Source organism: Bombina bombina, chromosome 5, assembly GCF_027579735.1.
Source record: "Bombina bombina isolate aBomBom1 chromosome 5, aBomBom1.pri, whole genome shotgun sequence".
Lineage (NCBI taxonomy): Eukaryota > Metazoa > Chordata > Amphibia > Anura > Bombinatoridae > Bombina > Bombina bombina.
The window spans coordinates 120,037,569-120,109,657 of record NC_069503.1 but is presented as its reverse complement, the minus strand read 5'-3'; the positions used below and the strand labels follow the sequence as shown (position 1 = coordinate 120,109,657).

Below are 72,089 nucleotides of genomic sequence, written 5' to 3'. Positions count from 1 at the left end.
CCCAAAATAAAAAAATGCCCTACCCTATTCTAAATTAAATAAAGTTCAAAGCTCTTTTACCTTACCAGCCCTTAAAAGGGCCATTTGTGGGGGCATGCCCCCAAAAGTTCAGCTCTTTTGCCTGTAAAAGAAAAATACAACCCCCCCAACATTAAAACCCACCACCCACATACCCCTAATCTAACCCAAACCCCCCTTACAAAAACCTAACACTAATCCCCTGAAGATCATCCTACCTTGTCTTCACCCAGCCGAGCAGCGATGGAACCGAAGTGGACATCCGGAGCGGAAGAAGTTAATCCTCCAAGCGGCGCTGAAGAAATCTTCCATCCGATGAAGTCATCATCCAGGCGGTGCTGAAGAAGTCTTTGATCCGGCCGATGTCATCTTCCAAGAGGCGCTGAAGAGGTCTTCTATCCGGGCGATGTCATCTTCCAAGCCGGCTCTTGAATCTTCCTCCCGCTGATGCGTAACCTCCTTCTTCACCGACGGACTACGACGAATGAAGGCTCCTTTAAGGGACGTCATCCAAGATGGCGTCCCCTCAATTCCGATTGGCTGATAGGATTCTATCAGCCAATCGGAATTAAGATAGGAAAAATCTGATCGGAACAGCCAATAGAATGCGAGCTCAATCTGATTGGCTGATTCCATCAGCCAATCAGATTTTTCCTACCTTAATTCTGATTGGCTGATAGAATCCTATCAGCCAATCGGAATTGAGGGGACGCCATAGGGACGGGTTCAGGGAGCGGCGGTTTAGGAGGTAATAATTTTATTTAGTTGCGGCGGTGTAGGGGGGGACAGATTAGTGGTGTTTAGACTCGTTAGGGTGTTAGGTGCAGACAGCTCCCATAGAAATCAATGGGATGTCTGTCAGCAGCGAACTTGTACTTTCGCTATGGTCAGACTCCCATTGATTCCTATGGGATCCGCCGCCTCCAGGGGTGGCGGTTTGAAAACCAGGTACGCTGGGCCGTAAAAGTGCCGAGCGTACCTGCTAGTCATTTGATAACTAGCAAAAGTAGTGAGAATGTGCCGCACTTGTGTGCGGAACATCTGGAGTGACGTAAGAATCGATCTGTGTCGGACTGAGTCCGGCGGATCGAAGCTTACGTCACAAAATTCTACTTTTGCCGGTCTCGAACCTTTGATAACTAAGGCGAATCAGCCTCGCCACAAATATGCTGCGGAATTCCAGCGTATTTGAGGTTGACGGCTTGATAACTACCCCCCACTGTGTCAATGCAATGTTTTGTGTACCCAGGACGTACTTGAAAACGAGAGAAATCTCAATGTATCCTTCCTGGTAAAATATTTTATAAATAAATAAAATATCTACCAATTCAAAATGAAACCTTTGCCCAGGGATGCTATATATAATCTCAATACATATAGAAATATAATTTTATCTAATAATAATCTTCTCCTACATGTATATATGTATGATAATTGTATATATATATTTGACCTATATAAATCATATAATTTTAATAATTACTTTTAACTGTTATGATAAAGGCTGATATATTTAAATAGAAAAATATAATAATTACATTCAGTGTCTTTGAATTTCCGATATGTAACTACATATATGTTGAAATTATAGTTCATATCAAAAATAAAAGTCATGAGTAAGTATATACTTTCAAACTGTTCATTAAATTAAGGATTAGATGAGATGAAGATAAGCCCCCCCATGTTATTCATTGCAATCACCAGTTTCACATATGTTAACAAGCAACACACAGCTATAAAAAAAACACCACACCAAGCCTAACCTCAGAACAGATATTTCAAAATGCAGGGTGAGAGAGAAGCTGACAATGCTGAAGTTGGACAGCGTAGGCCTGACATCCCCAGAGTGAGGCTGGATATAGAAACCCTGAATGAGCAGCAGATGGTTGAAAGTTTCAGGCTCAACAGGGAGAAAATATATCAGTTATATGCCCTGTTGCAAGACAGGCTGGAAAGCCAGGGCTATTCAAGCAGGGCTGTCCCTGGAATGACCAAACTACTAGCGGCACTTCATTTTTTGGCTTCTGGATCCTTTCAGGTGACAGGGGGCATTGTAACTGGGGTGCATAAGTCCACTCTTTCTAAGCATCTTTCAAAAGTTATTGATGGACTTTATAATTGCAGAAAATTTATTTTTTCCCCACATCACCCAGAGGTTGGCGTGATGTTAAGAGGGACTTTTTTCTTTTAGGTGGCATACCCATTGTCCTTGGGGCCATTGACTGCACTCATATTGCCCTAAGACCCCCTGTGCGCAGGGAGATAATATTTAGAAATCGGAAACACTTCCACTCCTTAAATGTGCAGATTATATGTGATGCAAACATGCGTATATTAAATGTCGTGGCAGGGTTCCCAAGAAGTAGCCATGATGCCTACATCCTCAGGAATTCTGGTGTGTGGAGATTGTTTGAGACAAATCAAATGCCTGAAGGACATCTCCTCGGTAAGTGTTTATGTATATATTATGATGCCTTCATGTGTTCAATATTTTGACATTTTATTGTTTCATTGCTTTATAATCCTTTATGTATGTGTCTAAGGGGGTGAAATTGATTAAATAAATAAATTGTTAATCATTTAAAAGATATATATTAACTATGTCATAGTAAGACATATGCATAACATTATTTTATGTCATACATTGCTTTATTGAAAGATGTGTGTTTATCTATCTATCTATCTATCTATCTATCTATCTATATATATATATATATATATATATATATATATATATATATATATATATATATATATATATATATATATATATACTGTATATCTATGCATTCATATTTCAGCCGATTCTGCATATCCTCTTAAAAAATGGATTTGGACACCATTGAAAGAGAACCAGGTTGTTGGGCCTGCTGAATTAAGGTAAAATATATATTTATTTTTTGCTCTTGTGTGTCAGAAATATTGATTGTGCCTTGCAAAATGCTCACTATAATCTGTAGAAAAGTAGGACCAGTACACACTTCATAGGAATGTCCCTTTAAATCACTCTTGGGTGAATGTAGGTGCAAACCTGGAGGACCTCCTTTTCCAAAGTCCCAGTAAATGTAATGAAATAGAACACACAGGTAGCACTCTATGTGGAGCAACAGCACCTTTATTGAGCAACGTTTCGGGGCTCCTGCCCCTTTATTAAGCTATATATCTGTGTTTGTGCACATACATGTGTTGCTTGATTATCTCGTGTGTGTGTGTATATATCACTATCACAGACATAACAATGTTGTACTGAGTGCCTTTAAAGGGACAGTCAAAATACAAATCATCTATTATCAGTGAAGCATTTATAAATCTCTCTGCTTGAATATAAATATATTTATATATATAAAAAGGTTTAAAGATTTATAAGATCAAACCAGGAATGTAGTTAGCTCATTAGTATTTGATTTGTCTTCACATTATATATTATAATCATATTTCTTGTTCTTTTAATACAGATATAATGAAGCACATATCCGAACACGTGCTATAATAGAACGACTGTTTGGTGTTCTAAAAATGCGCTTTCGCTGCCTGGACAGATCAGGGGGGGATCTCCAATTCAGTCCGGAAAAAGCTATAAAAATCATAGTGGCATGTTGCTGTCTACACAACATGGCACAGGAGCATGGGATGTTGAACGACTTACTTCCAACACCACAGCCCCCAGGTGAAATCTTTGAGCATGATGTAATTAATCATCCCCAACCCCTCAATGCCCATTTGGAGAGATCTGCAACTATTCAAGATTTCTTTTCAGGTATTTTTATAGTATTGTAATGAGACCTTTTAGTTATTTATGATTATGTTTTTTAATAATACACATTTGTTTCTTTTAATGTTTTACAGATTGAAGATTCTCAGAAATGGAATAGCACTCCCCTCCCTCTCTCCTCATCCCCATATTTACCACATTTTCCCTAAATAAATGTGTACTTTACTCAAATATAGTCATGGTGAATGTTCCTTTATTTCCAGCTATGTACTAATCAATGCATTCATCTTATGATTTATGTATAACATAATTATCTAAAATATAATTTTAATTATATTCCAAATATTACTTTGTTCTCTTGGTATAATTATTTAAAGAGCAGCTATGCACTCCTGGTTAATAAAAATGAGTACATGGATGAACCAATGACAGACAGGATATATACTGTATGTTGGCAACAATAAACAGCTCCAACATAGGTTCTATGCTGCTCCTGATCTTACCTAAATAAAACTATAATCAAAGGATACTAAGAATATTAAGCAATATAAAGAATATAAATATATTAGATTTGCTTGTAAATATATATGTTTTAGCAAAATAATGGAATTTATGTCACTTTAAAAAAAAAAAAAGGAAGAGTGTGTTCCCAATAAAACATTAATGAACCAGATAAATCATTCAATTCCAATCAACTTACTTATGTACTCATAATCAATTTTTTTTTTATGTTTCTTATTTCAAGCATGTATTTAAGTTTAGGAGCCATTCCATTTAATGTTCATCACCTGTGGTGCACTTGCTGATTGTTGCCTACATTTAGACAACAATCATCAAGCGCTCCCCATGTGCAGATTCAAAATGGGTAGATTCCTAAGCTAACATTCCTGTTTTAGTAAATTACAGATGATAATGAAGTTAAATAGATTATAGGATTACATATTTAAGTATATAAATACTGCATGCTCTAATTCATGAGTTTTATTTTGAATAGGCTATCCCTTTAAGAAATATATCAGATGCTCATTTCAAAGAGACAAATCCAGATATAATATAATCCTTAAAATAAAGATACATTATCAATACATACAATCCCCTGAGATTGCACACTCGAATGGCATGGTTACCTCATAGAAAATAATATAGAAAAATAAGTCAAAGGAAATAATTTTTTTATCATGAAGATGAGTTTTATTATTACAGATTTACCCTCATTCAAATGTAATTTTCAATGTGAAAATCACATTTATTCAATACAAAACGATGACACATTAAAGTTATAATGTGTCATAGTACTAATATTTATAAAATATATGTAATGTCATGTCTGCTAAAGCAGATAATACATTTGCAATATTTAGACTATTAACCAAAATACATAAGTGCTTAATATTACATACTTCAAGAGATATGAAGTATTGTCTTTAACATGGAGTTATTGAAACAATTTAAAAGTGCATTGTGCATTGGTCCCAGGGAGAGTCTGTGTCTGTTCATATGATGTCAATTAAAATGTATTAATCACCTCTATATCATGGCAATCACATATATGTTGTGTATACACCAGTGCTTAAATATCATAAAGATACATTTATCTAATTATTCTAAATATTGAATAATAATCTTGACAAAAAGGAGTGCATTAGTCATGATAGGTATTATTCATGATAGGTATATATTTCAGATATTACATTCCACATAGGACTATAAGAATGAATGCAAGGTATTTGGCCATATCAACAGGAAGGAGTATTTACTTTTCAACTCTTCTATAACTGTATAACCCTTATTAGCTTCATCTGAATGAGCAAACAACATATGCTTGTGGAATATAAATCATAACATTTACAAATGTCACGTTGACTAATGTTAGATAGCATATACTGTATTGATTTCAGACAAGTATCCTCAAGTATTCTTAAATGGTATAACATTCTCAATAGAAGTACACATAAATTTATCAACAATGTACACCTGCATATTAATTGACATCATGTGAAATAAAAATGAATAAAGCTGTTCATTTTTAGCAGATAAACAGCTATTAGAATAATATTAAGATATATGTTCAAATTTGGATTAGAAAAATGGATGCATATTTATGAGATGAAAATCGCACTTAAAAAAGTGCTTTAGTGCAAAAATTAGATATGATATATCTTGGGTGGAAAAAAAAAGAATATTAATTAATTCTTGCGGCTGGATTTTGACTTTGGAGGAGAGGTACTTAGGGGGGCAGTGTGGCGTCTTGTGCGACGCCCACCAGCTGAATGTGAGGCTAATAACCGGGATTCAGGGTCCTGCAGGGAGATGACAGAGGATGCAAGGGAGGATGGAGTTTGGGGCCTATCCGCGAGCCTCTCCACTGCCTCTGCCAGGCGGACGAATGAGGCATTATGGATGTCCATTTGGCTCTGTATCCTTCTCAAATCCTGCTGCTGCTGGAGCCTGGACAGCCTAAGCTCTCTATGTATGAGCCTCAGTAGATCATCCTGCTGGGACTGTGCCGGACCCTGTTGTACAGTTGGTGTCTCAGGAACCAATAATTGGCTGGTTCCAGGGCTGTCTCTCCGTATTGGTGACTGTGAGGTTGTCTGTGATGGCACTGTTGGCAATACATTGGTGGGTGCAGTGGGTGGTGGTGTGGATTCCTGTTGTGCCATAGGAGTGGGAGGCATATAGTGTTGGGGGGGGGGTGCATCATCTGCTGCGGTGGGTGCAGCTGTGGGGGCTGTGCCATTTGTTGCTGCGAAGTATGCATGAATTGCCATTGTTGAGGAGGATGAGTCTGCTGGGGTTCAGAACCCAAAACATGAAATGTTGTCTCCGAGGTAGATGGAGAAGGGCATGATACATCCTCCACCTCATATGCCCTAGGCTGCTGCATATCATCTTCTAAGAGGCTGATATAGGAGGTAGTGTCACCATAGATATCCTCATCCTCCTCTGTTGTGCCATAGGAGTGGGAGGCATATAGTGTTGGGGGGGGTGCATCATCTGCTGCGGTGGGTGCAGCTGTGGGGGCTGTGCCATTTGTTGCTGCGAAGTATGCATGAATTGCCATTGTTGAGGAGGATGAGTCTGCTGGGGTTCAGAACCCAAAACATGAAATGTTGTCTCCGAGGTAGATGGAGAAGGGCATGATACATCCTCCACCTCATATGCCCTAGGCTGCTGCATATCATCTTCTAAGAGGCTGATATAGGAGGTAGTGTCACCATAGATATCCTCATCCTCCTCAGTGAATGTAGGAACATCCTGCTGTGGTGTTGGTGCAGCTTCATACTCCTCCTGTTCGGAACCTACAAATAAATATACGGTATGTTTACATTATCTATCTAATAGAATATATTACTTTGTAGCATAACAATACAGACTATTATATTCCATATTTATGTGTATATATGTACACACACACATACACACACACACACACACATACACACACACACACACACACACACACACACACATACACACATACACACACACACACACATACACACACACACACACATACACACACACACACACATATAGTGTGTTTGGGATAAAATCCAAGCATATATGACCATAACTGATGAATCTTTATAGACTGTGTCTTAAAGGAACATTGTTAAAGGGACACTGTACCCACATATTTTCTTTTGTGCTTCAGATAGAGCATGCAATTTTAATCAACTTTCGGATTTACTCCTATTTTCAAATGTTCTTTATTCTCTTGGTATCTTTATTTGAAATGCAAGAATGTAAGTTTAGATGGCGGCCCATTTTTGGTGAACAACCTAGGTTGTCCTTGCTGATTGGTGGATAAATGCATCCACCAATCAAAAACTGCTGTCCAGAGTTCTGAACTTAGAAAAAAGCTTAGATGCCTTCTTTTTCATATAAAGATAGCAAGAGAACGAAGAGAAATTGATAATAGTAGTAAATTAGAAAGTTGCTTAAAATTGCATGCTGTATCTGATTCACAAAATAATAAATTTGGGTACAGTGTCCCTTTAAGGACAATGACACATGATTTATATGAAATGCTTAATATTCTTGGATATTATATAATCAATATTCTTGCTTGTCGGAGCAGATATACAATACAGAGTGCTTGCTGAACATATTAAATACAACTATGTAAATTTAGATTCATAGCTAAACACAGATGGGTATTTATGATATACAACATATATACATCACATATATGGTTATATTTAATATTGAATATTCACCTTCATACACCTCTTCAGGTGGCACAGAGGTATCCATTGTCCCCTTACATCCGTGAACAGATTCATCCGAGATGACATTGGACAGCATCTCCTCCCATGACCTTAGGTGTATTCTCTTGCTAGGACCACCACCTGTCCCACGTGCATATTTGGCCTGCTGTGCCAGCTTAGCTTTGGTTTCCCTCCTGCAGTCATGATAGCGGTGTTTAATGCTGGCAGTAGAACGATTACGTCCTAAGCAGCTGACTGCCACTCAAATCTCCTCCCACAGCTTATTCCGGACACCCGGCCTCAGGTTAGGGTTCTCCAGCTGAGCTGCCCTCTCCAAGTAGGCCTCAACAAGAGCCTCCTTCTCCTCCTCAGAGTACCTCTCCTCTCTTAGCCTGCCCTTCACACCTGAAGGGCCAGCAGACACAGACTCTCCCTCCTGTGACTGGGGACCAGCCCTCTCTACCTCCTCTGTCCCTGCAGGCTGTGACAGGCTACCACCAGCCCCACCCCCACTTGCCACAGTCTGCCCCACTCTCCCTCTTCTTTTTGTGCCTAGCTGAGGCTGACTCCTCCTCACTCCTCCCACCTCCACTCCTCTTCCACCCTCTCTCCTTCCCTCCTCTGCCAGGGTTTGAGGAAGGACAAATCCTCCACCCAAACCTCGGCCCCTAATCCTGCCCATACTACTCCCTACTTCCCCCCTCCCCCTCCCTCTATCCACCCTCTCCACTGCCCTCCCCCTAGCCACCCCCTTCCCAACTCCACTAGGCCTATCCATCCCTTTCTCCTTCCTCCCTAACTTTAACCTAACACTAAAGTCCCTAGCTTACCTAACTACACTAATTCACCTAACTAAACCTTAAATTAAATATCCCCAAAACTAACTACCTAACCTATCTAGACCCTAACTATCTCTATTCTATATCCCTCAAAATAAAAATAAAATGTGGGGGTGAAAATAAACAAAGGGATGTAAATGAAAAAGGAAAAACTAAAGAGGATTATAACAAAATTATAGAAAAATAATAAGGGATGCAAATGAAGAAAGGGGTGGGCTATATAGTCAAATGAAACAAAAAATATGGGATGTAAAAAAAAAAATAGGATGGGCAAAATGTATATATATAAAAAAAAAGTTATATAGTGAGGAAGGGAAGGGTAGTCAAAGGGGGGATGGGAAGTGGAATAAGAGGATTAATGAAAGGAGTAATAAAGGAAGATGGGGATATGGGGGTTAATGAAATTAAAAAAAAATTGAATGTGTTTGTATCAAATAAAAGTGTGTGTGTGTGTGTTTGTGTGTATAAACTAATGTGTGTTAATTAACTAATGTATGAATGTGTGTGTGTGTTCCTAATATTATATGAGGCCTACAATAAGAATATATGAAAATAAAATATCAAACTCTCCACTAACTCTCAAACAACTCTCAAAAACCCAAAACTCCTACCAACGCAACTAGCTCCCGTGTCTTTCTCTCTAGAGGCGATCACAGGTAAAGAGCGCAGGCGCAAACCGTTATTCTTATAGACAGAGGTCGGGTTACCATGGCAATGCACTTGTTATGGTGCGCTTTTCGACAAATCCGACATCGGTTGGCAACGCAAACTTATGTACGGCCGAAAAGAGCGACTGTGCGCAACACGCTAATCTTTTCAATGGAAACCTGGTACTAAAATGGAGCCTTAAATTACTTTTAGCTGTCGTCCGCTTCGGTAGCTTACGCTCCATTTTTAACGACTCAATGGAAGCGAGGCCTTTATGGGGAGTAGCTTAAGATAATGGCATAAGCAAGGGGGTCACCCCTATTTTGCAATCCCCAACTGTTATGTCTGTCCAAATACTATTGTGCACTTTATACATGTTTTTTTTTATTATTTTATTTTATATATTTTACACATTATTTATTCACAAGATATGCTCATAGACATACACTACTATGTATTTCTTTGAAATGTAAAGAGTTTTCTTTAATTTAATGGAAGGGAAAAAGGTTGTTGCACGTTTTTTTTGTTGTTGTTGTTGTTTTTTCTCCTCTCCACAGCTTGACTGTTTAACTAAATCTGACCCACACTATAGAACTCAAAAGAAAAACTCACTTTTATTTTTTCCCACCAATATATACTAGATATGTGCATGATCGAAAAATTTGTTTCTGATTTTTTAGAATTTTGTTTCGGATCGATTGCAATTCAGAAAAATTTGAATGAATTCGTTTCGGATTTGTATCGGATTCATTCAGATTCGAAAAAATTCGGCTGGATTCTGTTCGATTTGGTTCGGAAATTCGGTTCGGTTCGGAATTTCGGTATGTGTTAGGTGGGATATGCTGTGTATTAGACTAGTATTATGTACTGTATATTATAGCAGAGTGATATAACCTAATATACTGTACAATACTAGTGTAATCCATGGCCATCCAAATTTACCGAATAAATCCGAACTAATTCGAATCGATCCGAATCTCTAAATTTGCCGAATTTTCTGAATTTCCGAATCGATCCGAAACGAATTGCACATGTCTAATATATACTCTAATTGAGATCTTACACGAATGGACAAATATCTAAATAGTAATAAAAGTAAATTGCCAGGGATGGCACCCTCTAGATCCAAAGATAAGAAATCTAAAATTAATATAGATACCTCTTTAGACAATATAACACAGACATCTACCCCCAGGCTATACCTTACCCTCAGAGTCTAGTGAACCAAATAATGGAGGCAATACTGCCCTAGTTCGACCATGTTAGAAAAGATCTTGCAGATCTCTCATCAGAAGTGAGGCAATTCTCAGTCAGAATTTCAGAAGCAGAAGTTAGAATCTCGGATCTAGAAGATCTTACAAATGTACAGGAGGAAAGCATCAAGAATCATGAAAGTAAAATGTGTTACCTACAAAATAAAATAGAGGAAATGGAGGATAGAGCAAGGCGAAATAATTTAAGGGTCATAGGGCAACCCGAGACTCCTTGAGTATAAAGATTTTATACATTTCGCTGCAGTAACATTACTGACAGAACTAGGGATACAGACACAGAATAACCCTATACGAATTGAAAGGGCACACAGATTAGGTTTCTTTAGAGAAGAAGGAAGGGATCAGACTAAGAAAAGGACAGTTTTAATAAAATGTTTACATTTCCAAGACAAAGTAAATATTTTACAAAAATACAGAAAACGAATTCCCTTTCAAATTAGAGGAGAGAATATACTTCTTTTCCAAGAATTTTCAATTGAGACCTCTAACAGAAGGAGACAAGTCAATTAATAAAAAAGGGTTATCAGGCCACAATTATGTACCCAGCTAAACTAAATGTAGTTAGCAATTCTGAGACCCTAGTTCTTAATTTATATAAGAAAGCAAAAGACTTTGTGGATAATTTGGTAAATAAATAGGAATTTGGCAAGTAGGTCTCAATATTGAAATTTAAAGACAGAAATGTCAGAAATCGGGTTAGGTATGATAAGAGTTATAACTGCAATGTTGATGCAAATTTGATTTTACTCCCGACCCCTTTTTTTATTCTTTTTTTTTATCTCTCTCCTCTCTCGCTCATACTATCCTGCTGTACTCCCTATATACAAGGGAAATCTTAAATAATAAGGATTATAGATATTGAAGAACTATGGATAAAAAAGTTTTAAATATTGTATCTTGGAACATGGGGGGGGAATAACCTCCCCGATTAACAGAAAGAGGGTTATAAGCCATTTACAACGTTTACACTCTGATATAGCGATAATTCAAGAAACTCACCTGTCCCCTTCAGAAATAGCTAAACTTAAATATAAAAGGATTGGGGAGGTTATTTCCACTCCGGGCGATAGGAGAAAAAAAGAGGTAACATGTCTATTTAATAAAGCCTTAGACTATAAGATTATTTTTACAGAGCTAGATATTGAGGGACGATATATGATTATACACTTTATAGTATCTGGTATACAATATGTTCTATGTAATGTTTATGGACCAAACCAGATAGATATAGGATTCTGGGATAGATTATATCTAAAAACATTACTATATGTCAATAATAATTTAATAATAGCTGGAGACTTTAATATGTCAATGCATGCTAAACTGGACAGATTGAATGCACTGTCGCTTAAACGGTTTCAAAAAGAAGCTAAATTCCTAGGTACATTCTGTAAAAGTCTCAAACTCAAGGATATATGGCGTATATATAATCCAGATTGTAAAGCATTTACATGCAAATCCAAATCTCATAGAACACTCTCACGTATAGATTTTTTTTTTAGTTAATGAAAATATGCTGAAGCTAGATATAGGAACAAAGATACACGACATCTACTTAACAGACCATGAGTGCATTTCACTCCAGATTAATAATAAGAATTTAAGTAAAGGGAATAGCAATTTTTTCTTTCCGAAATATATTGTAGAAAACAAAGTTTCAATATGAGTTGAGAAGATTATGGAGAGAATATTTTAACAATAATCAAAAATAATTAAATAAAATTAACATATTTTGGGAGACTGCCAAGGCATTTCTCAGAGGGGAAATTAAGGCACTTATGTCCAAATGGAAAAAGATTTTCAAGGCTAGAGAATTAGAACTCACAAATTATGTGAAAAATACACCGAGAACGTTAATCCAACAACGTGGGAAAAATATCAAGAAGCCAAAAAAGCTAAAGATAGCTATTTTTATAAAAAAAATCCCTAGTTGAAATTCAAATGAAAGCTTCTTTTTCTAACTTTAATGGAAAGACCATTAAATGGCTTGCATGTATAGCTAAAGCACGTAAAAAGAAAAATCACATAGCAGCAATTAAAAATAAGAAAGAAAGACTTGTGTCTAATGAGGACATAATTAAAACATTTCATACTTTCTTTCAGAAAGTATACACATGTACAGGAGTGGATGGGGAGGAAAAAGCAGCTTTCTGGGAAAAAAATAAAGTACCAAAATTATCTAAAAAGAATTTAGATTTGCTAAATGCCCCAGTTTCAAAGGAAGAAGTAAGTGAAGGGATTCAACGTATGGCTTTAAATAAGGCTCCGGGCCCTGATCAATTGCCAGCAGAACTTTCTAAAATCCTGCAAGAATGTATATCCCCAGTTTTGCAGGATCTTTTTAATGAATAGTATATAAAAAATAAAATGTCCTCTTCATACTTTTCCACATCTATAATATCACTTATATTGAAGAAAGACAAAGACCCGGAATCTCTAGATGCATATAGACCTATTTCCCTATTGAATAATGACTATAAATTATTAACAGCAATAGTGACTAACAGACTTAAACATATTTTGGACCCACTCATACATACCTATCAAGCTGGATTTATGGCAGGCAGAAACCTGACAAAAAACATGCGCAGAGTGCTTACAATTATTGAACAGATATGGGCTAATAAATCTAAATTAAGAGATAATAAAGCAGTACCAATAATAACAATTGATGCAGTAAAAGCCTTTGATTCCATCACATGGGACCATTTACTTACTTCTATTGAAAAATTTGGTCTAATAGGGCATTTTAAAGATTTTGTACAAATGATATACACTAAGCCAACTTTGATATTGTCAATAAACGGACAATATTCCCCTAAAAAAAAGATTTCTAAAGGGATAAGACAGGGATGCCCTTTATCCCCCTTACTTTTTAACCTAGCAATAGAACCGTTAGCGATAACTTTAAGAAAAGATTTAGAAGGTATTTTTGTAGGAGGAAGGAAGGTAGTTCTATCTCTCTATGCGGATGATTTGATAGTATTCATAGAAAACTCCCAGAAAAATATCCCTATCTTAATAAATATTATTCAACAATATAGTAAATCTGGCTACAAGATTAACCTCACCAAATCTGAAATTCTCTGGTTACATAAAAATGTAAATAGCATCCTCTATACACCATTTAAGGATGTAGAAGAGCAGATTATATATCTTGGTATTATTTTAAATAGAAATCCATCTAAGTGGTACGAGTTGAATTATAAAAAACTATCGGCTAGATTTAGAGTTCTGCGGCCAAAGGGGTGCGTTAGCTACGCATGCTTTTTTCTCCCGCACCTTTTAAATACCGCTGGTATTTAGAGTTCACAGAAGGGCTGTGTTAGGCTCCAAAAAGGGAGCGTATAGCATATTTACTGCCACTGCAACTCTAAATACCAGCTGTGCTTACAGACGCGGCCAGCTTCAAAAACGTGCTCGTGCATGATTCCCCCATAGAAAACAATGGGGCATTTTGAGCTGAAAAAAAACCTAACACCTGCAAAAAAGCAGCGTTCAGCTCCTAACGCAGCCCCATTGTTTTCTATGGGGAAACACTTCCTAAGTCTGCACCTAACACCCTAACATGAACCCCGAGTCTAAACACCCCTAACCTTACACTTATTAACCCTTAATCTGCCGCCCCCACTATCGCTGACACCTGCATATTTTTTTAACCCCTAATCTGCCGCTCCGTACACCGCCGCAACCTACGTTATCCCTATTTACCCCTAATCTGCTGCCCCTAACAACGCCGACCTCTATATTATATTTATTAACCCCTAATCTGCTGACCGGACCTCACCGCTACTATAATAAATGTATTAACCCCTAATCCGCCTCACTCCCGTCTCAATAACCCTATAATAAATAGTATTAACCCCTAATCTGCCCTCCCTAACATCGCCGACACCTAACTTCAAGTATTAACCCCTAATCTGCCGACCGGACCTCACCGCTACTCTAATAAATGTATTAACCCCTAAAGCTAAGTCTAACCCTAACACTAACACCCCCCTAAATTAAATATAATTTAAATCTAACAAAATAAATTAACTCTTATTAAATAAATGATTCCTATTTAAAGCTAAATACTTACCTGTAAAATAAACCCTAATATAGCTACAATATAAATTATAATTATATTGTAGCTATTTTAGGATTAATATTTATTTTACAGGCAACTTTGTATTTATTTTAACCAGGTACAATAGCTATTAAATAGTTATTTACTATTTAATAGCTACCTAGTTAAAATAATTACAAAATTACCTGTAAAATAAATCCTAACCTAAGTTACAATTAAACCTAACACTACACTATCAATAAATAAATTAAATAAAATACCTACAATTATCTACAATTAAACCTAACACTACACTATCAATAAATTAATTAAATACAATACCTACAAATAAATACAATTAAATAAACTAACTAAAGTACAAAAAATAAAAAAGAACTAAGTTACAAAAAATAAAAAAATATTTACAAATATTAGAAAAATATTACAACAATTTTAAACTAATTACAGCTACTCTAAGCCCCCTAATAAAATAACAAAGCCCCCCAAAATAAAAAAATGCCCTACCCTATTCTAAATTAAAAAAGTTCAAAGCTCTTTTACCTTACCAGCCCTTAAAAGGGCCTTTTAAGAAAACTGCTCTTTTGCCTGTAAAAGAAAAATACAACCCCCCCAACATTAAAACCCACCACCCACATACCCCTAATCTAACCCAAATCCCCCTTAAAAAAACCTAACACTACCCCCCTGAAGATCATCCTACCTTGAGTCGTATTCACTCAGCCGAGCCACCGATGGAACTGAAGAGGAGATCCGGAGCGGCAGAAGTGATCCTCCAAGGGGCGCTGAAGAAGTCATCCATCCGATGAAGTGATCCTCCAAGCGATGAAGTGATCCTCCAAAGGCTCCTTTAAGGGACGTCATCCAAGATGGCGTCCCTCGAATTCCGATTGGCTGATAGGATTCTATCAGCCAATCGGAATTAAGGTAGGAAAATTCTGATTGGCTGATGGAATCAGCCAATCAGATTCAAGTTCAATCCGATTGATGGATCCAATCAGCCAATCAGATTGAGCTCGCATTCTATTGGCTGTTCCGATCAGCCAATAGAATGCGAGCTCAATCTGATTGGCTGATTGGATCAGCCAATCGGATTGAACTTGAATCTGATTGGCTGACTCAATCAGCCAATCAGAATTTTCCTACCTTAATTCCGATTGGCTGATAGAATCCTATCAGCCAATCGGAATTTGAGGGACGCCATCTTGGATGACGTCCCTTAAAGGAGCCTTCATTCGTCGGTAGTCCATCGGGGAAGAAGGATGTTCCGCATTGGTGGAATGAAGATGGATCCTGAAGAAAGAAGATTGAAGACCCCGCTTGGAAGATGACATCGCCCGGATGGAAGACTTCTTCAGCGCCGCTTGGAGGATCACTTCATCGAATGGAAGACTTCTTCAGCGCCGCTTGGAGGATCACTTCATCGGATGGAAGACTTCTTCAGCGCCCCTTGGAGGATCACTTTTGCTGCTCCGGATCTCCTCTTCAGTTCCATCGGTGGCTCGGCTGAGTGAAGACGACTCAAGGTAGGATGATCTTCAGGGGGGTAGTGTTAGGTTTTTTTAAGGGGGGTTTGGGTTAGATTAGGGGTATGTGGGTGGTGGGTTTTAATGTTGGGGGGGTGTATTTTTCTTTTAAAGGCAAAAGAGCAGTTTTCTTTGGGGCATGCCCCGCAAAAAGGCCCTTTTAAGGGCTGGTAAGGTAAAAGAGCTTTGAACTTTTTAAATTTAGAATAGGGTAGGGCATATTTTTATTTTGGGGGGCTTTGTTATTTTATTAGGGGGATTAGAGTAGGTGTAATTAATTTAAAATTGTTGTAATATTTTTCTAATGTTTGTAAATATTTTTTTATTTTTTGTAACTTAGTTCTTTTTTATTTTTTGTACTTTAGTTAGTTTATTTAATTGTATTTATTTGTAGGTATTGTATTTAATTAATTTATTGATAGTGTAGTGTTAGGTTTAATTGTAGATAATTGTAGGTATTTTATTTAATTAATTTATTGATAGTGTAGTGTTAGGTTTAATTGTAACTTAGGTTAGGATTTATTTTACAGGTAATTTTGTAATTATTTTAACTAGGTAGCTATTAAATAGTAAATAACTATTTAATAGCTATTGTAGCTGGTTAAAATAAATACAAATTTGCCTGTAAAATAAATATTAATCCTAAAATAGCTACAATATAATTATAATTTATATTGTAGCTATATTAGGGTTTATTTTACAGGTAAGTATTTAGCTTTAAATAGGAATAATTTATTTAATAAGAGTTATTTTATTTCGTTAGATTTAAATTATATTTAACTTAGGGGGGGGTGTTAGTGTTAAGGTTAGACTTAGCTTTAGGGGTTAATAAATTTATTAGAGTAGCGGTGAGGTCCGGTCGGCAGATTAGGGGTTAATACTTGAAGTTAGGTGTCGGCGATGTTAGGGAGGGCAGATTAGGGGTTAATACTATTTATTATAGGGTTATTGAGGCGGGAGTGAGGCGGATTAGGGGTTAATACATTTATTATAGTAGCGGTGAGGTCCAGTCGGCAGATTAGGGGTTAATAATTTAGGTAGCTGGCGGTGACATTGGGGGCGGCAGATTAGGGGTTAATAAATATAATATAGGGGTCGGCGGTGTTAGGGGCAGCAGATTAGGGGTTCATAGGGATAACGTAGGTTGCGGCGGTGTGCGGTCGGCAGATTAGGGGTTAAAAAATTATAATAGAGTGGCGGCAATGTGGGGGGACCTCGGTTTAGGGGTACATAGGTAGTTTATGGGTGTTAGTGTACTTTAGAGCCCAGTAGTTAAGAGCTTTATGAACCGGCATTAGCCCAGAAAGCTCTTAACTCCTGGCTTTTTTCTGCGGCTGGAGTCTTGTCGTTAGATTTCTAACGCTCACTTCAGCCACGACTCTAAATACCGGCGTTAGAAAGATCCCATTGAAAAGATAGGCTACGCAATTGGCGTAGGGGGATCTGCGGTATGGAAAAGTCGCGGCTGGAAAGTGAGCGTTAGACCCTTTCCTGACTGACTCTAAATACCAGCGGTAGCCCAAAACCAGCGTTAGGAGCCTCTAACGCTGGTTTTGACGGCTAACGCCAAACTCTAAATCTAGCCGTATGGATTTCGATAGCAAGAGACTTAAAGAAATGGGAGGTGTTATCTCTGGGTCTGTCTGCTAAAATTCACTTGATCAAGATGATTCTTCTCCCCAAGATATTATTTCTGTGCCAAAAATTACCGATATTTATAAAAGAGTCAGATCTTAAACAATTTCATTCAAATTGTTTGAAATTTCTTTGGAAAGGAGGGAAAGCATTGAAGAGATTAATGCAGAAAAAAGAAAATGGAGGGCTTGGCTTCCCTAATGTCAAATTGTATAATATAGTATTTATGGTCAGGATTGCTTGTGATTGGCAGAAAAATATTTAGTCTCCTACACACAACTAGAATACAATTTGATATATCCATAGTCACTGAAAGGCTTACTCCACTCTGATCTCAAGAATATACCCAAAGAGGTGGCTAAATTGAAAACAATATACAATGTAGTGGTGGCATGGAATAAAAATAATAAGGATCTAGATATCAATAATCAGGTATCTCATTATCTTACTATACAAGGGAATCCAGATTTTGTATCTGGTCTGGAGCAAAATGTTTTTAAGAAGTGGGAGCAGAGGGCTTTGATGTATGAAGTTCAACTTGAATATACTGAATTACAGACAATCAAATCATTCAATGCATTAGTTCAGGAATTTGCTTTACCTACTAAAGATTTCTATGCATATCTACAGATTAGGGGTCAGGGGCCCGATCCGATATGCAGCGTCGCCCGTAAAAGCCAGCGACGCCAAATTTTGGGCGGGTTTGGTATCACATAGAAGTTACGCTCGTATATTTATGCCTTCGCCCGTAGTTTTTTGGCCCATAAACTGACATACAAAACACGTGCAGTTTGGTATCCAATATACAGTGTAAAGACTTACACGCGCAGATTTCTGAAAATCTACTCCATTTCCATCTCGCCACAAATTGCAGGTGCAGTAACCCTTGCACTGACTAACAAACCAACGTAACTCTCTGAGGGCTTAGCAAACACATACATAATCACATACATATCAGCAGCAGATCTCAAACAGTTAAACCTCTTCTAAGCATTCATAATTCCTCTCCCTGCAAGTGTGTCAAACCAATCACAAACAGCACAACCTCTCACCTGCAGCCTTAAAACACCTGCCAATGCACACCCTCATTAGCCACCATGTTTCCCCTGCATTATATTACATACCTAGAGAGACAGAATCGTGGGGCACAAGGGGTGCTGGAAGCCCTACAAGCCCCTGTTTTGGATGATATACCTGCTGCTGAGGTCCCTGGTCATGGCGCTGTAGCCGTCCCTGCTCCTGCTGCTGCTGTCCCTGCTCCTCCTGCTGTTGTCCCTGTCCCTGGTGCTGCCCCTGCTGCAGCTGGCCATAGGCCAGAAGGGCCTATAAGACGAAGGCATCAGCAGAGGGGAAGAGCACCAAGGATACACAGGGTTAAGATCACCCTGTTTGGGATGACAGAAGTGGAGGTCAGGGAAAAATATTGCTTGACTTCTGCAAGCCTCATTGACCTATATGAGATCTTGAAGGATGATATTGACCCTCAAGCTAATAGGAACCGATCTCTGACTGGTATGCAGAAGCTGTTGTATGTTGTACACTTCCTGGCATCCGGCTCATTCCAGTCAACAGAGGGGCTTGTGTCTGGCCTAGCGCAGTCTACCTTCTCCAGGATTCTAGGGGAGGTTTTGACTGTTTTAGATAACCAGACACAGCGACACATTCATTTCCCCCATACCCCCCAGGAATGGAACCATCTTAAACAAGGCTTCTATCGACTGGGGGGTATTCCCAATGTCATGGGGGCAATTGATTGCACACATGTGCGTATTGTGGCCCCACATGAGGAGCCACTCCTTTATATTAACAGGAAAGGGTTTTACTCATTGAATTGCCAGATGGTCTGCGATACCACTCTGAAATTCACACATGTGTATGCAGGCTTTCCAGGGAGTGCACATGATTCCTACATCCTCCACCAGACCTCCTTATTCCAGCTGTTTGAAAATGGAACACTCTCGGGAGGTTGGTTTGCTTAGTGAGTATGCACTACCTTCATTCTGTCTGTATATTTTTACTAAAGGGACACTAAACACATAATAATTATCTCATGTTTCAGATAGAGAATACAATGTTAAACAACATTACAATTCACTTCTATTATCTCATTTGATTTATTCTTTAGATATCCTTTGTTGAAAAAATAGCAATGCACATAGATGAGCCAATCATATGAGACATCTTTGTGCAGCCAACAATCAGCAGCTAATGAGCATATCTAATATGCTTGTCAGCAAATGATATCAAGAGAATGGAGCAAATGACATAATAGTAGTAAATTATAAAGTTGAAGAAAATTGCAGGGTTTTTTTAACTCATGAAACAAGAAATGTGTGTTTCATATCCCTTTAAAGGGACAGTATACTATAAATAGGTTTTCACTTAAAAGGACATTTTCTTAAAATGGCATGTTCTATCTGAATCATTAAAAGGGCATGAAACCCAATATTTTTCTTTCCTGATTCAGTTATAAAATAAAATGTTAAACAACATTCCAGTTTACTTCTTTTATTTAATTTGCTTCATTCATCAGATATCCTTTGTTGAAGAAATAGTAATAATTCAGATATGCTTTTCAACAAAATATATCAAGAGAATGAAGCAAATCAGGTAATATAAGTAAATTGGAAAGTTGTTTAAAATTGCATGTTTTATCTGAATCATGAAATAAAAAAATTGTATTTCATGTCCCTTTAAAATAGAATTTTGGTCTAGACTAATCCTGGCATAAAAGTAGATTGCTTACAATGCACCAATGTAATGTTTTGTTTAAATATATCTTTTAAATGAAATCCATGTTATGTCCCTTTAAGCTCATGATGTACCTGTAGTAATCAGAATACATATGTTACATGACAGGTGACGCAGGGTACGGCTGCAGACCATGGCTATTAACCCCCTTGGTGCACCCCCCCTTGGTGCACCCCCTTACAGAGCCACAACTCAGGTACCAGGAAGCCCACATACAAACAAGAAATGTAATCGAAAGGAGCTTTGGCCTATTAAAATCCAGATTCAGGTGTCTGGATGTTACAGGCGGAGCTCTACAGTATAACCCCAACAAAGTGTGTTCCATTGTCAATGCTTGTTGTATTCTACACAACATTGCTGTGGACACACGTATATTGGGGGACATGGAACCAGACCAAGAGCAGCAGCAGCAGCTGGTTCCTGTACCTGAGGATGTGGACAGGAGGACACTGAGGGGGAATGAAGTGAGGAATTCTGTCATCCAGGAATACTTCACCTGTAAGTTACTTGTTCATAAGTACAGTAAATTGTAACATTCACATGTATTATGATGTTTGACTGTACCTCACCAACCATTGCATGTGTATATATCATGTCTTGCAGAATTACATACTGTGGATTTCCACTGCATGTAAGTGAAACTACTACACCCCAACCCCCTTCCCTTAACCACCCTAATTACTCTATATTTCTCATTTTTTTAATTTGTGTTTAGGTCACTATGATTTATTGACTATCATTAAGAATGATGAAAATTGATGTTTATACCTTATGTTTACACCTTCTGTAAATACATTATTAGTTAGATATACCCATGTGTTAATTTATATTGGATGTGAGAAACCTTGATTTACATCTTATAAGTGAATAATACTATATGTACCCTTCATACACAACTATGTGATGTGGTTTATAGAACATGAATATGTCATAAACATGATAATAATACCTTTTTTGGACATTTCCACACAGGTATTATTAGATGTTTTAACAATATTACTGTACTAAAACACGCCTCACATGGATGTGGATGACAATTATATGGTAAATAACAGAGGACAAGATTTATGATGAACTATAAGAATATTTATTTTTTTCTTGGCTTCTTGGATGAGGGGGCTGAGGTGACTGGAGTGGATATTCTGTTTCTCCTGGGTTGTGTGGATTCAGATGATTCTGCTGGAGTGATGGCCACAGATGAGAGGCTGGAGGCAGTGTCCTGCTAGTGTGTGAAGTGCTCAACCAACACACCCATGAGTTGGTTTTGTTCCCGCCATCTGTTGTCAATCTGCATCTGCATATCAGAAATAACTCTCATCATCTGAGACTGGTTTTGGACTAGTCCATTTAAGGATGCTGCCATGTCCCTCTGCAGCTCGATGGTATGCTGGAGTAACCTCTGTTGGCTCCTGTGAATCCTGTGTTGGTCTCTTTGTCTGCTCTCGCAGCTTGCTATGAGCCTCCTCTGGAGTGAAAAGTATTCGTCTCCCAGGGGAGAATAGATTGGATCTATAGGCTCTTGAACAGCAGGGATTCTAGGTGCAGGTTCAGCTCTAGCTGCTGGTGCATCATGGACATCCTCAGCTGCTGGTGCATCATGGACATCCTCAGCTGCTTTTGCATCATGGACATCCTCAGCTGCTGGTGCATCATGGAAATCCTCAGCTGCTGGTGCATCATAGACATCCTCAGCTGCTGGTGCATCAGGGACAACTACAGCTGCTGGTGCATCAGGGACAACTACAGCTGCTGGTGCATCAGGGACAACTACAGCTATATGCTCCTCTTTAGATGGTGGAGCACTTCCAAGGGAAGAGGATGGTGGAGCTCTCTGGGTGGACTGGTAGTGCCATTGACGACTAGTGTGCAACCACTCAGCCTGTCCAGTTTGCATTTCCTGTGCGTAAAAGCCATGGCTGGCCTGATATTGGGGGGGGGGGGGGTAAAGACATGTACCCTTTGAGGCTGACTTGGCTCCCCCTTAAATCCAAAAGAATAATCCTCCGGCCAGGTATCTTGCCAGGGCTCATCTGACAATGTTGGTGGCATCACGTCTGGGTTCTCAACAGAGGCAATCCAACCCAGCTCATGCCTGGGAGCATACTGTCCATGTTGCTGCATTCCTCGGACTGGTGGTGGAGGTGGATGCATTCTTTGGACTGGTGGTGGAGGTGGATGCATTCCTCGGACTGGTGGTGGAGGTGGATGCATGCCTGTTTGCACCCTGGTGACAGGAGGTTCTGTGTAGGAGTCAAATGATGAGAGGGATTAGTACAATCATATATATGTCTATGTGGGCATACAATGTACATTGATACATGCTAGGGCCAATACTCATTCTCATGTCAAACTCTATAACATGCATGTGCACATTGTGATTTGTGATATGAGGGATTTTAATATACAAAGTATACATGTATGTGTTTCATACAATAGTTATGTGTACATGTCAGTGATGGAGAAAATGTGTTCTTTAAGTGACACTATGGTCACACAATTTCCTTTAGCCTGATGTAGGCACATAACATGCTTTCTTGAGCTAAAAGTATTGTGATGGCGAAAGAGTCCATTTACTGAAAACTCTACATGTGGCTTGTGGCCTGTGTTACTCTGAGACATGTTAGTATTTCACTATTCCACCTCATATCATGAATTTCAATGTGTTAATTAGCATTAAATTGACATTAAACCCATTTTTATTCTTTCATGATTCAGCTAGAGCATGCAATTTTAAACAACTTTCTAATTTACTTCCATTACCTAATTTGCTTCATTCTCTTGATATTCTTTGCTGAAAAGCATATCTAGATAGGCTGAGAAGCTGCTGATTGGTGGCTGCACATCAATGCCTCATGTGATTGGCTCACCCATGTGCATTGATATTTCATAAACAAAGGATATCAGAATAATTAAGCAAATTAGATAATAGAAGTAAATTGGGATGTTGTTTAAAACTTTATTCTCTATCTGAATAATGAAATAAAGAGATTTGGTTTAATGTCCCTTTAATGTGAAATATAATTGTAGATGTTTTTGTTAGTAGGCCAAATACCATGCTCCTCATTGTGTACATGAATGTGTGACATTAAAGGATGTTATATCTCAAATACATATAATACTGGTGTGTGGGATGTTTCTCACCAGCATGCTGTGCTGATGTTGCAGCCCCTGAGTCACGAGCCCCTGGAAGTCCACGGACTGCTGTGATACTCAGGGACCTGCGCATCATCTCCTGCCATTCATTGTATTCAGCTTCCTGGGGTGGACCACCGCCTTTTCCCCTCTGGTGCATGGCTTCTTGGCCCATCTTCTCCTTCACCCGCCTCTTACAATGTCCCTGGTGTGGGTTCCTCCCTATCCTCTCCCTCCTCCCCCCTTCTGTCCCCATGTGCACCCTCTGTCCCTCTTCTAAGTGTGCCTGGTCTCAGAGCAACCCCACTCCCATCATCCCTTCTGGCTCTCCCTCTCCCCACTCCACTTACTCCCTGACTGCTCCTCCTGTCCACTACAATAATCCTCTCCCTGCAACTCCGCTCCCCTCCTCCCCTCCGCCCTACCTCTCCCTGCCATCCTCAAACTACACACACTCACACACTCACTCCCACTTCAATCACACTCAATCACAACCAAACACTCAGCCTATCACACTGTAAAATATAAAAAAAATGTGTGAGGTGTAATAAAAAAAAGTGTTGTGTATTTTGTATATGTATGTATGCAAAATGTGTGCAATATGTAAAAAAAAGTGTAAGTTAATGTACAGGCTTACCCAAACAAAAATCCGACCTAACTAACTTTTATGATCTGCGCCTCTCTCACTGATCTTACTAAATAACTGAACTCACTGTAGTGTGCTGTAGCTCCAAGAACCAACCAAACACACTAAAGAAAATGGCGGCTGCGCATGGGTTTATGTATGAATTTTGAATTGCGTAATTACATGGCGCATCTTTTAGAACTGGCAGTTATTTTTTACAATTCTTAGCCTAATTTGCATAAAACTACTCTTTATTGAGAATTTACGTGAACAAAACACTGGCGTAAGTACTTGCGACGACTAAAATGTGTATTTGCGCACATTTTAGTTGATCGCCGGTTTTTCATACTTACTCCAGTTTAGCATCTGACGGCGCAGTATATGTGATATCTCGAGTTGTGTGGTGAAATTATGGGCGGCGCGGGTTCCCTCGCTTGCGCAGAAAACTACGCTGTATATCGGATCGCGCCCAAAGTGTGAAAACAATGGACTTTTAACAATGTGTAAAATCCCTTTAACATTGTAATATTTATATTTCACACAACCTTCATTTGTTCCCTGTATATGTCCCTAAATGTCCTCAGCATTTAAAATTAGTTAAGAAAAATCTAGGTTTCAACAAGGCCATTTCCGTTACTTTATACAAACTAAGGGGATTGGAAAGCTCACAGTTTTGCAGAATGAAATTACAGGAGAGAGGGACAAAATAAATAATGAAAGTTCATTTTGTATTACACATCATTAAACATTAATGTTACTTTAAACATTATCTGTCATATATAGAGCTAGATTAGAAGTGAAGCACTAAATTATTATATAGCGCTACACTTGTAATTTAGCTCTTAGTGGGGATTGTAATTACATTGTTTTCATCTATAACTTTAGATATTTTCTTAAACACAGGAGACACTGAAATTCAATACCTATAGCAAAATAATTGTTTGCTTAGCTACAGGGAAATATGTATCTGTATTATTCATTGTCTAACAGGGAACACGTTTCTTATAAAGGACGACTAAAGTGAAAATGAAAAAATCCGATTCAGACAGAGCAGACAGAAAAAGTGACAAATATGAATATAATAATGTTAAATTGTCATTTATTATTTACAAATTTACCTTCCTATAATTATCCTCAGCAGAAAGTTTAAATTATAAAAAACAAAGTATAAAACAAAATACTTTATAGAAACTAAACTGAAATTTTATTTTTCATTGAAGCTACATAAAGGGAAACTCCTCTGTTTCTATGTAACATATTACAGCTGCTCTCTAACTGATCTATATGATAATCACACCCTGAGGTGTGTGACACCAGAAGGGGCAATAGACACTATTATATAAAGCTTTATAAGAACAAAAGACCAGGTGTGACCTCTCATGTGTCACAAACTCTATTCATACATAACTGATACAGAGAATGTGTCACACCCAGACCAGCATAAATATCTGTGTGTCACTCGGTGAGAGCACATTACTGTTCAGCTTCTCCAAGGAGGAAGGTCACAGAGAACCTACAGCAATTATATCAGCTGGTAATTATATAAAGCTCTAAACATTACCTCTCTATGTAGTAAGTTGTCTTTATTCTTTCCTATGGTTCATACAGGTTTTCTACTTATTAGATAGAAATAGTTTTATAAAACTGTACTGGATTCTTTTGTAGAATTTCTTCACTTTCTCTCATCACTTTATAAACAGTTATTATTAGTAATGTAATTACTAGTTTTTTACTGTCCCTTTACATTTTACATTGAAAACGGAGGTGCATTTTGTTTCTGAATGACTTTACATTGATTTAATTTGTTATATTTTTCCTACATACAAATCAGGGCATCTGGTTTTCTGGTGCAACTGATACAGTTACTAAGGTTCAAAAAAACCTTGTAGCCTCACCTAAGAAGCTCAGCCTATTGCCAGCATGGATCCGCAGTTGTTTGATGAGTGAGCAGATATTGTTCTGGCTATGAGTTCTGCAAAGAGAAAATGTAACTGGGGTTATAGAGACACAAACAAACATTCCTAAAATATAATCTAATGATTCACACAATATATAAATTGTACAGAATTATAATCTAATGATTTTACACAATATATAAATTGTACAGAATTATAATCTAATGATTTTACACAATATATAAATTGTACAGAATTATAATCTAATGATTTTACACAATATATAAATTGTACAGAAATATAATCTAATGATTTTACACAATATATAAATTGTACAGAAATATAATCTAATGATTTTACACAATATATAAATTGTACAGAGTTATATTCTAATGATTTTACACAATATATAAATTGTACAGAATTACAATCTAATGATTTTACACAATATATAAATTGTACAGAATTATAATCTAATGATTTTACACAATATATAAATTGTACAGAATTATAATCTAATGATTTTACACAATATATAAATTGTACAGAATTATAATCTAATGATTTTACACAATATATAAATTGTACAGAATTATATTCTAATGATTTTACACAATATATAAATTGTACACAATAATAATCTAATGATTTTACACAATATATAAATTGTACAGAATTATAATCTAATGATTTTACATAATATATAAATTGTACAGAATTATAATCTAATGATTTTACACAATATATAAATTGTACAGAATTATAATCTAATGATTTTACACAATATATAAATTGTACAGAATTATAATCTAATGATTTTACACAATATATAAATTGCACGGAATTGTAATTAGTAATAACAACATATATATAATTCATGATGACAATAAATGGAGAGCGCCACTAATGGATTTTAAGTCAATATATAGTATAATGTAATTAAAGATAACAAGTGCAGTAAATACATCAGTGAAAAATAATAAAAATTAACAGAATAGCAGCCGTTAAAAAAACCAAATAGACAAAGAAATCAAACTATAAACAGAGCGTTTGTTCAAAGAAAATCCGAAAATCAATGCAGGAATATTAAAATATTTAGGGCTAGATAACAGGTGGCACGGTAAATTTCTTTTAAACAATCCTGAAAACACTGCTAGAGTTAAGCATGTTGCGCTAGTCAGGTTACGCTTGTTCTACAAGTTAAAAAAAAAAAAAACTTATTTTGTGCAAACAGTAAAACAAATAAAGCAAAAATCCTAACTTGGGTTTTTGCATGAACGTGCATGAATTCCACCATAGAAATAAATGGAGACAAAAAAATAGAAAAAAACCTAACCTAAAAACACCATCGCATATTAACATTCCCCATAAAAGTCAATGGAGAATAAAAATATGTTGGGAAAAAAACTAACACCCATCGTCCCAAACAACATATGTGCAAATGGGAAATATTAACAGTAAATACACATACAGTAAATACAAATTATAACACTTTATTAAATATGAATATTGCATAAATATGTTTTATCATGTTTCATCTACTTAATTGCAAAGGGCTCTAATGATCTTATATATATGTATACATAGGTGTACATATATATTAATGTTTTTTATGTGTATATATGACTGTAAATACTTTAATATATATGTTCACATATATACATATCTATATACAGACAAATACATATTTAACTATGTATTTCTATGTTAAAGTCCTTTTGTGTGGTTAACCAACTTACAATGTGTCCCAGTATTGACTGGTCCTAACACAGCAGTACTTTGCCTTTATGGACTGAATCATTCATGCTTTTTCTCTTCATAATAGAATGAGACTCCCTGGATTTATTTACACAACTCCATTATACCATCCTGAAATTTTTTTCCAGTGGTCCACTAGTCCAGGACGACTTAGAAATTACAGTAGATGACTTAGACATTTGACTTTTTCCTATATTTAACATTGAGTGGACTTGTAACTTGTTTCCTCTGGGCTAGTAGCTTTTAACCCCTGACTAGTAAACAATAGTCATATTTTCCACCCCTGTATATATGTACTTATATATTTTTTATTATTATTATTATTAATTTTTGTTAGGTAGACAACCTAATGTAATTGACCTAGGCCCATTTTGGTATATTTCATGCCGCCATTTCACCGCCGAATCCAACCATATATTAAAAAAAATTGTTAACTTTTTCACAAACTTTGAGTTTCTCATTGAAATTATTTACATACCACTTGTGCAATCATAACATAAATGGATGTAAAAGCTTCTCTGGGGTTCCATTTGTTCGGATATAGCAGACATACATGGCTTTGCCATTGGTTTTTGGTATTTAGAAGACCGCTAATTGCAGCTGCGCACCATAGGTCTGCAATTCCTGGCAGTGAAAAGGTTAACTAGCTGGTATGGAAAATACTAAATTAAAGGGACAGTCTACACCAGAATTTGTATTGTTTAAAAAGAAAGATAATTCCTGTATTAACAATTCCTCTGTTTTGTATATTATATTAATATACATTTTTACCTCTGTGATTACCTTGTATTTAAGCCTCTGCAAGACTGCATTTGACTGACATGCAGTTTAGCCAATCAGTTCAGACTCCTAAATAACTCCACAGGAGCGAGCACAATGTTAACTATATGACACACATGAACTAGTACTGTCCAACTGTGAAAAAACTTTTAAAATGCTTTGAGCTAAGAGGCAGTTTTAACGGTTTAGAAATCAGTTTCAGCCTACCTAGATTTAGCTTTTCAAAAATACCACTAAGTGAACAAAGCAAATATAATGATAAAAGTCAATTGGAAAGTTGTTTAAAATTTCATGCCCTATCTGAATCATGAAAGTTTAGTTTTGACTAGACTGTCCATTTAATGTAGATATTATTCTTTATGACACATCCCACCTCCATAAACAACTCTTACTCCTTCACCCACACTTCTCAGCACCATTGTAGGTACTGGCAGTACGCAGTTTAAGGCTTTTTTATTATTATTTTTTTGGCAGTGTAGTGATCCCCCCTCAACCCCTCCACCTCCCTATTCCCTCTCAAACAGCTCTTACCCCTTATTTTAATTTATATTTTTCTGTAGTATAGTGGTCCCCCCCTCCCCCTCCAAGCGATCATTATGTAGGTGCACTCAGCCCCGTATTTCACTCCTTTTTTGCAGTGCCCCATCCCTGCCACTCCCATTAAAACATTTATTTCTGTAGGTAGGGACCTCCCCCCTCTGCTGCTGGACCACCCACCCACTTCTCACTCCATATAGCAAATAATTGCTATATACGGTGACACACACAGTCACTGTCTGTAATGATCAAGCATCTGCCTTCATATGGTAATGGAGCACCAATTGTGCTCTGTAACCATATGAAGAGAGATGCTTTCAGCTCAGGAACAGCAGATCTTGACTGTCACTTTACAGTCGAGACTGCTGGAGCTTCCTGAGTATGGAACATATATATATATATATATATATATATTATGTGCTACAATGAGCTTCATACCGCATGACGTATATATACATTAGTTTTGGTTAAGGGGTTAGAGTCTTGCATACAATTGTAAACAACTTTATAATTTACTTCTATTTTTCTAATATACTTTGTGGAAAAGAATACCTAGATAGGCTCAGGAGCTGGCTGCTGATTGGTGACTGTACATATATGCCTCTTGTCATTGGCTTACCAATGGGTTCAGCTATTTCCTAGTAGTGAATTGCTAAACCTTTATAGGGACAGTTTAGTCCAAAATAAACGTTCACGATTCAGATAGAGAATGTAATTTTAAACAATTTTCCAATTTACTTTTTATCACCAATTTTGCGTTGTTTTCTTGGTATTCATAGTTGAAAGCTAAACCTAGGAGGTTTATATGCAAATTTCTCACGCACGTGGAGCTCAGGTGAGCCAGCTCTCATTATCTAAAATAGATGTCTGTCAAAAGACCTGAAATAAGAGGGGGCAGTTTGCAGAGGCTTAGATACAAGGTAATCACAGAGGTAAAAAGTGTATTTATATAACTGTGTTGGTTGTGCAAAACTATGGAATGGGTAATACAAGGATTATCTATCTTTTTAAACAATAACAATTCTGGTGTAGACTTTTCCTTTAACAAAGGACACAAGAAGAATGAAGCATAATTAATAATAGCAGTAAAATGTAAAGTTGTTTAAAATTACATGCTCTATCTGAATCAGGAAATATTTTTTTGGAGTCTCATGTTACTTTAAGGTTAGTGATGTCTTTCTGTTCTGAACCTCTCATTATTTTTCTTTAACAGATGGAATCATTACTAAAAACATCTCAGATGTTAAAAATGCTGAATCATTTGCTGTTTGCCAATCATATGAGGCAACACTAAAAAAAAGATACTGGCATGCTCTGAATGTGGAAAAATATTCAGTGGACAATCTAAGTTGATTGAGCATCAGAGAAGTCATACAGGAGAGAAACCCTATGAATGTTCTGAATGTGGCAAATCTTTCAGGTCTAATCAGCTACTCAAAAGTCATCTCAGGATCCATACAGGAAATGCTGCGTTTGAGTGCCCTGAATGCAAGAAATATTTTGGATCACAGACAGCCTTTAATATACATTCAATGGTTCATACAGGGGTGAAACCATTTAAATGTCCAGAGTGTGACAAATGTTTTAGGGACAAAAGTAAACTTGACTGCCATGTAAGGATTCACACAGGGGAGGAACCATTCGAATGCACAGAGTGTAAAATGTGCTTTAGGTGGAAAAAATCTCTTGAAAGACACGTGAAAAATCATCAGGGAATAAAACCGTATTTGTGCTCAGAATGTGGGAGATATTTTAGCCAGAAGTCAAAGCTTCAGATACATCAACTGATTCATACAGGGGAAAAACCATTTTCTTGCTCTGAATGTGGTAAATGTTTCAGACATAAAAGCCACATGGTTCAACATCAAAAGATTCATATATGATAAAACATTTGGTTATTTTAGAGTGAGAGCAGGGACGATGCAATTCACCCATAAAAAGTGCTTGTGTGTGACTTGGTTACGTTTGTTGTTTAAAATGATTATATTTTTATTGCATTTGTTGCAAATATATTCCCTTTTTGTACATATTTTGGTTTTATTTAGTAAAGATTGTTTTTTTAGTCACTCATTTTTTGTTGTGTTACACAATATATTTTATATGATCCTAGCTCCTTTCCCTTAACACTGAGCAGCATTTCTATTGTTAGTTGATTACTGGGAAACTAGTTACATAATACCTTATTTTTTATTTTTATAATAGAAAACTAGTGAGGCATTTATTTTTAGGTGTTACGTTACCGGGGTACCACTTCGTTATCTTCATAATAATAATCAGTATGTTACAACTATCACTGGAATTGAGTATTTCACATTCAAGGCCTTGGAGAGCAAGAATCAGACATGCACACACGATAGACTCTGCCCTAATTTATTCTTAGCAGGGCTGGGTAATATATTACATAACATACATGTAACGACACAGAGGGTCTTCATACACGCCCCCTGTTACAAATTAGGAAATACAACTTAAGAGACAGAAAATCCTTTGTATAAGTTTGGAGACATTCATCCTTGAACAACAAGATAACATAGGAATGTAAAAATGCTCTTAGGTGCATGGTTACATTAGGATCTTACTCCCCAAAGAAAAGATGTCATATCACAAAAACAGAAAAAAAAACAACAGTTCAATATCAGTACAAAAGTTAATTATTAGTTCATAATGGCTTCTTAGATACAAAATGGCAGCACTATAATTATATATTCTTACAGTCCACCCTTTTATTCTAACAGAATAACATACCATAACAATTATATAATATCTAAAACAGATAACAGCTATATAAAAGGCACATAAAATTACTTAATACCAATGTAAGCCTAATACTATGGTATAACATGAATCTGTGTGAGAATGTTGTATAGAAATCCATACATTTATTACTACAATAGCCAATAGGCTAATAAAGCACAATTTGTCAATGCATTATAATACAGTCTCACCAAGACTCTCCATCTACCTCCCAGAAACCCAAAACTACTGATCTATCTGCTCCAAGACCCAAGCAAACCCCCATCTCCCCCCAAACAACACTGCATCTTTATTTCTCAACCTGCATAGCTAGCACCCCCCAATATTACCGACAGTTTCTTGCTCTGTACACTCCACACAGTGAAGCATAACATGGGAACAGCATAAACATCTCTGGGTGGCCACTTATCACTTTAAGAACAGTCTTTGTCCTCTTAGAGCTCCACCTCCATAAGACACTCTGCTTCAATACCATAGTCCATTTGCAGTAGGTGTGTCTGGCACATAAGAAAGTGTCCATCTGCAGGTACTGTACATAATGGAAATATGATGGTTTGTTCATGGGGTAGACAAGGGAAGTAGGTGGATCCCATAGCAACATATACTTGAGTCAGAAGGAAACAAAACAGCATAAGATGAGCACGCACTCTTATGCAATCACAATTATACACAACATAACTTTTCTCTTTTCTAAGCATCACAATTTCCTTTAATACCTTAATTTATCATATGTCATCTAAATCTAGGGGAAAAAAACATTGTGGGTATATAATACAAACTAAATACATTTATTGCATTTCTACAGAGAATAACTCACAGCTCTATATAATTTAAATGATACCTATATAATTTAAATCATGAACACTAAGCAAGTAAAAACTACTAGACTTCAACATGAATCTATATAACTATGCTAGTTAACTTGCACTAAGGCTTGCAAAACAATAAAAAATTAAAGTCAATAAAAACATTTTCTTTTTTAATTTCTTCACACTTTCTCTTTGAACTACTAAAACATAACCTAGTGTTACTTTATTCTGTAATATTTATAATTCTCCACCTATGATCTTAATAGAATCAGCTATCTCCTTTGATATAGACACTATTAATTTACTTATTATTTTATGCAACCTAAATTCTCTTGCACTCCTGTATGAGGAAAGAATACAACCATAACATTGTTAAAACTACAAAGTCTCTTTAAAGGTAAACACATCTTTATGGTAAGATGATTCCCTTCACTGTCAAACACCTAGAATTACAAATCCATATAGCAAATGCCATACCTGTTAAATAAGAGAAAATACATATGCTTTATAAAAGATATAGAGCTAGATTACAAATGTGTGCGTTCGTCTTTTAATGCTGAAAATATGGTATATTCAGCATTAAAACAGCAATGCAGCCATTACAAGTCTTGTCAGGATAGGTGTACCATAAGCCTTTAAGCCTGTAACGCAAATCTCTTGAAAGACACATGAATAATCATCAGGGAATAAAACCGCATTTTTGCTCAGAATGTGGGAAATATTTTAGCCAGAAGTCAAAGCTTCAGATACATCACCTGATTCATACAGGGGAGAAACCCTTTACTTGCTCTGAATGTGGTAAATGTTTCAGACATAAAAGCCAAATGGTTCAACATCAAAAGATCCTTTATGTTAATGTTAGTGGGACTTTGTATTTTTTTTTACAGGTAATAGAGCAGTTAAACTAAGGGCAATGCCCTACAAAAGACCCTTTTAATGGATATTGGTAGTTTATTCTAGATTAGGTTAGATTTTTATTTTTGGGTGGGTTTTATTTTAAATGGGTATTAGAATAGGAATAATTTTTATTATTTTTGATCATTTGTTTGTTATTTTGTGTAATGTATTTTTTTTCATTTTGGGATAGGTTTTTATTTTTAGATTAAGACTTGGGCATTTCACAATTGAGCTGAATGCCATTTTAAGGGAAAAACAAAAGAGCTAAATGCCCTTTTAAGGGCAATGCCCATACAAATTCCCTTTTCATGAAAATGGTTAGCTTAGGTTTTAATTCATTTTTATTTTGTGGGTTTGGGGGGTGGGGGTTTGTATACTGTTCATATATGATAAAACATTTGGTTATTTTATGATGAGTGAGCGCAGGGAAGATGCAATTCACCCATAAACAGGGTTTGTGTGTGACTTGGTTACGTTTGTTGTTTAAAATGTATTATATTTTTATTGCATTTGTTGGAAATATATTCACTTTTTGTACATATTGTGGTTTTATTTAGTAAATATTGTCTTTTTTTAGTCATTCATTTTTTGTTGTGTTACATAATATATTTTATATGATATGAGCTCGTTTCCCTTAGCACTGAACAGCATTTCTATTTTAGATGATTACTGGGGAACTACCTTATTTTTTATTTTTATAATAGAAAACTAGTGAGGCATTTATTTGTAGGTGTTAGGTCTCAGATCGCCGGGGTACCTCTTTATAATCTTCATAATAATAATCAGTATGTTACACTTATCACTGGAATTGAGTATTTCACATTCAAGGCCTTGTAGAGCAAGAATCAGACATGCACACACAAAGGAATCTAAGTCTGCTCTATTTTATTCTTAGCAGGGCTGGGTAATATATTACATTACATACATTTAATGAGACAAAGGGTCTTCATACACACCCCCTATTACAAATTAGGTAATACAACTTAACAGACAGAAAATCCTTTGTATAAACTGGAGACATTCATCCTTGAACAACAAGATAACAGGAATGTAAAAATGCTCTTAGCTAGCTGCATGGTTACGTTAGTAACAAGATAAGGAAAAGGAAAGAACAGATGTCATATCACAAAATACAGAAAAAAAAACAATTCAATATCAGTACAAAAGTTCATTATTAGTTCATAATGGCTTCTTAGATGCACAATAGCAGCACTATGGTTATATATTCCACCCTAGTCCACCCTTTTATTCTAACAGAATAACATACCATAACAATTTGATAATATTTAAAACAGATAACAGCTATATAAAAGGCACATAAAATTAGTAAATCTCTTAATACCAATGTAAGCCAAATACTATGGTATAACATGAATCTGTGTGAGAATGCTTTATATAAATCCATACACTTATTGCTATAATAGCCAATAGGCCAAGAGAGAACAATTTGTCACTGCATAATAGTAGGGTCTCTCTAATACTCTCCATCTACCTCCCATAATTACCAAACTACTGATCTATCTGCTCCAAGACCCAGCAAAACCCCCATCAACCCCCAAACAACCCTGCACTCTCATTCTATTGGCTGTTCCAATCAGCCAATAGGATAGCTACTCAAATCCTATTGGCTGATTGGAACAGCCAATAGGATTTTAGCAGCTCTAATTCCTATTGGCTGATTCAAATCTTTCAGCCAATAGGAATGCAAGGGACGCCATCTTGAATTGCGTCCCTTGCTTTGAAGATCTAGTATACAGCTGCAAACGTATGAAGAGGATGCTCCATGCCGGATGTCTTTAGGATGGACCCACTCCGCACTGCCGGGATCAAGATAGAAGATGCCGCCTGGATGAAGATAGAAGATGCCGCCTGGATGAAGACTTCTTGCCGACCTGGATGAGGACTTCGTCGCCTGGATGAAGATAGGAGAGGCTGCATGGATGAAGACTTCTTGCTGCCTGGATAAAAACTTCTCTCCACCTGGATGAAGATCCTTCAAGGGGAACTTCAAAAACTGTAAGTGGATCTTCGGTGGTTAGTGTTAGGTTTTTTTAAGTTTTTTTTTGGTTTAGGGTTTGGGTAGTCTAAATAGAGCTAAATGCCCTTTTAAGGGCAATGCAATAGAGCTAAATGCCCTTTTAATGTCAATTCCCATACAAATGAACTTTTCAGGGCAATGGTTAGCTTAGGTTTTTTTTAGATAGGTTTTTTATTTTGTTGGTCTAGGGGTGGGTGTTTGTAATGTTAGTGGGACTTTGTATTTTTTTTACAGGTAATAGAGCTGTTAAACTTAGGGCAATGTCTTACAAAAGGCCCTTCTAAAGGCTATTGGTAGTTTATTCTAGATTAGGTTTTTTATTTTTGGGTGGGTTTTATTCTAAATGGGTATTAGAATAGGAATACATTTTATTATTTTTGATAATTTGTTTGTTATTTTGGGTAATGTATTTTTTTCGTTTTGGGGTGGGTTTTTATTTTTAGATTAAGACTTGGGCATTTCACAATTGAGCTGAATGCCCTTTTAAGGGCAGAGCAACCTCCGCTGTCTCTTAAGGGCAGAGCAACCTCCGCTGTCTCTTCACTGCTACATTCCAGCAGTCAGGGAAGTTAGACAGCGTGTGTGTCATAAACAAGTCCAGCTGTCAAAAGTTCCACCGCACCGGCAGAAGTATCACTCTGATCCGTGCACGTAGTGCCTAAAGTGTTATCATAGCTTATGGCACATGGGGCAGAATAAAAAATACAGACTTTTTAATGTGCTCAGTTTGCATGGCTAATATACTGCTGCACTGCTGCAGTATATAAGCCATGCAAACTGAGCATATTAAAAAGGCTGTATGTTTTATTATAGAGCCAGCCAGGATGTTACCACTCCTTATTTTTCTCTGCAGGTTGCGCCCCTTGTGTACCTCTGCTCCCAAGGGTACTGCCGGCTCGCCCGCCACTATAAGAGGCCCTGCTTTCAACACACACTCCCCTGGCCTCTAGGGGGTGATGACGTGCATACAATATTACATAGATAGCACGGCTGGATATGCAGCTGTTTGTTGTTACTTAGCAAAATAAAAAAACTGTTTGCTCACCGGTCCCTCCCACAGGTTGCAAATAGTCTTTTTGTGGTGTGCTTAACCAAAAAAAGAACTTTTTTTATTTTTCATTGAAGCTACATAAAGGGAAACTCCCCTGTTTCTATGTAACATATTACAGCTGCTCTCTAACTGATCTATATGATAATCACACCCTGAGGGGGAAGCAGGGATTCTGTATGTGTGTGACACCAGAAGGGACAATAGACACTATTATAAAAAGCTTTATAAAAACAAAAGAGCAGGTGTGACCTCTCATGTGTCACAAACTCTATTCATACATAACTGATACAGAGAATGTGTCACACCCAGACCAGCATAAATATCTGTGTGTCACTCAGTGAGAGCACATTACTGATCAGCTTCTCCAAGGAGGAAGGTCACAGAGAACTTACAGCAATTTTATCAGCTGGTAATTATATAAATATCTAAATATTACCTCTCTATATAGTAAGTTGTCTTTATTCTTTCCTATGGTTCATACAGGTTTTCTACTTATTAGATAGAAAGAGTTTTATAAAACAGTCTGGATTCTTTTGTAGAATTTCTTCACTTTCTCTTATCACTTTATAAACAGTTATTACTAGTAATGTAATTACTAGTTGTTTACTGTCCCTTTACATTTTACATTGAAAACGGGGGTGGATTTTGTTTCTGAATGACTTTACATTGATTTAATTTGCTATATTTTTCCTACATACAAATTAGGGCGTCTGGTTTTCTGGTGCAGCTGATACAGTTACTAAGTTTCAAAAAAACCTTGCAGCCTCACCTAAGAAGCTCAGCCTATTGCCAGCATGGATCCGCGGTTGTTTGGTGAGTGAGCAGATATTGTTCTGGCTATGAGTTCTGCAAAGAGAAAATCTAACTGGGGTTATAGAGACACAAACAAACATTCCTAAAATATAATCTAATGATTCTACACAATATATAAATTGTACAGAATTATAATCTAATGATTTTACACAATATATAAATTGTACAGAAATATAATCTTATGATTTTACACAATATATAAATTGTACAGAAATATAATCTAATGATTTTACACAATATATAAATTGAACAGAATTATATTCTAATGATTTTACACAATATATACATTGTACAGAATTATAATCTAATGATTTTACACAATATATAAATTGTACAGAATTATAATCTAATTTTTTTACACAATATATAAATTGTACAGAAATATAATCTACTGATTTTACACAATATATAAATTGTACAGAATTATAATCTAATCATTTTACACAATATATAAATTGTACAGAATTATATTCTAATGATTTTACACAATATATAAATTGTACAGAATTATAATCTAATGATTTTACACATTATATAAATTGCACAGAATTAGAATCTAATGATTTTACACAATATATAAATTGTACAGAATTATAATCTATTGATTTTACACAATATATAAATTGTACAGTATTATAATCTTATTATTTTACACAATCTATAAATTGTACAGAATTATAATCTAATGATTTTACACAATATATAAATTGTACAGAATTATAATCTAATGATTTTACACAATATATAAATTGTACATAATTATATTCTAATGATTTTACAAAATATATACATTGTACAGAATTATAATCTAATGATTTTACACAATATATAAATTGTACAGAATTATAATCTAATGATTTTACACAATATATAAATTGTGCAGAATTATAATCTAATGATTAAACACAATATATAAATTGTACAGAATTATAATCTAATGATTTTACACAATATATAAATTGCACGGAATTGTAATTAGAAATAACAACATATATATAATTCATGATGACAATAAATGGAGAGCGCCACTAATGGATTTTAAGTCAATATATAGTATAATGTAATTAAAGGTAACAAGTGCAGTAAATACATCAGAGAAAAATGATAAAAATTAACAGAATAGCAGTCGTTAAAAACAACCAAATAGACATAAAAATCAAACTATTAACAGCGTGTTTTTTCAAAGAAAATCCAAAAATCAATGCAGGAATATTAAAATATTTAGGGCTAGAAAACAGGTGGCGCTGTAAATTTCCATTACAAAATCCTGAAAACACTGCTAGAGTTAAGCGTTTTACCAAAGAAATACTGTATATGATACAATATTAAGGTAGCGCCACACTATAGTAAATATGGATGAGCGAAAACACCGTATGTGTACAGTGCAAAAAAGTAAGCAATTCACAATATAATCAAAAAGAAATAAACAATAAATCAAGAAAATAAAAAAATCAAAGAATAGAGATAAATATAGATAATAATAGCAATACAAATAAGAACTCAGAGAATCATATAAATTCAATGATATAGTCCCCTTTGGAAAGTCATTCCAATATATGAGAAGGTAACGTAAAATTCAAACTTCCCTTTTAAAGAGTCCTTGTCTGGATGCGTGTGTTTGCGGTGCTGCTCCCTTCCAATCACTGGTGTGATCTCCGTGAGGTGTGGATCTGTGAGCAAAAAATCTGTAGAAACAGAAAGGGGTGTGGAGCGCAGCCAAGGAAAAACACACTGATCTAAATGCAGATTAAAAAACACCTTTCCACTTTATTCAAATAAAAACATCAAGATGTACACTTACAAGCTTCACCCTCAAACATATGAGGTATGTGCTGGCACTCAGTATAAGTTGTCCCAAACACGGATAGACTGGATACTGTATGTTCAAAAACAATGTCTGTGTCCCACTGTGAGTTTGTGAATATATCGCTGACCGGGATAAGTATGTCCCTTTGTAACTGGTAGAAAAGCACTGAGATTCAAAGTCCCAATATCATGTTACAGATACAAATAAGGCCGTGATATAACTCAGGGGAACAAACAGTAATCATTGGGAGGTGGTAAAACACAGTTGCAGCGCGGTCCTGTAATGATAGCCGGCTAAAGGAGACGCCGCTGCACACAATGCTAGCCTGATCCTCCGTCAAATATATGGGCGTGGCCTTACGCGTTTCGCTGGGCTCCTCCCAGCTTCGTCAGAGGCGATGCCCATCTACTCTGCTGACGTCTCTTTTATGGGGAGTCCTACAGTGTGTCTTAGCCAATAATGGCTTTCCATTAGGTGACACACCCCCATACATAGTAACTAGTGACATAATACGTAGGATATAAACAGGTCGTTTGTTTATCGAATGCGAGAGTGTCAATATAGAGCCATGAGACTTCCACAATGGCTACAGACATATATCCATATAAAAACATACATAAATAACATAAATAGCAAGACACATAAAAGTTAAAATAGAAGCGTAAAAAATATATCATATCAAAAATGAGAGCAGTAAAACATAATGATAAAAAGAGTTCTTTTGGTTATAAAATGAATAAAACATCTTTATCTAAAATACCTAAAAAAATCCTCTCACTTTAATGTTTGTGTAACAAGCTCAAACGTAAACTGCTTATAATGTTAGAGATGATCTATGCAGGAAACCAATACATTTCTGCTAAGTATCTAAAAATGCCGCTAGATCAATGCCACGGTTAAGGCCATCTGGACCCATAGACCCCAGTCTATGGATCCAATACGTCTCCCGTTTTCTCAGCTCAAGGAGGCGATCCCCTCCCCTCACTCTATTTCTGATATGTTCAATGGCCACTATAGTTAACCCTGCACTATCTCTATTGTGACACTCTAGAAAGTGTGCTGATAACCCATGACTATCCAACCCATTTTCTATATTCCTGAGGTGCTCCCCGAACCTCGTTTTTATCTGGCGCTTCGTGCATCCAACGTAAATTTTGTCACAGGAGCACCTCAGGAGATATACCACATAGCTGGTTTTACACGTCATTAAGCTTTTAATTTTATATTCATTGTCATTTCTTAGAATCCCAAAAGTTGTATTATGTGGATCTTGGTGAGCACAGCATTTACAGTTTTTTCTACCACATTTGAAAAAACCGTATGTGTGTCTCTGTAGCCATGGATCCTTACCAGCAGGTCTCAACATGCTTGGGCTAATCTTATTCTTGATGTTGATATTTCTCTTAAAGACTACCTGACCTCATTCATTAATAGAATCCCTCAAAACTGGGTCCTGCATGAGTATAGGCCAGTGTCTCTTAATTGCTTTCTCTATCTCTCTGGAGGCTCTATTGTACCTAGTGACCAGTTGTATTTTCCTTTTTCCCTTTTTCATCCCTTGTCTATTCCTTGATGTATATAGTTGTTTTGTTTTTTCACACTCAGCCTTCCCTTTCACAAGTGTGTTCCTATCCATCTTACCTACTCTTTCCTGCGTTTCTACTAATATTGCTTCTGGGTAACCTTTTGCCAGAAATCTGTTTTTGATTATTTCTGCTTCTCGTAGGAAATCAGTGTCTTTGGTGCAATTTCGCCTAGCCCTCTGAAACTGTCCAAAAGGGATGTTTCTTTTCCATTTATCGTGGTGTCCACTGTGGGCATGTAAATACCCATTGGTGTCCGTGGGCTTTCTATATAAACTGGTGTATATACTTGATCCCTCTTTTATTAATTCTAGATCAAGAAACGTGACTTTTTGAGAATTGAACTCCATGGTAAATTTTAGGTTCATTACATTCTTATTTACATATTCTAGGAACAGTCTAATCCCTTCGACCGGGCCCTGCCACACTATCAGAATGTCATCTATGTATCGGTGCCATCTTATTATGTGGTGTTTATGTGGATTCTCCTTATTAAAAATGAACAGGTCCTCCCACCACCCCATATAGAGGTTCGCAAAATTGGGGGCAAATTTGGTCCCCATTGCGGTCCCTCTTTTTTGTAGGAGGTACCTGTTTTCGAATAAGAAATAGTTCCTGGTCAAAATGAAATCCATTGCTGACTCTAGGAAACTGCTCTGTATTTCGTTTATATATCCACTTTTCTCCAGGAAGTATTTTACAGCTGTTATACCTAGAGAATGTGGGATGGAGGTGTACAATGCGCACACATCCATCGTTATCCATATATAATCCTCTTTCCACTCCAGGCCCTCAACCAACTCTAGTAAATGTGGTGTATCCCTCACGTAGGACCTTAAACAGGGTACCATGGGTTTTAATATAACATCCACATACTCAGACAACCTGGTGGTGAGGCCCCCTATCCCCGATACAATCGACCTACCTGGGGGATCAGTTAGACCTTTATGAATCTTTGGTAAATGATAAAATATCGGTAGGACAGGGTTCTCCACCACCAGGTAGTCAAATTCATTTTTAGTTAAAACACCTTTCTTTTTGCCATCTCTAATAAGATTCTCATATTCATTCAAAAACACATTGGTGGGATTTTTATCTAGAGTGCAGTAAGTCTCTGTATCTGACAAGAGGCGAACTGCTTCCTTAATGTACTCTTGTCTATTTTGTACCACAATACCGCCGCCTTTATCGGCGTTGCGGATAATGATACTTCTATCTTCACTAAGACTTTTAAGAGCACATAGTTCCGATCTTCCCATATTGTGATCGTTTTTTGTTTTCAATCTTATTTTTATTACAGATTTCTCTAATTTCTTTATCCATTAGAGACTTTATCCATTTTAGCTTCATTTATCCATTTTAGCTTCATTCTCTAAATCTCGTAAGATCTCGAGATCTTACGAGATTTAGAGAATGAAGCTAAAAATATACCTATTAATCATAGCTCATTAAAGAAAAAATCCCTGTTTTACCCAACACAGTCTATGGGTTACTGTATACCAGTTTTTGAGTCTCTAATGGATAAAGAAATTAGAGAAATCTGTAATAAAAATAAGATTGAAAACAAAAAACGATCACAATATGGGAAGGGTAACCTTTCCAGATCGGAACTATGTGCTCTTAAAAGTCTTAGTGAAGATAGAAGTATCATTATCCGCAAATAAATACATTTATACACAAGTAAATACTTTAATATATATGTTCACATATAGACATATCTATATACAGACAAATACATATTTAACTATGTATTTCTATGTTAAAGTCCTTTTGTGTGGTTAACCAACTTACAAGGTGTCCCAGTATTGACTGGCCCTAACACTGCAGTACTTTGCCTTTATGGACTGAATCATTCATGCTTTTTTACTTCATAATATAATGAGACTCCCTGGATTTATTTACACAACTCCATTATACCGTCCTGATTTTTTTTCCAGTGGTCCACTAGTCCAGGACGACTTAGAAATTACAGTGGATGACTTAGACATTTGACTTTTTCCTATGTTTAACATTGAGTGGACTTGTAACTTGTTCCCTCTGGGCTAGTAGCTTTTAACCCCTGACTAGTAAACAATAGTCATATTTTTCCACCCCTGTATATATGTACTTATATATTTTTTATTATTATTATTAATTTTTGTTAGGTAGACAATCTAATGTAATTGACCTAGGCCCATTTTGGTATATTTCATGCCGCCATTTCACCGCCAAATGCAACCATATAGTAAAAAAAATGTTAACTTTTTCACAAATTTTGGGTTTCTCACTGAAATTATTTACATACCACTTGTGCAATAATAACATAAATGGATGTAAAAGCTTCTCTGGGGTTCCATTTGTTCGGATATAGCAGACATACATGGCTTTGCCATTGGTTTTTGGTATTTAGAAGACCGCTAATTGCAGCTGCGCACCACAGGTCTGCAATTCCTGGCAGTGAAAAACATAATTTATGTAAGAACTTACCTGATAGATTCATTTCTTTCATATTGGCAAGAGTCCATGAGCTAGTGACATATGGGATATACAATCCTACCAGGAGGGGCAAAGTTTCCCAAACCTCAAAATGCCTATAAATACACCTCTTACCACACACACAATTCAGTTTAAGGAATAGCCAAGCAGTGGGGTGATAAAGAAAGGAGTAGAAAGCATCAACAAAGGAAATTTGGAAATAATTGTGCTTTATACAAAAAATCATAACCACCATAAAAGGGTGGGCCTCATGGACTCTTGAAAACAGTCATAGAGGAAAACTACACAAATGGTCATACGGTAATTCAAATGTGAAAAGTATTCATACTCTAATTCTTGAATCAAATAGTCCCAGTCCTCAGGGCAGAGCACACAAACTTAAACATAAAACAATTGTGTCAGAGGCTGTCTTACCGCGTCCAGTCCGTGGGTGTGACTGCTGTACCTGGTTGTCAGATCCGAATCAACCTTTTTCTCCCAGAGACCTCCTCCGATCAGACGGTGTCCAGGGTCTCCAGGTTTTCTGTACCAGCGTGACAAACACACCCTCCTCAGACGTGTGCAGAAGCTCTCCAGTAATTGGAGTAACTTGTTGTGCCTGCCCTGCTCGATATAGGACCAATCCGGAGTTAGAAAGGGAGGAGACACTCAATCCACTCGGTGTCTATGTCCATGCTCACTGTGGGGAATCCTCTGAATGCTGCAATAAATGACAAGTCAGGAGCACCGGTAGATGAAGAAGGTAGCGTTTATTCACTCTCATAAACAGCTACAAGTAAAATTTCAATACTGGCTTCACAAAGTAAAAACTCTGTTTGCACAGGCAATAATAGGCTTGCCAGCAGCTGGTTGGTTAAGTTGGAGAAAGGAAAAGACAGCTGACATGTTTCGGCTTTGCAGCCGTACTCTAAGCTGATAAAAGGTTAAAACCACGCGCCCTTTTTCTAGGGCTTTCCTTCCTCCAATTGGCCAAACAGTAAACCAATCAAAAATCACTTTAACTTGTAAAGGCACATATCTTTTAACATAAACATAAACTGTCACTTACTAACAGTCTCAAAATGATATACATAACTCTATACCATAAAAAAATCAAAAAATCAACATCTTATTCAAGGTTGCCATATGTATTTAACATTGTTTAGGCATTAAATACTATCAATGCTTTAGCTATAACTGCCTCTAATTTGCTTGAATCATTGAGTTAGTATCCTTTTTAGTTAAACCCTGGAGTATATTGACTGTTCAGGGACCAAATGCTTAAAGTGTTTGGGATGCCGTTATGGCAGGAAGAGATACTTAATATAAAATATCACCTTACTTGTTCTTAATTTTATAAAGTGAGAGGTGCATATTTGGATATTTCAAACTTCTTTGTGAATAAATCAAAGAAGATATTATGTAAATTATCATATGTGGTACAATAATGAGGAGTGATATTCACTAGGATATCCTATTCCTTTCAGAATAGTTAGAGATATGCATTTAAATAGACAACCTCAATGCCAGTAATTGATCAAATCATAAGATGAATTTAGTCCAGAAGGTGTTCTGGTCCCCAGTTTGAAGATCCAGAACACCTCCTGTCTCCCCAAAAGTACCTCTCTATCGCCCCCTCTTGATGGAACTGAGATCTTCTCTATAGCTGTCCATCTGAAGCTATCAGTACTTTTGTCATGTTTTTGTGTGAAGTGTTGTACTAATGGGGTGGTTGATCTACCTATCCTAATTGTTGAAAGATGTTCCCTGATACGGGATCTTATATCCCTCGTCGTAAGACCCACATATTGAATCTTACAAATTGTACAAGTGATCAAGTAGATCACATACTTTGATCTACATGTGATACAAGTTTTAATTTCAAAGGACTGGCCTGTAGTAGAGGACTGAAAAGTATCCCCACAAATTACCTTTTCACAGGCCACACAGTCCCTGAAATTGCATCTGTGCATTCCCTTCACTATCAGCCAGGCTGAGCCTCCTGGTTGTGTAGTCTTAAGTCTCGTCGGGGCTATCTTATTCCCAATCGTCATATTCCTTTTGTAAGCAAAATGACAGCCTGATTTGGCGATATCCATTAGATCATCATCAGCAGAAAGCATATTAAAATGCTTCCTGATGATTCCACAGACTTCACTGTATTCCATCGAATAGTCTGTGATGAAAAGTGGGCCTTTATCAAGTTGTTTTTTGGCTGGACCAATAGCTTTTTCCTTAGTTAGTAAAAGGTCTTTCCTTTCTAATCTCTCCGCCATATTCCTGGCTTTTTTGATTATTCTGTGCTCATAGCCTCTATCTTTAAGTCTTCTTGTTAAATCATTGCTCTCCCTCACATAATGATCATGGTCACTACAGTTTCTCTTGACCCTTATGTATTGTCCCTTTGCTACTGCACCAAATACATGTTGGGGGTGACAGCTTTTTGCATGGAGCAAAGTGTTCCCCGTAATTGGCTTCCTATAAATAGTTGAAGTTATTTTTTCTCCTATTCTGCCTATAAGGGTAACATCAAGATAGTTGATGTTATAACTGTCACTTTCAAAGGTAAATTCAATCCCCTTGTCATTACTATTCAAGTAATCAACAAAAGCATCAACTCCTGTTGTGCTTCCTCTCCACACAAACAGGAGATCATCAATAAATCTCCTGAAAAAGACTATGTCGTCTTTAAAAGGGTTTCCCTCTCCAAATATGTGGCACTCCTCCTACCAACCCATGAACAGGTTGGCGTAGGAGGGGGCAAATTTGGCCCCCATAGCCGTGCCACACATTTGGAGAAAGTAACTTCCATTGAACTCAAAAAAATTGTGTGTTAAGAGAAAAAGTGTTTTTTGCCTCATGGACTCTTGCCAATATGAAAGAAATGAATTTATCAGGTAAGTTCTTACATAAATTATGTTTTCTTTCATGTAAATGGCAAGAGTCCATGAGCTAGTGACATATGGGATATCAATACCCAAGATGTGGAGTCTTCCACTCAAGATTCACTAGAGAGGGAGGGAATGCAAATAAAAACAGCCATATTTCGCTGAACAAATTAATCCACAACCCAAAAAAATAAGTTTATTTTCATTTTTGAAAGAAAAAAACTTAAATCAAGAAGCAGAAGAATCAAACTGAAACAGCTGCCTGAAGAACTTTTCTACCAAAAACTGCTTCCGAAGAAGCAAATACATAAAAACGGTAGAATTTAGTAAATGTATGCAAAGAGGACCAAGTCGCTGCTTTGCAAATCTGATCAACTGAAGCTTCATTCTTAAAAGCCCACAAAGTGGAAAGTGATCTAGTAGAATGAGCTGTAATTCTCTGAGGAGGGGCCTGACCCGACTCCAAATAAGCTTGTTGAATCAAAAGTTTCAACCAAGAAGCCAAGGAACTAGCAGAAGCCTTGGCCTTTCCTAGGACCAAAAAATAAAACAAATAGACTAGAAGTCTTCCTGAAATCTTTAGTAGCTTCCACATAATATTTCAAAGCTCTTACCACATCCAAAGAATGTAAGGATCTCTCCAAAGAATTCTTAGGATTAGGACATACGGAGGGGACAACAATTTCTCTACTAATGTTGTTAGAATTCACAATCTTAGGTAAAAATTGAAAAGAAGTCCACAAAACTGCCTTATCCTGATGAAAAATCAGAAAAGGAGACTCACAAGAAAGAGCAGATAGCTCAGAAACTCTTCTAGAAGAAGAGATAGCCAAAAGGAACAACACTTTCCAAGAAAGTAGTTTAATGTCCAAAGAATACATAGGCTCAAATGGAGGAGCCTGTAACGCCTTCAGAACCAAATTAAGACTCCAAGGAGGAGAAATTGATTTAATGACAGGCTTAATACGAACTAAAGCCTGTACAAAACAGTGAATATCAGGAAGTATAGCAATCTTTCTGTGAAATAAAACAGAAAGAGCAGAGATTTGTCCTTTCAAGGAACTTGCAGACAAACCCTTATCCAAACCATCCTGAAGGAACTGTAAAATTCTAGGAATTCTAAAAGAATGCCAGGAGAATTTATGAGAAGAACACCATGAAATGTAAATCTTCCAAACTCTATAATAAATCTTCCTAGAGACAGATTTACGAGCTTGTAACATAGTATTAATCACTGAGTCAGAGAAACCTCTATGGCTCAGAACAAAGCGTTCAATTTCCACACCTTCAAATTTAATGATTTGAGATCCTGATGGAAAAATGGACCTTGAGATAGTAGGTCCGGCCATAACGGAAGTGGCCAAGACGGACAACTGGACATCCGCACAAGATCCGCATATCAAAACCTGTGTGGCCATGCTGGAGCCACCAGCAACACAAAAGACTGTTCCATGATGATTTTTGAGATCACTTTTGGAAGGAGAACTAGAGGCGGGAAGATGTAAGCAGGTTGATAACACCAAGGAAGTGTCAGCGCATCCACTGCTTCCGTCTGAACATCCCTGGACCTGGACAGGTATCTGGGAAGTTTCTTGTTTAGATGAGAGGCCATGAGATCTATCTCTGGAAGCCCCCACATCTGAACAATCTGAGAAAACACGTCTGGATGGAGAGACCACTCCCCTGGATGTAAAGTCTGGCAGCTGAGATAATCCGCCTCCCAATTGTCTACACCTGGGATATGCACCGCAGAGATTAGACAGGAGCTGGATTCTGCCCAGGCAAGTATCCGAGATACTTCTTTCATAGCTTGGGGACTGTGAGTCCCACCCTGATGATTGACATAAGCCACAGTTGTGATATTGTCTGTCTTGAAAACAAATGAACGGTTCTCTCTTTAGCAGAGGCCAGAACTGAAGAGCCCTGAGAATTGCATGGAGTTCTAATATATTTATTGGTAATCTCGCCTCTTGAGATTTCCAAACCCCTTGTGCTGTCAGAGATCCCCAAACAGCTCCCCAACCTGAAAGACTCGCATCTGTTGTGATCACAGTCCAGGTTGGGCGAACAAAAGAAGCCCCTTGAAACAAACGATGGTGATCTCTCCACCATGTCAGAGAGTGTCGTACATTGGGATTCAAGGATATTAATTGTGATATCTTTGCATAATCCCTGCACCATTTATTCAGCATACAAAGCTGTAGAGGTCTCATATGAAAACGAGCAAAGGGGATTGCGTCCGATGCTGCAGTCATGAGACCTAAAACTTCCATGCACATAGCCACTGAAGGGAATGACTGAGACTGAAGGAGCAGGCATGCTGCGACCAATTTTAAACGTCTCTTGTCTGTTAGCGACAGAGTCATGGACACTGAATCTATATGGAAGCCTAAAAAGTTGACCCTTGTCTGAGGAATCAAGAAACTTTTTGGTGAATTGATCCTCCAACCATGTTTCCGAAGAAACAACACTAGTTGATTTGTGTGAGATTCTGCAGTATGTAAAGACTGAGCTAGTACCAAGATATCGTCCAAATAAGGAAACACCGCAATACCCTGTTCTCTGATTACAGATAGTAGGGCACCCAGAACCTTTGAAAAGATTCTTGGAGCTGTTGCTAAGCCAAATGGAAGAGCAACAAATTGGTAATGCTTGTCTAGAAAAGAGAATCTCAGAAACTGATAGTGTTCTGGATGAATCGGAATATGAAGGTATGCATCCTGCAAGTCTATTGTGGACATAAAATGTCCTTGCTGAACAAAAGGCAGAATAGTCCTTATAGTCACCATCTTGAAAGTTGGTACTCTTACATAACGATTCAAAATTTTCAGATCCAGAACTGGTCTGAACAAATTTTCTTTCTTTGGTACAATGAATAGGTTTGAATAAAACCCCAAACCTTGTTCCTGAGGAGGAACTGGCATGATTACCCCTGAAGACTCCAGGTCTGAAACACACTTCAGAAAAGCCTAAGCTTTTACTGGATTTACAGGGATACGTGAGAGAAAAAAATCTTCTCACAGGAGGTCTTACTTTGAATCCTATTCGATACCCTTGAGAGACAATGCTCTGAATCCAATGATTTTGGTCAGATTGTATCCAAAAATCCTTGAAAAACCTTAATCTGCCCCCTACCAGCTGAGCTGGAATGAGGGCCGCACCTTCATGCGGACTTAGGGGCAGACTTTGGTTTCCTAAATGGCTTGGATTTATTCCAATTTGAGGAAGGCTTCCAACTGGAAGCAGATTCCTTGGGAGGAGGATTGAGTTTTTGTTCCTTATTCTGACGAAAGGAACAAAAACGGTTAGAAGCCTTAGATTTACCCTTAGGTTTTTTATCCTGAGGCAAAAAAACTCCTTTTCCTCCAGTGATAGTTGAAATAATAGAATCCAACTGAGAACCAAATAAATTATTACCTTGGAAAGAAAGAGATAGTAATCTAGATTTAGATGTCATATCAGCATTCCAAGATTTAAGCCACAAAGCTCTTCTAGCTAATACAGCTAAAGACATGGATCTAACATCAATTTTGATAATATCAAAAATGGCATTACAAATAAAATGATTAGCATGTTGCAGTAAGCGAACAATGCTAGATATGTCAAAATCCAATTCATGTTGCGCTAAATTTTCCAACCAGAAAGTTGATGCAGCTGCAACATCACCCAAAGAAATAGCAGGTCTGAGAAGATGACCTGAATATAAATAGGCCTTCCTTAGATAAGATTCAAGCTTCCTATCTAAAGGATCCTTAAAGGAAGTGCTATCTTCCATAGGAATAGTGGTATGTTTAGCAAGAGTAGAAATAGCCCCATCAACTTTGGGGATCTTTTCCCAAAACTCTATAGATTTTGCTGGTAAAGGATACAATCTCTTAAACCTTGAAGAAGGAATAATGGAAGTACCTGGCTTAATCCATTCCCTAGAAATCATATCAGAAATAGCCTCAGGAATGAGAATAACACCTGGGGAAACCACAGGAGGTTTAAAAACAGCATTTAAACGTTTATTAGACTGAACGTCAATAGGACTGGTTACCTCAATATCCAAAGTAATTAACACTTCTTTTAATAAAGAACGCATATACTCTATTTTAAATAAATAAGTAGATTTGTCAGTGTCAATATCTGAGGAAGGATATCCTGTTTCAGATAGATCCTCATCAGAAGAGGATGAATTATTATGTTGTTAGTCATTTGAAATTTCATCAGCTAAATGAGAAGTTTTAAAAGACCTTTTACGTTTATTAGAAGGTGGAAATGCAGACAAAGCCTTCATAATAGAATCAGAAACAAATTCTTTAAAATTTACAGGTATATCATGCACATTAGAAGTTGAAGGAACTGCAACTGGCAATGTACTATTACTGATAGAAACACTATCTGCATGTAAAAGTTTATCATGACAACTATTACAAATGACATTCGGTGGAATAATTTCTACAATTTTACAACAAATGCACTTAGCTTTGGTAGAACCGATTTAAGGCATCAATGTTCCAGCAGAAACTTCAGAGGCAGGATCAGATTGGGACATCTTGCTCAATGTAAGAGAAAAAACAACATATAAAGCAAAATGATCTATTTCCTTAAATGACCGTTTCAGGGATGGGAAAAAATGCAAAAGCATAGGCCTCTTGATAGAAAAGAAAACAACAATGGGGTATTGAAATAATTTAAAAAATTTGGCACCAAGTATGACGCATAACGTAACGTAAACTTTTTTGGCGCCATAAATGACCGGAAATGACACACTTGCGTCACTAATGACCCCGCCGTGTGAAAGGTCTCGGCGTCACGTATGACGCCGGAAATTATGAAGTTGCGTCAAAAACGTATTTTTCCGCGCCAAAAATGTTTGCGCCAAAAATGACGCAATAAAGTCTAACATTTGACGCACCCGTGTGTCTAACACCCGCAATTGCAAAAAGTAGTCAAATTGAAAAAGACTAAACCCCAGGTAAGAAATAAATTTCTTAAAGTGTTTATATTCCCAAATATGAAACTGACAGTCTGCAGAAGGAAATACATGAACCTGACTCATGGCAAATATAAGTACAATACATATATTTAGAACTTTATATAATTTGCATAAAGTGCCAAACCATAGCTGAGAGTGTCTTAAGTAATGAAAATATACTTACCAAAAGACATCCATCCACATATAGCAGATAGCCAAACCAGTACTAAAACAGTTATTAGTAGAGGTAATGGTAAATTGAGAGTATATCGTCGATCTGAAAAGGGAGGTAGGAGATGAATCTCTACGACCGATAACAGAGAACCCATGAAAAAGACCCCCATTAGAGAAATCATCGTATTCAATAGGTGATACTCCCTTCACGTCCCTCTGACATTCGCTGTACTCTGAGAGGAATCGGGCTTCAACAATGCTGAGAAGCGCATATCAACGTAGAAATCTTAGCACAAACTTACTTCACCACCTCCATAGGAGGCAAAGTTTGTAAAACTGAATTGTGGGTGTGGTGAGGGGTGTATTTATAGGAATTTTGAGGTTTGGGAAACTTTGCCCCTCCTGGTAGGATTGTATATCCCATATGTCACTAGCTCATGGACTCTTGCCAATTACATGAAAGAAAGGTTAACTAGCTGGTATGGAAAATACTAAATTAAAGGGACAGTGTTCACCAGAAATTTTATTGTTTAAAAAGAAAGATAATTCCTCTATTAACCATCCTTCTGTTTTGTATATTATATTAAGATACGCTTTACCTCTGTGATTACCTTGTATTTAAGCCTCTGCAAGACTGCACCCTTATTTCAGTGCATTTGACTGACATGCAGTTTAGCCAATCAGTTCAGACTCCTAAATAACTCCACAGGAGTGAGCACAATGTTAACTATATGACACACATGAACTAGTACTGTCCAACTGTGAAAAACTTGGAAATATTGTTTTGGAGTCTCATGTCACTTTAAGGTTAGTGATGTCTTTCTGTTCTGAACCTCTCATTGTTTTTCTTTAACAGATGGAATCATTACTAAAAACATCTCAGATGTTAAAAATGCTGAATCATTTGCTGTTTGCCAATCATATGAGGCAACACTAAAAAAAAAGATACTGGCATGCTCTGAATGTGGAAAAATATTCAGTGGACAATCTAAGCTGATTGAGCATCAGAGAAGTCATACAGGAGAGAAACCCTATGAATGCTCTGAATGTGTCAAATCTTTCAGGTCTAATCAGCTACTCAAAAGTCATCTCAGGATCCATACAGGAAATGCTGCGTTTGAGTGCCCTGAATGCAAGAAATATTTTGGATCACAGACAGCCTTTAATATACATTCAATGGTTCATACAGGGGTGAAACCATTTAAATGTCCAGAGTGTGACAAATGTTTTAGGGACAAAAGTAATCTTGACCGCCATGTAAGGATTCACACAGGGGAGGAACCATTCGAATGCACAGAGTGTAAAATGTGCTTTAGGTGGAAAAAATCTCTTGAAAGACACATGAATAATCATCAGGGAATAAAACCGTATTTGTGCTCAGAATGTGGGAGATATTTTAGCCAGAAGTCAAAGCTTCAGATACATCACCTGATTCATACAGGGGGAAAAACCATTTTCTTGCTCTGAATGTGGTAAATGTTTCAGACATAAAAGCCACATGGTTCAACATCAAAAGATTCATATATGATAAAACATTTGGTTATTTTAGAGTGAGAGCAGGGACGATGCAATTCACCCATAAATAGTGCTTGTGTGTGACTTGGTTACGTTTGTTGTTTAAAATGTATTATATTTTTATTGCATTTGTTGGAAATATATTCACTTTTTGTACATATTTTGGTTTTATTTAGTAAAGATTGTCTTTATTTAGTCATTAATTTTTTACACAATATATTTTATATGATCCTAGCTCCTTTCCCTTAACACTGATCAGCATTTCTATTGTTAGTTGATTACTGGGAAACTAGTTACATAATACCTTATTTTTTATTTTTATAATAGAAAACTAGTGAGGCATTTATTTATAGGTGTTAGGTCGCCGGGGTACCACTTCGTTATCTTCATAATAATAATCAGTATATCAAACAGAGACAGATGCGCCACATGGCCCAATATTGTAGTTTCCAAATTTATGTAGATTTTACTATATAGTTGAACTCACATGTATTGGAGCACCTCAATTGGTGCAAATGACACAGTCTGGGATCTATAACAGTCACCCAGCAGACCGGCCTCTCGAGTTGTTCAGGGTCTGTGTAAAATAGAAAACACAAAAAAGCCTATATGGCCTAGTATTGTATGACTAGAGTGATTTCACACCAGATAGTAGTATAAGATTTTGAACTCACATTTGGTGAAGCATCCCCAATGATGCTATAGAGACAAGCTGGGATTAATTCAGTCACCCAACAGACTTAGCTCGTGGCATACAGCATGCAATAGTCCTCTCAGTGGTCTTTAGGTCAGTGATATCCTCAGATAAAAACCAGTTCATAGGCAGCAAGTGTTTATAGTAAAAGTTAAAATCACTTTAATAAAATAATATTAAATTGCGACGCGTTTCTCAGTCTCAGACTGTTTCCTCAGGCATAATAAAATGGTTTACAAACACTTGCTATATATTCCTAAACAAACCACTTAACATAATTGGTAACACTTGTTGTGGGTGTGGTTTATGACATCATCAGTATCCTAGCTACTGATATATTTTAGCAACAAATGTGACACAGTATTGTATACTTAAACAATGTACATCAGAGTTTACATTTTATGAGTCAAGTGAAACAATCTACCTCATACTTTGCAGTGCAAATATTAATCATAATACATAAAACACATCAATATTATAATATTGTAGCAATACATATATTTCCCCATATCCAGTGAGATTTGTCTCATGCTACTCAATCATATCTGATTCCTATCTCTATTTCTATTTAATGTCTAGGCTGGGTCTGTTTTATATCAGAACATCTTTAATCCATTGTTTAATGGTTTATCTTTTTTCTTATTTAGTTTTTAAGTGTCTGATCCCTCTCTGCCAATAGCCCCAATCTACATTTAATATGAGGGTAACTATTTTTTGTTCAAACCTTTGTATTAAACATTATAAGCCCTTTGATTTATTGGTATGTAATAGTTTTATAATCTACTGCTGTGCATAAACTGTGATTTCAAATGGCAGGTTGTTGACTAACCTTATAGGGCTATTGATCCATTAGATTCGAGTAGTTTCAAACGCCATCTGATGTTCTAAATGGCGTGTGTGTTGCGCTAATGCGCATGTGTACAACGTCAATGTGTATGTGAGTAATGTTGCCAAGGGAACAAATAGTGTTAGTCAATTATACGTTGTGCGTAAAACGTGATACGTCCCAAGCTGCGCCAGTGCGCATGTCAGCACTGCTAAGGCGTCTCAAGCTTTCGTTGCCAAGGGAACCGGAATCCCATTCAATCTCACGTTATGCGTGTTATAGCCTTACAGCTGATAGGTTAGTATTATCTTGTAGGAGGTTTTTATTGTTTATGCTAGTGCGCATGTCAGCATTGAATAACCCTGTAGATTTAAGAACAAAACATCTATACCTACACGTATAGATCTATTCTTATACATTATGCCTTTCTATGGAGGAAAAATGTGACCATCACTGGGCATATCTTGCACTTATTACCATCTATCTTTATTGGTAATATATATTCTTTGATACACATTCTGATATAAGTGACACATTGGGTTAAATTATTAGGAGGGCACACACATATATATCACACGTAATGACACATATATCACACTTAAGGTAATATACATCAAACGGAATGACACTTTAAGATATCTATCATCTATATATACTTATAGATATACTACATCTGAAATTTATCTAACACTTTTTGCAAGTATATCTCTTCCTACACACTAAGGAAAAATTTCTATAAAGACTAAAAATATAACTATCAGACATCACTTTTCCAAAATCTGACACTAACAAATATATAAATATATCTAACACACACATTTGACACAAGTAAACACATATAGTCACTTGAGCAGAATATTAATGAATACACATATCAATTAGATATCAAAAAACACCAAAGTAACAACTATATCTTGAAATTGAACCACTAATCCTATTGTTTATGAAATTTGACACCACTAAGATACACACATGTTTATACACATACATGACACTTAGTAAATACAAATAGGGACATCATATAAAGGAAGGGTATTAGTAAAATATACTCCTATGGAGCCGCAGTACCATCAGCCCAATAATAACGATTAGTTATAATATGACCTATATATTGTTATAACAACATCACATAGTAGTATGTATCACTGGATATTAACTACTGAAATACACACACTGTGAGTCAAAAGAGATCTAGTTTTATAAAATTTATAAAATTTATAAAATTTATAATATTTATGATTTCCTATATGAACAATATATACATACATATTCTGATGTATAACAACATACATCATTTTGGCTAACATTTGTTCTAAATATGGTATTATGTCATTACATGTCTGTAATCATATCCCACTACGATATGTTATGATGGGAAGGACTCGGTACACATGGAATATGATATTGCTCTTTATTATTATTATATATTTTTTCCACTAATATGCCATTATTATATGGGGGTTACTGTGGACAAGAGAGCAAATATATACGTCTCAATTTGTAGTTGGTGTCTATTTCCCATGGACAATGGAAACCACCTACAAGATAATATTGGCCTATCAGTCGAAAGGCTATAGCACGCATAACGTGAGACTGAATGAGATTCTGGCTCCCTTGGCAATGAAAACTTGAGACTCCTTGGCAATGCTGACATGCGCACTAGCATAAACAATAAAAACCTCCTACAAGATAATACTAACCTATCAGCTGTAAGGCTATAACACGCATAACGTGAGATTGAATGGGATTCCGGTTCCCTTGGCAACGAAAGCTTGAGACGCCTTAGCAGTGCTGACATGCGCACTGGCGCAGCTTGGGACGTATCACGTTTTACGCACAACGTATAATTGACTAACACTATTTGTTCCCTTGGCAACATTACTCACATACACATTGACGTTGTACACATGCGCATTAGCGCAACACACACGCCATTTAGAACATCAGATGGCGTTTGAAACTACTCAAATCTAATGGATCAATAGCCCTATAAGGTTAGTCAACAACCTGCCATTTGAAATCACAGTTTATGCACAGCAGTAGATTATAAAACTATTACATACCAATAAATCAAAGGGCTTATAATGTTTAATACAAAGGTTTGAACAAAAAATAGTTACCCTCATATTAAATGTAGATTGGGGCTATTGGCAGAGAGGGATCAGACACTTAAAAACTAAATAAGAAAAAAGATAAACCATTAAACAATGGATTAAAGATGTTCTGATATAAAACAGACCCAGCCTAGACATTAAATAGAAATAGAGATAGGAATCAGATATGATTGAGTAGCATGAGACAAATCTCACTGGATATGGGGAAATATATGTATTGCTACAATATTATAATATTGATGTGTTTTATGTATTATGATTAATATTTGCACTGCAAAGTATGAGGTAGATTGTTTCACTTGACTCATAAAATGTAAACTCTGATGTACATTGTTTAAGTATACAATACTGTGTCACATTTGTTGCTAAAATATATCAGTAGCTAGGATACTGATGATGTCATAAACCACACCCACAACAAGTGTTACCAATTATGTTAAGTGGTTTGTTTAGGAATATATAGCAAGTGTTTGTAAACCATTTTATTATGCCTGAGGAAACAGTCTGAGACTGAGAAACGCGTCGCAATTTAATATTATTTTATTAAAGTGATTAAAGTGATTTTAACTTTTACTATAAACACTTGCTGCCTATGAACTGGTTTTTATCTGAGGATATCACTGACCTAAAGACCACTGAGAGGACTATTGCATGCTGTATGCCACGAGCTAAGTCTGTTGGGTGACTGAATTAATCCCAGCTTGTCTCTATAGCATCTTTTTTAGAACATCAGATGGCGTTTGAAACTACTCGAATCTAATGGATCAATAGCCCTATAAGGTTAGTCAACAACCTGCCATTTGAAATCACAGTTTATGCACAGCAGTAGATTATAAAACTATTACATACCAATAAATCAAAGGGCTTATAATGTTTAATACAAAGGTTTGAACAAAAAATAGTTACCCTCATATTAAATGTAGATTGGGGCTATTGGCAGAGAGGGATCAGACACTTAAAAACTAAATAAGAAAAAAGATAAACCATTAAACAATGGATTAAAGATGTTCTGATATAAAACAGACCCAGCCTAGACATTAAATAGAAATAGAGATAGGAATCAGATATGATTGAGTAGCATGAGACAAATCTCACTGGATATGGGGAAATATATGTATTGCTACAATATTATAATATTAATGTGTTTTATGTATTATGATTAATATTTGCACTGCAAAGTATGAGGTAGATTGTTTCACTTGACTCATAAAATGTAAACTCTGATGTACATTGTTTAAGTATACAATACTGTGTCACATTTGTTGCTAAAATATATCAGTAGCTAGGATACTGATGATGTCATAAACCACACCCACAACAAGTGTTACCAATTATGTTAAGTGGTTTGTTTAGGAATATATAGCAAGTGTTTGTAAACCATTTTATTATGCCTGAGGAAACAGTCTGAGACTGAGAAACGCGTCGCAATTTAATATTATTTTATTAAAGTGATTTTAACTTTTACTATAAACACTTGCTGCCTATGAACTGGTTTTTATCTGAGGATATCACTGACCTAAAGACCACTGAGAGGACTATTGCATGCTGTATGCCACGAGCTAAGTCTGTTGGGTGACTGAATTAATCCCAGCTTGTCTCTATAGCATCATTGGGGATGCTTCACCAAATGTGAGTTCAAAATCTTATACTACTATCTGGTGTGAAATCACTCTAGTCATACAATACTAGGCCATATAGGCTTTTTTGTGTTTTCTATTTTACACAGACCCTGAACAACTCGAGAGGCCGGTCTGCTGGGTGACTGTTATAGATCCCAGACTGTGTCATTTGCACCAATTGAGGTGCTCCAATACATGTGAGTTCAACTATATAGTAAAATCTACATAAATTTGGAAACTACAATATTGGGCCATGTGGCGCATCTGTCTCTGTTTGATATTTTAGATTGCTTAATTGGATCCTGGTCTGGACCACTACAGATTGCTGCCTTGGTATTCTACTATCAAGACCTTTATAAAGGACAATATAGTGATCATTGTCACCCATTAACCACTATCTTTGAGTGAGATATAACTATCCTATTAACATTGTGATTATCAAATTGTTTAGGCTAACATCTATTTACTCTGTTCACAACGTATATACTAGTTTTGAGTGAGATACAACTGTCCTATTAACATTGTGATTATCAAATTGTATAGGTTAACATCTATTTACTCTGTCCACAACATATATACTAGTTACTACTGAATCAGTGTATCATCATTTATACTGAAAAGTGCATTTCTATTGGTAACATATAAGCTACCTCATATACTACATATTACCATTTATAGATACTCTCAAGGGCGCCCCCTTTTCTTTTGTTGTATTAATAATTTAAGTAGGCCACCAGGGGTAGACGACCTGATTGTATCATGCTCTCATCTTTAGAGAGAAATAATAGGAGGAAAAATGGCTGTATGAACACTATTGAGTGTACAAATGAGGGCAATAGTGATCCCTCTATGCAAACACTATTTTATACACTAGAGAATCTTTTGAAGACTGAGCACAGACATTGGTGGGATTTTGAAACATTACAAAAATATAAAGCTAAGAACCAAATCCCTAGGGGTCTGAGAGTATTAAAAAACTGCTCTTTTAAAGACAATCCTGAAGTCAATAAGGAGTGGGAAGATGCCCTCAATGTCTGTGCCCACACTTTCATGGATATCCTAATTAAACATCGACAAAAACTATTTAATGATGTCGGTATTGAAATAGATAAGATACAGAAAGAACTTGAGAAATTTATCACACATACTGATTTTGAGAAACTTAGAAAATCTGCATATGACAATGCAGAAGAGTATCAGAGGGATATCATCAAAAAGAAAAACAAAAAACTAAGTAGAGATGAAGATGACTACTCCAAAGGAGAAGTCTATACCTATAATCGTACAAACAACAGAAGTAATGGCAATTACTATATCAATAATAAAAGTAATGATAATCATTATACACATATGACCAACAATAGAAGAACTCAACAACATGATGGTATTAATACAAAGAACATGTATAAACATTCTCCTGCATATAATGAAAATCAAAGAAGACCCCAACAAAATTATGGCAATTACAGGAATACAAACTATAAACCTTCTTCATACGAGCCATACACTCATAGAGATAACAAACAACATCATATACCTTATAAAATTGGACATACTGAACACTCACATATGGGACATAATGATACAAATTTACAAAGGGGTAGCAATAATCATTTATCTTTTAGTAGATCCCAAAATAATGGCAGTTATCATCACAAATCCAACCATTCATATGGACAGGATTATAGAACTAAACATAATGAACAAAATTATGAGAATGAACAGAGAGGTGATTTCAATCAATATCGCCACTCTGGACCACACAATTATTCAGATTATCAACCTCCAAGAATGACTAACCAACATTATGTTGATAGTCCTCAAAATTCCCGCAATCATTTAGACTGTCAACCATATGGAGGGAACAATCAACATTATGTTGAAATCCCCCAGAATATAACACCCAATAATCACCAAGAAAGACCAGTATATAAAGAAAAAAGCAGCTACTATTTCCCAAAACAGTCTGAACATCCACATCAACCTAATATCAGAAATAAATCATCTGAATCTGATAATAGGTACCAACCATTGACTATAGAAAGTCATAATAATACAAGTAACCCACCAACACCATACGATGAAGGAGTTAGTCGCACTCCTTTTTTAGGTGTGGGCCACAACTCACAACTAGAGCAGTGGACCCTATCCCCCCGGCCGCCGCGACAAAAAAGAACATTCGGAAACGGGGAAGTAGAGGAAAATCCTCAACCCTCAAAAAAGAAAAGCTGTTAAATTATAAAAAAGGGATACATAATTTGTCTAATTTTGAACTATCAGATGACGAAATTAGAGTTCTGGGAAAGGGTCTGTCATTTAGCCCTTCCAATAGTCCCAATATGTTCCAGTTATTTGTGGATATAAACAATTTCACAAGAAAACTGTCGTTGCAAAAATATTTTGCAGAGAAACGCCTTAAAAATACAACTAATAGACCAATTATTGTGGATTCTATGAATGAGCGTTTGACTGAGGGTACAATCATGTATGAACCAGATACTCTGTTGGAACAACTGACCGAAAATTACATCCATACCGATTTTAAGCCAAAATCGAACTTTAATCCACATAGAACCAAGAATTCACATATTTCTATCTTTCAATCTATGGTGTTAAAGGATCTGGAGAAACTCTCCAAAAGATCTAAATATAAAAATAATCTGAGCCCTGGGGAACGTATTGCTCTTAAATCTCTAAGTAACAACAAAGAACTTGTGATCCGCCAAGCAGACAAGGGCGGAGGAATAGTGCTTCAGAATATCACAGACTACATTGAGGAGGCTAATAATATTCTCAACAATGCCAGCCACTATAGGATATTACCTAGCAATCCCACATTTGTGTATCAAAAACAACTATTATCTCTCCTCTCTGAGGGTTTTGATGAAGGCATTCTTACTAAAAAGGAGAAGGACTACCTCTATCCGAAAAATCCGAGTGTGGCCTTCTACTATCATCTTCCCAAAATACACAAAAATTCTTCTAAACCTCCTGGCCGCCCTATAGTGGCAGGCATAGATAGCCTCACCGACCATGTTTCCGCATATGTGGATTCATTTTTACAGAAACATGTGATTACCTTACAATCTTTTATAAAAGATTCGACTGATTTAATAAATAAGCTAGCTACTCTGGGGATTACTAAGACTGACCAGAACCTGTGGTGGATTACGAGCGACGTTAGCTCGTTATATTCAAACATCCCACATGACAAAGGATTAAGAGTAATCCAGTCATACTTGGCATCTGATATCTACATGCCAGTCAGACAGCAACAATTTATTACTGAACTAATTCAGTTCATTTTACATCACAACTATTTTCTTTATCAGGGTATGTACTACCTTCAGGTGAAGGGGACGGCCATGGGCACCAGATTCGCACCCAGTTTTGCCAACTTATACATGGGCAAATTTGAGGAGACCCATGTATATGGATCTCCTATGAGTGCGAGTCTGGTGTTCTATGGCCGTTATATAGATGATCTGATTTTTTTGTTTAGAGGCACATATGAGGAGGCAGTAATATATACCAATTCTTTAAATTCAAATGAATTTGATTTGGAATTTACAAGTAATATTCAATCTAACATGATTGAATATTTGGATCTACTTCTCTTTTTTTCTGCTACTGGAGATATCATGTCAGAAACCTTTTTTAAGAAGGTTGATTGTAACAGCTTTCTCAATTATGGGAGTAACCACTATCACTGTTGGAAAAAGAATGTCCCATATGGGCAATTCAGAAGAATCCGACGGAATTGTAGCACAATAGAAAGCTACAAAAAACAATCTATGATTCTCAAAGATAGATTCATGGAAAAAGGGTACCCATCTGATCTAGTACAAAAAGGATATTTAAGAGCTCTGCATGATGACAGAAACAAATATTTGTCACAAACCAAATCAAAAGTTAAATCCAATGAAGAAAAAAACTATGAGTCAGGTAAAACACCACTTTTCATCACTGGCTATAGTAGCCAATATAGAGAAATTAGTAACATCATTATAAAACATTGGCCCATTATATGTGACGACCCATTTCTAAAAAACTCTGTGTCTATGAAGCCTAGGATTGTCTATAGGAGAGCCCCTACACTCAAAAACAAATTGGCCCCAAGTAAGATAGTGAGAGATAAAATATCATCACAAAATCAGGTCATAGTCCCTAATAGGACTTTTTTGGGCAAGTTTATGCCCAAAAATGGAGTATATAAATGTCTCAAGCCACGATGCAATATGTGCAAAGTGGTGAGAGCTGGTACCAATACGTTCTGTTCATATCAAACGGGGGAACAATTTAAGATCACCAAGAGACTCTCATGTGAATCCACGTACGTAATTTATCTGATTAGCTGTACATGTGGGGTCCAATATGTAGGGCGTACCTCCCGAACCATAAAGAAAAGATGGAGTGAACACAAATATAACATAGAAAGAAAATTTCTTAAACACAGCCTATCAAGGCATTGTGCTTACGCACATAAAGGTAGTTCCAAATCTGTTCATATTCTACCTATAGAGCAAGTACCAAGGAACAGTCATAACCCCATGCTTACTCTACGCCGGAGAGAAACATTCTGGATTCACAAACTACACACTTTAGTTCCGGAGGGTCTGAATGAGTGCGTAGATCTAGCAGCATTTGATCTGTAAAGTTATATCAAGTCCACCATAATACCCTATGAATAACCCTGTAGATTTAAGAACAAAACATCTATACCTACACGTATAGATCTATTCTTATACATTATGCCTTTCTATGGAGGAAAAATGTGACCATCACTGGGCATATCTTGCACTTATTACCATCTATCTTTATTGGTAATATATATTCTTTGATACACATTCTGATATAAGTGACACATTGGGTTAAATTATTAGGAGGGCACACACATATATATCACACGTAATGACACATATATCACACTTAAGGTAATATACATCAAACGGAATGACACTTTAAGATATCTATCATCTATATATACTTATAGATATACTACATCTGAAATTTATCTAACACTTTTTGCAAGTATATCTCTTCCTACACACTAAGGAAAAATTTCTATAAAGACTAAAAATATAACTATCAGACATCACTTTTCCAAAATCTGACACTAACAAATATATAAATATATCTAACACACACATTTGACACAAGTAAACACATATAGTCACTTGAGCAGAATATTAATGAATACACATATCAATTAGATATCAAAAAACACCAAAGTAACAACTATATCTTGAAATTGAACCACTAATCCTATTGTTTATGAAATTTGACACCACTAAGATACACACATGTTTATACACATACATGACACTTAGTAAATACAAATAGGGACATCATATAAAGGAAGGGTATTAGTAAAATATACTCCTATGGAGCCGCAGTACCATCAGCCCAATAATAACGATTAGTTATAATATGACCTATATATTGTTATAACAACATCACATAGTAGTATGTATCACTGGATATTAACTACTGAAATACACACACTGTGAGTCAAAAGAGATCTAGTTTTATAAAATTTATAAAATTTATAAAATTTATAATATTTATGATTTCCTATATGAACAATATATACATACATATTCTGATGTATAACAACATACATCATTTTGGCTAACATTTGTTCTAAATATGGTATTATGTCATTACATGTCTGTAATCATATCCCACTACGATATGTTATGATGGGAAGGACTCGGTACACATGGAATATGATATTGCTCTTTATTATTATTATATATTTTTTCCACTAATATGCCATTATTATATGGGGGTTACTGTGGACAAGAGAGCAAATATATACGTCTCAATTTGTAGTTGGTGTCTATTTCCCATGGACAATGGAAACCACCTACAAGATAATATTGGCCTATCAGTCGAAAGGCTATAGCACGCATAACGTGAGACTGAATGAGATTCTGGTTCCCTTGGCAATGAAAACTTGAGACTCCTTGGCAATGCTGACATGCGCACTAGCATAAACAATAAAAACCTCCTACAAGATAATACTAACCTATCAGCTGTAAGGCTATAACACGCATAACGTGAGATTGAATGGGATTCCGGTTCCCTTGGCAACGAAAGCTTGAGACGCCTTAGCAGTGCTGACATGCGCACTGGCGCAGCTTGGGACGTATCACGTTTTACGCACAACGTATAATTGACTAACACTATTTGTTCCCTTGGCAACATTACTCACATACACATTGACGTTGTACACATGCGCATTAGCGCAACACACACGCCATTTAGAACATCAGATGGCGTTTGAAACTACTCGAATCTAATGGATCAATAGCCCTATAAGGTTAGTCAACAACCTGCCATTTGAAATCACAGTTTATGCACAGCAGTAGATTATAAAACTATTACATACCAATAAATCAAAGGGCTTATAATGTTTAATACAAAGGTTTGAACAAAAAATAGTTACCCTCATATTAAATGTAGATTGGGGCTATTGGCAGAGAGGGATCAGACACTTAAAAACTAAATAAGAAAAAAGATAAACCATTAAACAATGGATTAAAGATGTTCTGATATAAAACAGACCCAGCCTAGACATTAAATAGAAATAGAGATAGGAATCAGATATGATTGAGTAGCATGAGACAAATCTCACTGGATATGGGGAAATATATGTATTGCTACAATATTATAATATTGATGTGTTTTATGTATTATGATTAATATTTGCACTGCAAAGTATGAGGTAGATTGTTTCACTTGACTCATAAAATGTAAACTCTGATGTACATTGTTTAAGTATACAATACTGTGTCACATTTGTTGCTAAAATATATCAGTAGCTAGGATACTGATGATGTCATAAACCACACCCACAACAAGTGTTACCAATTATGTTAAGTGGTTTGTTTAGGAATATATAGCAAGTGTTTGTAAACCATTTTATTATGCCTGAGGAAACAGTCTGAGACTGAGAAACGCGTCGCAATTTAATATTATTTTATTAAAGTGATTTTAACTTTTACTATAAACACTTGCTGCCTATGAACTGGTTTTTATCTGAGGATATCACTGACCTAAAGACCACTGAGAGGACTATTGCATGCTGTATGCCACGAGCTAAGTCTGTTGGGTGACTGAATTAATCCCAGCTTGTCTCTATAGCATCATTGGGGATGCTTCACCAAATGTGAGTTCAAAATCTTATACTACTATCTGGTGTGAAATCACTCTAGTCATACAATACTAGGCCATATAGGCTTTTTTGTGTTTTCTATTTTACACAGACCCTGAACAACTCGAGAGGCCGGTCTGCTGGGTGACTGTTATAGATCCCAGACTGTGTCATTTGCACCAATTGAGGTGCTCCAATACATGTGAGTTCAACTATATAGTAAAATCTACATAAATTTGGAAACTACAATATTGGGCCATGTGGCGCATCTGTCTCTGTTTGATATTTTAGATTGCTTAATTGGATCCTGGTCTGGACCACTACAGATTGCTGCCTTGGTATTCTACTATCAAGACCTTTATAAAGGACAATATAGTGATCATTGTCACCCATTAACCACTATCTTTGAGTGAGATATAACTATCCTATTAACATTGTGATTATCAAATTGTTTAGGCTAACATCTATTTACTCTGTTCACAACGTATATACTAGTTTTGAGTGAGATACAACTGTCCTATTAACATTGTGATTATCAAATTGTATAGGTTAACATCTATTTACTCTGTCCACAACATATATACTAGTTACTACTGAATCAGTGTATCATCATTTATACTGAAAAGTGCATTTCTATTGGTAACATATAAGCTACCTCATATACTACATATTACCATTTATAGATACTCTCAAGGGCGCCCCCTTTTCTTTTGTTGTATTAATAATAATCAGTATGTTACACTTATCACTGGAATTGAGTATTTCACATTCAAGGCCTTGGAGAGCAAGAATCAGACATGCACACATGATAGAATCTAAGTCTGCCCTAATTTATTCTTAGCAGGGCTGGGTTATATATTATATAACATACATGTAACTACACAGAGGGTCTTCATACACGCCCCCTATTACAAATTAGGTAATACAACTTAACAGACAGAAAATCCTTTGTATAAGTTTGGAGAAATTCATGCTTGAACAACAAGATAACATAGGAATGTAAAAATGCTCTTAGCTGCATGGTTACATTAGTAACAAGATAAGGATGTTACTCCCCAAAGAACAGATGTCATATCACAAAAACAGAAAAAAAACAACAGTTCAATATCAGTAAAAAAGTTCATTATTAGTTCATAATGGCTTCTTAGATACAAAATGGCAGCACTATAATTATATATTCTTACAGTCCACCCTTTTATTCTAACAGAATAACATACCATAACAATTATATAATATCTAAAACAGATAACAGCTATATAAAAGGCACATAAAATTACTTAATACCAATGTAAGCCTAATACTATGGTATAACATGAATCTGTGTGAGAATGCTGTATAGAAATCCATACACTTATTACTACAATAGCCAATAGGCTAATAAAGCACAATTTGTCAATGCATAATAGTACGGTCTCGCCAATACTCTCCATCTACCTCCCAGAAACCCAAAACTACTGATCTATCTGCTCCAAGACCCAACCAAACCCCCATCTCCCCCCAAACAACACTGCATCTTTATTTCTCAACCTGCATAGCTAGCACCCCCCAATATTACCGACAGTTTCTTGCTCTGTAACCTCCACACAGTGAAGCATAACATGGGAACAGCATAAGCATCTCTGGGTGGCCACTTTAAGAACAGTCTTTGTCTCTCTTAGAGCTCCACCTCCATAAGACACTCTGCTTCAATACCATAGTCCATTTGCAGTAGGTGTGTCTGGCACATAAGAAAGTGTCCATCTGCAGGTACTGTACATAATGGAAATATGATGGTTTATTCATGGGGTAGACAAGGGAAGTAGGTGGATCCCATAGCAACATATACTTGAGTCAGAAGGAGTCTAAGAAGGAAACAAAACAGCACAAGATGAGAACACACTCTTATGCAATCACAATTATACACAACATAACTTTTCTCTTTTCTAAGCATTACAATTTCCTTTAATACCTTAATTTATCATATGTCATCTAAATCTAGGGGAAAAAACATTGTGGGTATATAATACAAACTAAATACATTTATTGCATTTCTACAGAGAATAACTCACAGCTCTATATAATTTAAATGATACCTATATAATTTAAATCATGAACACTAAGCAAGTAAAAACTACTAGACTTCAACATGAAGCTATATAACTATGCTAGTTAACTTGCGCTAAGGCTTGCAAAACAATGAAAAATAAAACAGTCAATAAAAACATTTTCTTTAAAATTAATTTCTTCACACTTTCTCTTTGAACTACTAAAACATAACTTAGTGTTACTTTATTCTGTAATATTTATAATTCTCCACCTATGATCTAGAATAGAATCAGCTATCTCCTTTGATATAGACACTATTAATTTACTTATTATTTTATGCAACCTAAATTCTCTTGCACTCCTGTATGAGGATAGAATACAACCATAACATTGTTAAAACTACAAAGTCTCTTTAAAGGTAAACACATCTTTATGGTAAGATGATTCCCTTCACTGTCAAACATCTGGAATTACAAATCCATATAGCAAATGCCATACCTGTTAAATAAGAGAAAATACATATGCTTTATAAAAGATATAGAGCTAGATTACAAATGTGTGCGTTCGTCTTTTAATGCTGAAAATATGGTATATTCAGCATTAAAACAGCAATGCAGCCATTACAAGTCTTGTCGGGATAGGTGTACCGCAAGCCTTTAAGCCTGTAACGCAAATCTCTTGAAAGACACATGAATAATCATCAGGGAATAAAACCACATTTTTGCTCAGAATGTGGGAAATATTTTAGCCAGAAGTCAAAGCTTCAGATACATCACCTGATTCATACAGGGGAGAAACCCTTTACTTGCTCTGAATGTGGTAAATGTTTCAGACATAAAAGCCAAATGGTTCAACATCAAAAGATCCTTTATGTTAATGTTAGTGGGACTTTGTATTTTTTTTACAGGTAATATAGCAGTTAAACTAAGGGCAATGCCCTACAAAAGGCCATTTTAAGGGATATTGGTAGTTTATTCTAGATTAGGTTAGATTTTTATTTTTGGGTGAGTTTTATTTTAAATGGGTATTAGAATAGGAATCATTTTTATTATTTTTGATCATTTGTTTGTTATTTTATGTAATGTATTTTTTTTTCATTTTGGGGTAGGTTTTTATTTTTAGATTAAGACTTGGGCATTTCGCAATTGAGCTGAATGCCATTTTAAGGGCAAAACAAAAGAGCTAAATGCCATTTTAAGGGCAATGCCCATACAAATTCCCTTTTCATGAAAATGGTTATCTTAGGTTTTAATTAATTTTTATTTTGTGGGTTTGGGGGGTGGGGGTTTGTATACTGTTCATATATGATAAAACATTCAGTTATTTTATGATGAGTGAGCGCAGGGAAGATGCAATTCACCCATAAATAGGGTTTGTGTGTGACTTGGTTACGTTTGTTGTTTAAAATGTATTATATTTTTATTGCATTTGTTGGAAATATATTCACTTTTTGTACATATTGTGGTTTTATTTAGTAAAGATTGTCTTTTTTTAGTCATTAATTTTTTGTTGTGTTACACAATATATTTTATATGATATGAGCTCCTTTCCCTTAGCACTGAGCAGCATTTCTATTGTTAGATGATTACTAGGGAACTACCTTATTTTTTATTTTTATAATAGAAAACTAGTGAGGCATTTATTTGTAGGTGTTAGGTCTCAGATCGCCGGGGTACCTCTTTATAATCTTCATAATAATAATCAGTATGTTACACTTATCACTGGAATTGAGTATTTCACATTCAAGGCCTTGTAGAGCAAGAATCAGACATGCACACACAAAGGAATCTAAGTCTGCTCTATTTTATTCTTAGCAGGGCTGGGTAATATATTACATTACATACATTTAACGAGACAAAGGGTCTTCATACACACCCCCTATTACAAATTAGGTAATACAACTTAACAGACAGAAAATCCTTTGTATAAACTGGAGACATTCATCCTTGAACAACAAGATAACATAGGAATGTAAAAATGCTCTTAGCTGCATGGTTACGTTAGTAACAAGATAAGGATAAGGATGTTACTCCCCAAAGAACAGATGTCATATCACAAAATACAGAAAAAAACAATTCAATATCAGTACAAAAGTTCATTATTAGTTCATAATGGCTTCTTAGATGCACAATAGCAGCAATATGGTTATATATTCCACTCTAGTACACCCTTTTATTCTAACAGAATAACATACCATAACAATGATATAATATTTAAAACAGATAACAGCTATATAAAAGGCACAGCAAATTAGTAAATCTCTTAATACCAATGTAAGCCTAATACTATGGTATAACAGGAATCTGTGTGAGAATGCTGTATAGAAATCCATACACTTATTGCTATAATAGCCAATAGGCCAAGAGAGAACAATTTGTCACTGCATAATAGTAGGGTCTCTCTAATACTCTCCATCTACCTCCCAGAATCCTCAAACTACTGATCTATCTGCTCCAAGACCCAGCAAAACCCCCATCTACCCCCAAACAACCCTGCACTCTCATTCTATTGGCTGTTCCAATCAGCCAATAGGAGAGCTGCTCAAATCCTATTGGCTGATTGGAACAGCCAATAGGATTTTAGCAGCTCTAATTCCTATTGGCTGATTCAAATCTTTCAATCTTTTCAAATCTTTGTATACAGCGGCAAACGTATGAAGAGGATGCTCCATGCCGGATGTCTTTAGGATGGACCCACTCCGCGCCGCTGGGATAAAGATAGAAGATGCCGCCTGGATGAAGATAGAAGAGGCCGCCTGGATGAAGACTTCTTGCCGACCTGGATGAGGACTTCGCCGCCTTGATGAAGATAGAAGAGGCTGCCTGGATGAAGACTTCTTGCAGCCTGTATAAAAACTTCTCTCCACCTGGATGAAGATCCTTCAAGGGGAACTTCAAAAACTGTAAGTGGATCGTCGGTGGTTAATGTTAGGTTTTTTAAGTTTTTTTTGAGTTTGGATTTGGGTAGTCTAAATAGAGCTAAATGCCCTTTTAAGGGCAATGCTATAGAGCTAAATACCCTTTTAATGGCAATGCCCATAAAAATGCACTTTTTAGGGCAATGGTTAGCGTAGGTTTTTTTTAGATAGGTTTTTTTATTTTGTGGGTCTAGGGGTGGGGATTTGTAATGTTAGTGGGACTTTGTATTTTTTTTTCAGGTAATAAAGCTGTTAAACTTAGGGTAATGCCCTACAAAAGGCCCTTCTAAGGGCTATTGGTAGTTTATTCTAGATTAGGTTTTTTATTTTTGGGTGGGTTTTATTTTAAATGGGTATTAGAATAGGAATAATTTTTATTATTTTTGATAATTTGTTTGTTATTTTGTTTGTTATTTTGGGGTGGGTTTTTATTTTTATATTAAGACTTGGGCATTTCACAATTGAGCTGAATGCCCTTTTAAGGGCAAGGCAAAAGAGCTGTCCATACAAATACCCTTTTCAGGGCAATGGTTAGCTTAGGTTTCAATTTTTTTTATTTTGTGGATTTGGGGGTGGGGGTTTGTATACTGTTAAGGGGTGTTAAACTTAGGGCAATGCCCTACAAAAGGCCCTTTTAATGTCCCGTGGTAGTTTATTCTAGATTAGGCTTTTTTATTTTGGGGTGTTTTTTTTTTTTTAAAGGGTATTCGAATAGGAATAATTTTTATTATTTTTGATCATTTGTTTTTTTATTTTTTAGTAATTTTAGTGTTTTTTACTTTTTGTAATATTAGGTTTTAGTGTAAAAAAGAAAATATAGGAGAAGTGCTAAAAAGCTGCTGGATAAAAGCAATGTATATAAATATATATGTATATTTTCTAATTGTATATAGGAGAAAAAAGTGGGTTCTACAGAGTGTTTTAAATATGTGCCCTATAGGTTTTAGTGTAAGGCAGGTTAGGTTTTATTTCACAGGTAAGATTGTATTTATTTTAACTAGGTAGTTAATAAATAGTTCATAACTATTTACTAACTAGTCTACATAGTTAAACTAAATATAAACTTACCTGGGAAATTATACTATTAGTTATTTTGTAGCTAGCTTAGGTTTTATTTTACAGGTAAATTTGTATTTAGTTTTAAATAGGTATTATTTAGTTAATAATTGTAACTTTAATTTAGCTCTATCTTAATGTTGTTAAAGTTAGGGGGTGTTAGGGTTAGGTTTAGGGTTAGGGTAAGGCAGTGGCGTATTTAGGTTTTGTGCTGCCCTAGGCACTCAAAATTCTGCCGCCCCCCCCCCCCCCCCCCCCAAGGTTTTAGGCTTTTTTTATTTTTCATGCCATTTTTAAACTAAATCAGAATAGAGGAGGGAGAGCAAGGAAGAGAATGGAGGAGGTGGAAGGGAAGACAGATGAGGGAGAGCAGGGACAGGAGATAACGCTGATTTCCATTGGTGGATTTAATCAGCAGCTTTATTAACTGTTACTCCCAGTAAAATAGACTTTTACACTCACACACACTAAGACACACAGACATAAAGACACATTCACACACAAAGTTACACACACATAAAAACAG

The 72,089-nt window shown here is 36.2% G+C and overlaps 2 protein-coding genes across 2 annotated transcripts; both read left to right on the top strand.

The window, feature by feature from the left end:
- The first annotated feature begins 2,824 nt into the window (after positions 1–2,824).
- On the top strand, positions 2,825–3,961 carry LOC128660057 (putative nuclease HARBI1). Its single transcript, XM_053713654.1, has 3 exons — positions 2,825–2,898; positions 3,474–3,775; positions 3,865–3,961. Exons 2-3 carry the CDS (start codon positions 3,535–3,537, stop codon positions 3,867–3,869), a joined length of 246 nt encoding a protein of 81 aa, XP_053569629.1. The 5' UTR covers positions 2,825–2,898; positions 3,474–3,534; the 3' UTR covers positions 3,870–3,961.
- A 42,018-nt stretch (positions 3,962–45,979) lies between these two features.
- LOC128661379 (oocyte zinc finger protein XlCOF15-like) lies at positions 45,980–53,105 on the top strand. The gene is made up of 2 exons (XM_053715641.1): positions 45,980–46,082; positions 52,495–53,105. Exons 1-2 carry the CDS (start codon positions 45,980–45,982, stop codon positions 53,103–53,105), a joined length of 714 nt encoding a protein of 237 aa, XP_053571616.1.
- Positions 53,106–72,089: the final 18,984 nt, after the last annotated feature.

Bases quoted from the DNA above. Each gene is read 5' to 3' on its own strand.
- LOC128660057 (XM_053713654.1), top strand. From the start codon at position 3,535: ATGCGCTTTCGCTGCCTGGACAGATCAGGGGGGGATCTCCAATTCAGT.
- LOC128661379 (XM_053715641.1), top strand. From the start codon at position 45,980: ATGGTCACTACAGTTTCTCTTGACCCTTATGTATTGTCCCTTTGCTAC. The intron at 46,083-52,494 runs GTAATTGGCTTC...TTTCTTTAACAG, and splicing joins CATGGAGCAAAGTGTTCCCC to ATGGAATCATTACTAAAAAC.